We start from the raw sequence: 72089 nt of genomic DNA, 5'->3' as shown, positions 1-72089 counted from the left end.
CCGCTCAACACAGCCCCTTCCACCGATTCCTGATGGGGTGGGTGCTTCAGGTACTGGTATTTCCTTGCCTATAATTTGACCTCCACTCGAGTCCCGACCCTCCGCATCATCCCACATCTCCTCCATTATCCAAAGGAGTGTTGGTGCAGACTCCCCAACAGACACACCTCCAACCTCCCAGTCAGCAACGACTGAGTGTACCCAAGCTCCGCACTCACCACCTCCAACGGTGTCATCAAGCATCCACTGGATATGCGGCCACCGTGCCTATCCCTGGCTCCCTGTCCCTGGTACAGCTGCTGTCTCCCCGCATGCCCTTCATTCATTCTTTCGGTGATGCAGTGTTTGGCGACCACCACAACAAGAGGGCCATTAGTGTGGTGGAACTATTCTAGATGATCGCTTTCTCCAGATAGGGTACCGCACGGCTCGCCAATGAAGTGACCCAGATTACCGTCCTCCTGGAGACATTGGCCAATGAGACGGCAGTGTCCCTCCACCATACACAGGACGCTCTGACCCGGACAGCTATGGAGCTGAAGACAGGACGTATGCTGTCACTGCAAAATCGAATGGCCCTGGACTACCAGCTGGCGGCAAATGGTGGTACCTGTGCAGTCATTGGACAGGAGTGCTGTACCTACATTCCCGATGAATCCTCTAACACCACCCACCTGGCTGACCACATTTCTGACTCAGTGACCAAAATTCAAAAATCCAAGGACCAGGTCCTCCAGCATCACTACCTCATGGGGACACTGGGGGCCATTTGGCTGCATGGGGGGTATTTGGGCGACTATCATTCACTGGGGGATTGCATTTATTCTTGTTATCGTTGCTATAATCACTCTCGGTTGTGTTTGTCAATTGATACACACCACAGCATTGCCCCGTTAGACCTATTTATTACCTGTCACACATTACTGGCGAGCAGTGTGTCTTCTGAAGGGGTGGATTGTAATGGGGAGACAATGTCCACCACCAGGTTGCGCTGCTCCACTCCTGTTTGGAGGACACACTCCCTGCCAAACAAAGTGAAAGACTCACCCCAAGACATTAAGGTGACCCTTACGATTGGCCCACCTAAATCACCAGGTGCTGCAGTCCAGGCAGGCCGCCCAGACTCAGCCCTGACCTTCACCAGATTGGCCCAGATGAATCACCTCAGTTTACCCCTGCTGAGCCCCTGCACTTGGCTTCGAGCCATTGGGCACAGCAACCAGCGAGGCCCACATTGACCCTTACGATTGGCCCCCCAGTACTGCCTGCAGAACTATAAAGGACCGTGTACCCCTTTGTTCTGCCTCTTTGGACTTCACGTGGCATCTTTCACACTGGGTTGGGGTGAGTCTCGAGGCCAGGTAGCAAGAGCCGTCTCTGTGCCGGTCAAGAGGTGGGGGCACGTAATATCACCTTGACCTTGATTGTTCAATGTGTTCAGTTTCTGTCAGTTTCTCCCTTGTCATGAGAGGTGTATATCGACCCTCTGCGTATTGAGTGTGTAGAAGTTTGCTAAACCAATCGACCCTATTGTTCCATTTCCATCCCTGAAATGAACGTGTACTTTGTATCTCCACTTTGGTCTGGTTCTTAACCTGTGGAACCACACGAACCCGAACAACACATGGGGCTACAGGGCTGTGGGAAATGGGATACAGGGCAATGGGACACTGTGGTACAGGACAATGGGACAGGGGTACAGGACAGTGGGGCACGGGGGTACAGATTTATTGTCAGAGTACATACACAACATCACATATCGGTGAGATTCTTTTCCTGCAAGTCAGGCAGAATTTCTACTTATCGGTCCTGCAAAAAACTGTACTAAGGATAAGATAATGTATACAAAAGAGAAAATGTATAACAAAGAAGAAATGTAAACAAAACTGTGTTTTATTTCTGTAATACAGGAAATAAATATTCAATAATAAATAATGTCTAAAGTTCAAGTCCTTAAATGAGTCCCTGATTGAGTTTGTTGTTGAGGAGTCTGAGGATGGAGGGGTAGCAGTTATTCCTGAACCTGCTGGTACGAGTCTGGTGGAACCGATACCTCTTTCCTGTGATAACAAATCTTGTGCTGGGTGGTGTGGATCCTTGATGGTTGCTGCAGCTCTCCGACGGCAGTGCTCCATGTAGATTTTGTTAATGGTGGGGAGGATTTTGCTTGTAATGTCCTGGGCTACATCCTTTTGCAGGGCTTTCCACTCAGAGGTATTGGTGCCCTAATACCAGGTGGTCAGCACGCTTTCCATTACATATCTGTAGCAGTTTTGCCAAATTTCCAATGTCAGATCAAACCTCCGCAAACTCTTGAGGCGCTGACGTGCTTCCTTTACAATGATATTCGTGCGTTGGGTCCAGGAAACGTTCTCCGAGATAGTGACTCCCAGGAACCGAAATGTACTCTCCATCTCCATCTCTGCCAATTATCACTGGATTGTCTACCTTTAGTTTTCCCTCCTGAAATTAACAATCAGCTCCTTAGTTTTGGTGACATTGAGTGTGAGGTTGTTGTTGCACCATTTGGTCAGGTTTTCAATCTCCATTCTGTATGTTGACCCATCCCCTTCCTTTATACAACCCACTCCGTGGTATCGCCAGTGAATTTCTAGATGGTGTGATTGTCATACCGAGCTATGCAGTCATAAGTGTGAAGCAGGCAGAGCAGAGCATAGCCCTGTGGTGCTCTAGAACTGATGGACATTCTAGAGATGTTCATACCAATCTTCACTGATTGTGGTCTGGAGGTGTGGAAATCCAGAATCTAATTACACAGGGGGGCGTTGAGTCCCAGGTCTTGGAGTTTGCTGATCAGTTTTGAGGGGATGATGGTGTTAAATGATGAACTGTAGTCAATAAAGAGCATCCTGATGTAGGCACCTTTGCAGGATTCCTGATGCAGGGTCTCGATCTGAAACATTACCTTACACCTTTTGCCTAATGGGGTGGTGGAGGCGAGGGGTAGCAAAGGTCACAGTCACAGAGTTTAATAGCACAGAAACAGGACCATCAGTCCATCTCCTCCATACCGTACTACCCAGGTGGTTCCAATGGCCTGCATTTGGACCACTTCCCTCCACACCTCTCCTAACCATGGTCCCTGCCTCTACCCGTTCATTTGGCAGTTTGTTTCACAGCACCCCCACCACCACCCCCTCCCACAACCCTCACCCTCCCCCCCCCCACCCCCACAGCCTCTGTATGAACAAGGTTCCCCAAAAGACCCTTTAAATCTCTGTTCTCTCATTTCAGTCTCCACTTTCCTGGAAAAAATGAAACTGCCTCTTTATGTTATCTGTGCTTATCATGATTTTATAAAGAAGTTGGGAATTTATTCCTTGGAGCGGAGAAGAATGAGAGGAGATTTAATAGAGGTATTTAATATTATGAGGGGGATAGACAGAGTAAACGTAGAAAGGCTTTTTCCACTGAGGGCAGGTGAGATACAAACCAGAGGATATGGGTTAAAGGTGAAAGGGGAACAGTTTATAGGGAAAATGTGGAGGTGGGGGGGGGGGGGGGGGGGGGGGGAATCTCTTCACACAGAGAGTGGTGGGAGCATAGAACAAGCTGCCAACAACTGAAGTGATGAACATGGCTCAATTATAACATTTAAGGATAATTTGGACAGATCCATGGATGGGAGAGGTATGGAGGGATAAGGACTGCGTGCAGGGCAGTGGGATTAGGCAACAACATGGTTCAGCACAGACTAGAAGAGTCCAAGGAGGCTGCTTCTGATTTGCAATGTTTCATCAGATTCCATCCCCCCCCCACCCCTTACCTTCTAAACTCCAGGGAGAAAATTCTCAGCCTATCCAATCTCTTCTTAGAACTCAAGGCCTCCAGTCCTGGGAACATCCCCGTGAATCCTTTCTACCCCATTTCCAGCTCAACGACATCCTTTCTCTGGCTGGGTGACCAGAAAAATGCACGATACTCCCAGCGACCATGGTGGGGAGGGGATGTGTCAGTGATGGCGGGGATGGTGGAAAAGGTTAAGACAATTGGAGTTCCTCGAAGAGTTCTCATTCGATACTTCTGGCCTCATTCCTCTCATTTCTGAACCACTCATTCTCTGTTTCTCTCCACAGATGCTGTATGACCTGCTGAGTGTTTCCTCCATTCCCAGTTTTATCTCCGTGTTGCTGGAACGGCAGTTTTTTGGGGGTTTATTTTCCTTTATAGCTCATCTTCTTCCTCTCCCTCACCCTCTCACCTCCCCACATTGTTCCTTCAGCCATCTGTTTCTGTTAACACAGCACACCCTCTCCCCTCCACTCTTCCTGCCTCCTATTCCACTCCACCCCTCGTTACCCTCTCCTGCCTTGACTTCGCTCCCCTTCCTCTCCACGCCTCCTCCCATCTCTCTATCCTCCTTCCCTATGACTTCCTCCCTCCCCTACCTCACTCTCCTCTCCCTGCCTTTATTGTTCTCTTCTCCCCCTCTCCCTCCTCTCCAGAGTCTGTAGGCACTTTCAGATGGCTACAATACCCGACTGTAAAGTCGCACATTGTACTCCTGTGCGTCTGTCGGGTGGCCATCTGAAACGAGGGTACCCGGCAAGGAGGTCTACTTACAGCGGGGAGGCGAGCTGACAGACTGCTGCTCCGTAGAGCCGGCGTTCGCTGGTCGACAGCTATCAGTCCACTGGCACGTTCAAGTGCCAAAAAGGCGTCCACTCCGTGACCACCTAAACGTGCCAGCTGCACTCCCCAAGCCGCGACTGACGGCGCATGATCTTCGTTGGAACACCTGAAAAAGCCTTAAGTCTGGGGTGGGTCTCCAGGGTCTGTGACAGCGACTCCCTCATCAACGCTTTCGATTTCTGTCATCATGACCTCGCTCCCACTACCTTGCCCGGCAACGGATGACGCGCCGTCGGATCATTTTTCTGATTGGACTGATGGTAACAATTTTTCAAACAATTTTTCAGTTTCTTTACCTCTTCAGACTTCTGCCCAGATATTAATGACGCGGCGACAGCGCGGAGTCTGATTGGAGCTGCAGGTTTCGCGGACCATTCAGCGTGCAGCGTGGGGATGCACCTGTCCGACCCCGCTCGGAGTTCGCAGTTTCCCGTTTTGGACGGGTCACTGGCGGAGGCATCGGGAATTTGGGACCACCCGGTCAGGGAAGGAGTCTCGATGCTGCGTCTACTCCTGATGACTCTCCTGTGGTGGGGGGGGGGGGCGTTTCCGCAGGTGGGTGAGATATCAACGGACAAATGGGGCTGAGCCCCGGGTCTGTGGGGAGGGGTCAGTCTGGCTAGATACGGGATGACGGACCCCAGTCATTGGGGAGGGGTCAGTCTGGCTGGACACGGGATGACGGACCCCAGTCATTGGGGAGGGGTCAGTCTGGCTGGACATTGTGATGGACCTCGGTGAGTGGGGAGAGGTCATTCTGGCTGGACGGGGTGATGGACCCTGGTCAATGGGGAGGGGTCAGTCCGGTTAGACACGAGGTGACACACTTGTTGTGGGGGTGCTGGCCCTCCCCCACCAGGGCCTTGTCCAAGGGCCCAGTCCTAGGGGTCAACGCCCCTCCCTCACCAGGACCCAGTGCTTGGGGTCACCGTCCCTCCCTCACCAGGGCCCAGTGCTGGGGGATCACTGCCGCTTCCACATCAGGGCCCAGTCCTTGGGAGTCACCGCCCTCCCGCCCAAGGGCACAATCCTGGGGGGCTCACTGTCCCTCCCTCTCCAGGGCCCAGTGTGGGTGAGTGAAGTGGGGGTGATGGGGAAGGTGGTGCGGGTGATGGGGAAGGTGGTGGGGGTGCGTGGGTGAAGTTAGGAGTAGGTGACAGGAGAGGAGTGGATGGGTGAAGTGGGGTGTGTCTGGTGCGTGACGGGGTTGTTCATCTGGGCTCGGTGACGGGTGGATGATGGGGGTGTGTGCATGATAGCGTTTGTGGGTGAGTGACGGGGTGTGTGGGTGGGTGAAGGGGGTGTTGGTTTGGAGTGGATGACAGGGTGGGTGGATGACGGGGATGTTGGACTGGGCTTGGTGATGGGGTCTGTGACTCTGCTCCCCTTGCAGCCTCCCACTCGCTGCGTTATTTCTACACGGGGGTGAGCCCGGTGCCCGAGGATCGGGAGTATGTGACGGTCGGATACGTGGACGAGGAGCCAATCGATTACTACGACAGTGAGACCCGGAGGACGGTCCCGCGGCAGTGTGGATGGAGAAGAGTCAGGGCCCCGAGTCCTGGGAGAGGGAGACACAGATCTCACGGGGCTGGGAACAGGTGTTCAAGGCCAACATCCAGACCGCCGTGGAACGGACCAACCAGACGAGGGGAGGGGGTGAATGCGGGATATCGGCCGGACCAACCCCCACGGGTGGTCCCTCCCGACACTGACAGGCCATGTACCCACCCACCCCCCCCCCCCCCCCCAACCCCAACATTTTCAGCTGCAATGGGGATTCTCTCCTTCACTGGTGATGTCTGAGTGACGCACCGAGCGATGGTGGACCTACCCCAAATCCTGATCAATGTCTCATGATTTCGTATTTAAACAAAATTATTCATGCCTAATTATGACGTAAAGAAGGATTACTTACAGCACAGTCTGATCCCTTCAGCCCCCGTTGTTGTGCTGACCTATGTAAACCTTTGTAAATTTATAAAAGACCGTGTGAAAATGTTAGCGGCAAGAACAGACAGTTTATAAAGACCATGGGAAAGAGCGATGGCGGACCCGCCCTCCCAGAATTCCGTACGGCAGAGACAATGCTGTATGCACGGAGGACAGATGGAATTCAGAATTCTGGGAGGGCGGGTCCGCCATCGCTCTCTCTCTTTCTCTCCCCCCCCCCCCCCCCCCCCCCGCGACTTTAGAAATTTATAAATTTATATAGGTCGGCAAAGTTTATACCTTTTTAATCTTTTGTTTCCTTCATGTTCCGATTCTCGCGCAAAAACGTCATCAAAGCATCACTATTTTGTCCCTGGATAGTAAGTGTCCCTTTCACATTGGGCTAATTGGCACACAGGTGTCAGATGACCCCAGGGATGATACTACCTACCTTGGTGGTCCATCCTCGGCGCGATTTGAACCCTGCGTGCTGATTAAGGACCTGTCACGCTGAACCCTTCACCGGTAGATTGGCCGTTAATTACTAAGACAAGGTGCCAGTGTGAAAGGGGCTTTTGGCTTGAGATCCTTCTTGAGGAAAAGCTCGCTTCCAGTGAGGTAATTTAATCCAATTAGGAGTAGGTACTGGAGTCAGATGGGGCAGTGAATTGCTCCGATTGCAGGATGTGGGGAATCCGGGGCAGCGTAATTGTCCCTAACGACAGCAGCTGGAGAATGTGCATCCAGCTGCAGCTCCTGGGAGACCGAGTTAGGGAAATGGAGCTGGAGGTGGATGAACCGGTTCATTCGAGAGGCAGAGGGGGTGATAGAGAGGAGCTTCGGGGAGACAGTCACCCCCAGAAGTCAGGAGGGAGGTAGCTGGGTGATGGTCAGTAAAGAAGGGGAAAGGACAAAGAGAACAGAGCATCCCTGTGGCCGTTCCCATCAACAATAAGTATACTGTTTTGGATAATTTTGGTGGGGATGACCTACCAGGGGCAAGTTGTCGTGGTCACGTCTCTGGATCCTCAGCTCCGAAAGGAAGGAAAGAAGGAGGGAGGGAGGAGAGGAGAACAGTAGTGATTGGGGATTCGATAGTTAGGGGGACAGATAAGAGGTTCTGTGGGAGAGAGCAGGAATCCTGGATGGCCTGTTGCCTTCCTGGTGCCAGGGTCCACAATATTTCGGATTGAGTTCTCGGTATTCTCAGGAGGGAGGGTGAGCAGCCAGATATCGTGGTCCACGTTGGGACCAATAACGTGGGTAGGAAGTCCTGCAAAGTGAGTTTAGGGAGTTGGTTGCGAAGTTGAAGGGCAGAACCTCCAGGGTTGCGACCTTAGGGTTGCTGACTGTGTGCCACGTGCTAGTGAGACTAGAAATAGGAAGTTAATGCAGCTAAATATGTGGGTGAAGAGATGGTGCAGGTGGGGGGGAGGGGTGGGGGCTTCATGTTCCTGGACAATTGGGCTCTGTTCCAGGGAAGGTGGGATCTGTTCCGACAGGGTGGTTTGCCCCTGAACTGGGGGGGGGGGGGGGGGGCTGTGATCCTAGAGGGTAGGTTTGCTGGTGCTGATCCAAGGGCTTTAAACTAGATTGGAGGGGGGATAGGAACCAGAGTGTAAGAGAAGACAGTGAGGTGGAGGAGGGGAAAGGTCCCATGAGGACTGCATGTTTAGACAGAAATTAAAGGTTTGTGCTTAATAGAAATGTTCTCAGGTGTATTTATTTCAATACAAGGAGTATTATCAGAAAGACAGACGAGTTTAAGGCGTGGATTAGCCCTTGGGATTACATTATTGCTATTAGTGAGACGGCTGCAGGAGAGGCAGCTCAATGTTTTGGGGTTCCATTGTTTCAGGCATGATAGAGGGGGAGGGGTGAAAGGGGAGGAGTGGCATTGCTGGTCAGGAAAAATATCACAGCTGTGCGTAGACAGGACAGCCCAGAGGGCTTGTCTACAGAGATATATGGGTGTACCTGAGAAACGGGAAAGGTGTGAACAATTTAGCCCCTTTTCCATTGGCTTCCCAGTTTATTGGTCGTACGTCCTGGGATAGGAAGCCCTTTGTGCCGTTTCCACTGGGCCACCCCTCACTGGGACACTAATTGTTTTTCCACTGAACACGCTCATCCTTGCGGATCAGAGTGTTCTACCTTCAACTGGAAATGGGTGACTTTCTACTGTCCCTTTTCCACTGGTTTATCAGCAAACACCGCCATCAACAAACACTGGGGACATGAGTAGGGAGAGAGATGATTAATGGTTGGTGTGAAATTATGTCATTTTACGCCAGCATTCGGACAGTGTTCCTTTTTCACTGGACCTTGTCCCAGTAAATTCCCATTTAATTCCTGGGACAAGGTGCCAGTGGAAAAGGAGCTACAGAGATTTCGAGGAGCAAATCTGTGGAGAGGTAACAGAAAGTTGTGATAGTCGGAGATTTTAACTTTCCACATATTGACTGGGACTCCCAAACTATAGAAGGGCTGGATGGCTTGGAGTTTGTCAAATGTGTTCAGGAAAATTTTCTGAATCAATATATAGAGGTACCAACGAGAGAGGATGCAATACTTGATCTCCCATTAGGGAACCAGACAGGTCAGGTGACAGATGTATGTGTCGGCAAACATTTTGGGTCCAGTGACCATAATGTCATTAGTTTCAAGTTAATTTGTGGATAAGGAGAGGTCTGGGCCTCGAGTTGAGATTTTAAATTGGAGAAAGGCCAATTTTGTGGAAATGAGAAAGGATCTAGGAAGACTGGATGGGGATACGTTGTTTTCTTTATGTGTTCAGTAAGTGGAAGGCCTTCAAAGGTGAAATTTTGAGAATGCAGAGTTTGCATGTTCCTGTCAGGATGAAAGGCAAAGTTAATTGGTGCAGTAGACCCTGGTTTTCAAGGGATATTAGCGATCTGGTTAAGAGGAAAAGAGAGGTGTACGGCAGGTATAGGCAATGAGGAGCGAGTGAGGTACTAGAAGAGGGTAGGTGATAGACTCTCTGTGGGTGAGGATTTCGGAGATTGTAACCTCAATGTGACTTTTTGGATAGCTATGGACAAGGATTGGTGCAGAGGGAATGGGGAAGAGCTTAATTGGTGAAGTACTAATTGTGATGGTATGAGGCAGGAATGTCTACATCAAAACAAAATGGTGATGGGAACAGCTCAGGTGAACTCTCTGTAGCCCATGTAAGGGGAATCTGCATCAAAATGATATGTTTCAGGTGAGGTGTTGGGGGGAGATTTTAAAGGAACCAGAAGGAAAACATTTTTTTTATACAGGGTTGTGAGTGTTTGTTACAGGCTGTCGGAGGATGTGGTTTTTGGAAGTTTGAATGGACCTATACATCGATAAGGTGGATTGAGAAGCATACTGACCTTACACAGATAGGGAGGAATGAGTGATGGTGAGACAGTTTAGTCATCATGTGATTTTTTTTAAATGCAAATTTGGAAAGGATGCTGTCCTCTGGAAACTGCACAGCAGAAACCTAAATGATGTTTTTTTAAAAAAATTTTTTTCACACCATAAATCACATTAGCCATGATACACACTTTTTCCTTTTCACACATATACAGTGACATTTTCTACCCCCCCCCCCACCTCCCTCCTCCCAACCCACCCCCCCACCCCCCCCTCCCATCCATTTAAGGTATACAATCTAGGATATATTAAACCAGTCAGACAATGTTGTCACTCAACAAAAATACACCAGAAATTCTACTGAGTCCATTCTTTTCTTTCCTTCTCCTTCCATCCACTTAGGTAATGATTGTCCCCGGTAGGTTTTCGCTATTGTATTTAATGTAAGCCTCCCATATTTGTTCGAATATTTCAATATTATTTCTTAAACTATATGTTATTTTTTCTAATAGAATACATTTATTCATTTCTATATACCATTGTTGTATTTTCAAATTATCTTCCAATTTCCAGGTTGACATAATACATTTTTTTGCTACGGCTTTTTTGTGCATCCTCCAAATCAATTCCAAATTCTTTGTTTTTTATGTTACTTAGGAGAAAGATCTCTGGATTCTTTGGTATATTGTTTTCTGTTATTTTATTCAATATCTGATTCAGATCTTCCCAAAATTTTTCTACTTTCTCACATGTCCAGATTGCATGAATTGTTGTTCCCATTTCTTTTTTACATCGAAAACATCTATCAGATACTGTTGGGTCCCATTTATTTAACTTTTGAGGTGTAATGTATAGTCTGTGTACCCAGTTATATTGTATCATACGTAACCTTGTATTTATTGTATTTCTCATCGTTCCAGAACATAATTTCTCCCATGTTTCCTTTTTTATCTTTATATTTAACTCTTGTTCCCATTTTTGTTTAGTTTTACCATTTGTTTCCTCATTCTCCTTTTCTTGCAGTTTAATATACATATTTGTCATAAATCTTTTGATTATCATTGTATCTGTAATCACATATTCAAGGTTACTTGCCTCTGGCAAACTCAAACTGCTTCCTAAAATATCCTTCAAGTAGGATCTCAATTGGTAATATGCCAGCGCTGTATCTTGAGTTATATTGTACTTATCTTTCATTTGTTCAAAGGATAAGAATCTATTTCCTGAAAAACAATTTTCTATTCTTTTAATCCCTTTTTTTCCCATTCTCTAAAGGAAAGGTTATCTATTGTAAAAGGGAGTAACTTGTTTTTCGTCAATATTAGTTTTGGTAATTGATAATTTGTTTTATTTCTTTCTACATGAATCTTCTTCCAAATATTGAGTAGATGATGTAATACTGGAGAACTTCTATGTTGTACCAATTTTTCATCCCATTTATATAATATGTGTTCAGGTATCTTTTCCCCTATTTTATCTAATTCTAATCTCATCCAGTCTGGTTTTTCCCTTGTTTGATAAAAATCTGATAGGTATCTTAATTGTGCGGCTCTATAATAATTTTTAAAATTTGGCAGTTGTAAGCCTCCTTGTTTATACCATTCTATTAATTTATCTAGTGCTATCCTCGGTTTCCCCCCTCTCCATAAAAATTTCCTTATTATTTTCTTCAACTCCTTGAAGAATTTTTCTGTCAGTTGTATTAGCAATGCCTGGAATAAGTATAATATCCTTGGAAAAATGTTCATTTTAATACAGTTTATCCTTCCTATTAGTGTTAGTGGCAAATCTTTCCAATGCTCTAAATCGTCTTGTAATTTTTTCATTAGTGGATAATAATTGAGTTTATATAGTTGGCCGAGATTTTTGTTTATTTGTACACCTAGGTATCTTATTGCCTGCATTTGCCATCTAAATGGAGATTCCTTCTTAAATTTTGAGAAATCCGCATTATTCATAGGCATTGCTTCACTTTTATTAACATTTATCTTGTAACCCGACACTTCTCCATATTCCTTCAATTTCTTATATAATTCTTTTATTGATAGTTCTGGTTCTGTTAAGTACACTATAACATCATCCGCAAATAGACTGATTTTATATTCCTTGTCTTTTATTTTTATTCCTTTTATATTATTATCTATTCTTATCAATTCTGCTAATGGTTCTATAGCTAACGAAAACAATAAAGGTGATAGTGGGCATCCCTGCCGCGTTGACCTGCTTAAGTTAAATTGCTTTGATACATGTCCATTTACTGTCACTTTCGCTAACGGTCCATTATATAATGCTTTAATCCAATTAATATACTTCTCCGGTAAATTGAATTTTTGCAATACTTTGAACAAATAATTCCATTCTACTCTGTCAAAGGCCTTCTCTGCGTCTAAAGCAACTGCTACTGTAGGTGCTTTATTTCCTTCTACTGCATGAATTAAGTTAATAAATTTACAAATATTGTCTGTTGTGCGTTTTTTTTGATAAATCCAGTTTGGTCTAAATTTACCATTTTCGGTACATGCTCTGCTAATCTGTTTGCTAATAGTTTAGCTATTATCTTATAATCTGTGTTTAGTAAAGATATTGGTCTATATGACGCTGGTAAGAGTGGATCTTTCCCTTGCTTTAGTATTACTGTAATTGTTGCTGTTTTACATGAATCTGGTAAGCTTTGTGTTTCATCAATCTGGTTGATTACATCCAGGAGGGGCGGAATTAATAAGTCTTTAAATGTTTTGTAGAATTCTATTGGAAATCCATCCTCTCCTGGTGTCTTATTATTTGGTAATTTTTTTATTATCTCTTGTATTTCTACTATTCCAAATGGTTCTGTTAATTTATTTTGTTCCTCTATTTGTGGTTTTGGTAGTTCAATTTTAGTCAGAAATTCATCTATTTTCCCTTCTTTCCCTTCGTTTTCAGTTCAGTATAATTGTTCATAGAATTCTCTAAAGTTTTCCTTAATTTCTTTTGGATTATATGTAATTTGTTTGTCTTTTTTCCTTGATGCCAATACCATTTTCTTAACTTGTTCTGTCTTAAGCTGCCATGCTAGGATTTTGTGCGTTTTTTCACCCAGTTCATAATATTTCTGTTTTGTCTTCATTATATTCTTCTCCACCTTATATGTTTGTAGTGTTTCATATTTTATTTTTTTATCCGCCAATTCTATTCTTTTAGGTGTATCTTCCTTCATTGCTTTTTTTTTCTATATTTACTATTTCCCTACCAACTGCTCTGTTTCCTGATTATAGTCCTTCTTCATCTTGGTTACATAACTTATTATTTGCCCTCTAATGAATGCTTTCATTGCATCCCATAGTATAAACTTATCTTCCACTGATTCCGTATTTATTTCAAAATACATTTTTATTTGTTTTTCAATAAATTCTCTAAAATCCTGCCTTTTAAGTAACATGGGGTTTAATCTCCATCTATACATTCTTGGAGGGATATCCTCTAGCTTTACTGTCAATATTAAGGGTGAATGGTCCAATAGTATTCTAGCTTTATATTCTGTTTTTCTTACTCTATCTTGCATACTAGCTGATAACAAAAATAGGTCTATTCTTGAGTATGTTTTATGTCTAGCCGAGTAATATGAATATTCCTTTTCTTTTGGGTGTTGTTTCCTCCATATATCCAAAAGTTTCATTTCTTCCATTGATTTAATTATAAATTTGGTTACTTTGTTCTTTCTGTTAATTTTTTTCCCAGTTTTATCCATATTTGAATCCAAATTCAGGTTGAAATCCCCTCCTATTAATATGTTCCCTTGCATATTTGCTACCTTCAAAAAGATATCTTGCATAAACATTTGATCTTCTTCGTTAGGTGAATATACATTGAGTAGATTCCAAAACTCCGAATATATCTGACATTTTATCATTACATATCTCCCTGCTGGATCTATTATTTCCTCTTCTATTTTAAATGGCACATTTTTACTAATTAATATAGCCACTCCTCTTGCTTTTGAATTATACGATGCTGCTGTTACAGGTCCTACCCAATCTCTCTTTAATTTCTTGTGCTCCAATTCAGTTAAGTGTGTTTCTTGAACAAATGCTACATCATTTTTTTCTTTTTTCAGTAAATTTAGCAGTTTCTTCCTTTTAATTTGGTTATCTATTCCATTAATATTTAAAGTCATATAGTTCAACGTAGCCATTTTATACTTTGTTTATCTTCCCTTTCCGTTTTTCCATCATTACCTTTCCTCCTTTTCCATTTCTGTTTTCTTATTTTAAACCCTTCATAAGACAACATTCCTAAAACATCAAACATTTTCCTTATTCTCCTATTTAAAACTTCTTTAGCCCCAATCTCCCCTTCCCCTCCTGAGTTGTCCTTTATCCCTTGTCAGACAACCACATCTCCCCTCTCCATTTGGGTTTGCGAATTCACTCGCAAGCGTCAGCTGATTTTGCAGTGACCGCAACTCCTCCCCACCCAGCCCCCCCAGAAAAGATTTCACTTTTCATATGTAACAAAGGTCACTCTTTTAGTTCCCTCCTTATTCCCTCTATTCCATTTCCTTCCCTTATTAATTCTTGTCTATACTATCTATATTTTCCTCTAAATACGGATTCATTCACGTTTGCACACTATACATATACACACTTATACCTCTTTACCCACATACATATAAATCGTGGTCATTTTTACTCTCATTACACGTCTTCATCCCTCAGTCTATTTTGTAATTGTTCTGCAAATTTTCGTGCTTCTTCTGGATCCGAGAATAGTCTGTTTTGTTGTCCTGGAATAAATATTTTCAATACCGCTGGATGCTTTAGTATAAATTTATACCCTTTCTTCCATAAAATCGCCTTTGCTGTATTGAACTCCTTTCTCTTCTTTAGGAGTTCAAAACTTATATCTGGATAAATGAAGATTTTTTTGCCCTTTGTACTCCAGTGGCTTGTTGCCCTCTCTTACTTTTTCCATTGTCTTCTCCAGTACCTTTTCTCTTGTAGTATATCTTAGGAATTTTACTAAAATAGATCTTGGTTTTTGTTGTGGTTGTGGTTTAAAGGCCAATTCTCTATGTGCCCTTTCTATTTCCATTTCTTGCTGTAGTTCTGGACATCCTAGGATCCTAGGGATCCAATCTTTTATAAACTCTCTCATATTCTTGCCTTCTTCATCTTCCTTAAGGCCCACTATCTTTATGTTATTTCTTCTGTTATAATTTTCCATTATATCTATTTTCTGAGCTAACAGTTCTTGTGTCTCCATAACTTTTTTATTAGATTCCTCTAATTTCTTTTTTAAGTCCTCTACCTCCGTTTCTACTGCTACTTCCCACTCTTCCATCTTGTCCATTTTCTTTCCCATTTCTGTTAAGGTCATATCTATTTTATTCATTTTTATTCTTCTTCTTAAATCATTAAATTCCTGTGTTTGCCATTCTTTAAATGACTCCATGTATTCTTTAATAAGAGAAAGTATATCCTTTATCTTGCCTTTCCCTTCTTCTTCTATTTCACTGTACTCTTCCTCTTCCTCTTCTTCTTCCTCTGGGTTGGCCATCTGTTGTTTCTTTGTTGCCCTTTTCTTCTCTTCTTTCTTGTTTTCATTGTCTTCTGTGTTCTCTTCTTGCTGCAGGTTTTCTGCAGCTGTCGTTGCTGGCTGTGGAGATCGACTCCCCAGCTGGTCACCCCTCCCGTCGGTGTGTTTTTTTTTTCATGCGCGGTTGCGCACTTTTACTCGGCTCAGCGAGCCATTTTTGTAGTCCAATTTCTACCGACCTGAGGGAGCGAGTTTCTCTCTCCACCGCGGGCCTCTTCGAACAGGTAAGGCCTTCTCCCTCTTCCTCCGTTGTCTTCTCTTCCTCTCTTCTTACCGTTGATTTCGATTTTTCTTTTTTTGTCGCCATCTTCCTTCCACCTTTATATTCACTTTTCTTTAACTTTTATTTCTGTGCCTTTGTGTTTTTCTTTGTTTTTTTTGACTTTTCTGGAGAGGGCTGGAGTTCACCGTCTGGCCACTACTCCATCACGTGACTCCTCCTGAGACATACAATGTTGTCTGGAAGGACCTTGAGAAGGGTCTTTAGAAAGCTGGATGAGAAGGAATTAGGAAGAGATTTTAAGGCAAACACAAGGCGTTCAACATTAACCTGAACAGAAGAATTCAGGATAAGGCCACTCGGGGATAAATACAGATATGTGCTTGGTCATGGAGGAGGTATGGGAGGTCCAAACTCAATACTTTTCTTTCGTATTCACCAGAGAGAGGGACTTTGATGAATATGAGATCATTGAAGAACTTGCATATGTCCTGGGGTTGTGTTCGAGCTTCTGAAAAATATTCAAAAGGTTGTCAAATCAATCAAGTCAAGTCTATTGTCATCCGATTACACAAGTACACCCCAATGAAACCGGACCTCAGTGCAAAACATGCAGACACATAGCCAGTCATATCACATATACAGATAAACATGTGGGTCACGTACAAATAATCTCATAAATATTGTTTCGTGAATATGAGTATTATCTGATGCTTAATGTGAGCAGTTCCTTTGGTCATTCAGCACTCTCCCTGCCCATGGGATGAAGCTGTTCCTCAGTCTGGTGGCGCTGGCTCTGATCCTCCTGTATCTCCTCCCTGATGGGAGCAGCTGAAAGATGTGTGCAGGGTGGAAGGAGTCCACGATGATCTTTGGCATCCTCCCAGTAGATACTGTTGTTGGGGGTTTAGGGAGACGAGATTCTCTCTGCTACACTGAGGATTGCCCTCTAATCCATTTCTCAACAGCAGAGGTAACAAACTGTGATACAGCTGGCCAGAATGCTCTTGATAGAGCTCCTGTCGCCTTGCCCGCTTTAATCCTCAGGAAGTGCAGTCGTTGTTGTGCCTTCCTGACAAGTGATGTGATGTGTGTCCACGATACCTCACTAGTTAAGTGAACTCCAAAGAACTTGGTACTCTCCACTACAGAGTTGATGGTGGATATTGTAGGGTGGTTGTAACTTGTCCATTTGAAGTCCATGATCATCTCCTGCATCTTGTTCACGGTGAGACTCCAGTCATTACTCTCACACCATTTCATGAAATTTTCCACCTCTTCTCTGTAGGGTGACTCATCCTTTGGCTGCTGAGGCCGACGGCTGTTGTGTCATCTGCACACCTGATGACACTGTTGGAGCTGGGTCTAGCGATGCAGCCTTGGGTCAGTAGCGTGAACAGAAGCAGGCTGAGCACACAGCCCTGAGATGCTCAGTGCTCAGGTGTTGGGCACTCTGCTACTGACCTGGACAGACTTTGGTCTTTCCATTAGGAATCCAGGTACAAAGACAGCTTCACCAGCCTCTGGGGATTGACCATTTTAAATGCTGAACCAAAGTCGATGAACAGCAGATGGGCATATAAGGCTTTGTTCTCCAGGTGAGTCAGTGTGGAGTGAAGGGACAAGGCTATATCATCGGCTGTGGAATGGTTTATTCTTCATGAAAACGGCCCAGCATCTCTGTGAGGTGTATCAGCAAATGTTCCAAGCATTTCATAATGGTGGAGGTCAGTGACACAGGGCAGTAGTCTTTGAGGACAATTATTGTCACCCTATTTAGTACCGGGATGTTGCTAGCTGTCCTGAACCCTGTAGGAATGATGTATTGCTTCAATGAGGTGTTGAAGATGTCTGTCAAGACCTCTGTCAATTGGTCTGTGCTGTCCTTCAGTACCAGACCACAAGGCTGTCTGGTCCCTCCACCTTGTGTGGCTTCACCTTAGATAGGGTTCTCCTCACCACGGCCATGGCCATGGCTATGCAGGGGGCCCATTCATCAGAGGGACATGGAGCTTTCTTCGTTGTCAACCTGTTCTTCTCATCACTCTAGAAGTGAGGTGTAATTATTTTTAAATCTCAAAGTTGACTCGTGTCTTGATCCCTTGCCACATTCGCCTCGTTGCTGGTTGTCCTACAGCAGTCTGTAGATCCTCTGTGCATACCCCTGGTTTGCCTTCCGGATTGCATGTGAGAGTTCAACCCTGGATGATCTTGGTACCATCATACACTCTGTCCTGAAGGCAGAACCATGAGCTCTGAGAAATGCTCGGACCTCTGCATTCAACCATGGTTCCTGGTTAGCTCTGGTTGTGAAGCATTTGATCTCGGTGACATCCTCAATGCACTTCTGATGTAGCCAGTCACTGAGCTTGATGTATTCCTCTTGTTTACATGACCATTGTAAATGACCGCCTCACTGAAACATCTCCAGTCTGTGGTTTCAAAGCAGACCTAAAGGGCTGCTCCCTGCCACTACTGATATCCCTGCGAACTGGCCTAGTTTGCTTTGCTGGGTCAGCAGGATGGATACATGATCTGAGTAACCAATGTGGGAACCAAGTCCCCAGGGTTGGATGGGATATATTCCAGATTATTAGGATGGTACCCTAAATTAACAGTTAGCACAACGTCATTACAGTTCCAGCAACCCTGTTTAAATCTGGCACTGTCTGTAAGGAAAGTGTATGTTCTCCTAGTCTCTGTGTGGATTTCCCCAGGGAGGAATGGGCTCATGGGCTGCAATGGCCTGTTACAGTGACAGATGTCTAAATTTCAATTTAAATTATTATGGAAAGCGAGAAAGGGGATTCCTGGGGCATTGATGATGACGTGTCTTGTGGCGGCCTGCAATTGCAGAGATCGGGCCAGCACATTGCGCGGCACCAGACACGGACAGAGATTGCTAAAGCAACTCCTAGGACAACGAACCCGCGGGGGTAGAAGCTGGGACAGCATCAGACCAACAGCCCTAAAATGGTGTTGGTCAAGCTGCCCAGCTAACTCAGCAGAAACAGGCCGGGGAGGAGGAAATTCATATGCAGGGATGTTCCCGCCCTCTATTGTTATTCACATGGCTGACTCAGTCAATCAGCAAAAATGGCGGGAACTTGAACAGTATAAAAGCATCCTTTCCAGTCCTAATAAAGTGAGTGAGCTTAACCTGTCTGTCTGTCTGTCTGTCTGTCTGTCTGTCTGTCTGTCTGTCTGTCTGTCTGTCTCTCTCTCTCTCTCTCTCTTTGTGTTTCTTTGTAGTGGTTGGCTACAATTGGTGACCCCCAAGGTTTAGAAGGAAGCGAAACCTTGCAATGGAGAACAAAGCAGCAGTCAGTGCAGTCGGCCTGAAGCTCCTGACCTTCTGGACAGTTCAACCTGGTGAGTGGTTCGACCAGGTGGGCGCTCATTTCCAGATCCGGGGCATCACAGCAGAGACCACCTGGTACTACCATGTGGTCAGCGCCCTGGATCTGCAGTCTGCAGACAGAGTGGCCAACTTTATCCACAGGCCACCACTGGAAGGCACTTACACTGCCTTGAAAGAGCTATTAACCGAGACATTCGGACCCTCGCGGTGAGAGCAAGGAGCACGTTTGTTCCACCTGGATGGGCTTGGAGACAGATCTCTGTCAGGACTCATCAACAAGATGCTGGCCCTCCTGGGAGATGAGCAGCCTAGCATCATGTTCGATCAGGCATTCCTGGAATAGATGCCTGAAGATATCCAACTGCTCCTGGTGGATGCGGATTTCACCGACCCCTGGAAAGTTGCAGCACGGGCAGACGTTATGTGGAAACAGAAACAGAAGTGTTCAGCTACCATGGGGCTTGTAAATAACTCCTGCAATCAGACCAGAGTAGTCCAAAGCAAGGAACAGCAGACAAGAGGCAGGAGTGAGTCCAGCAACCAATGGTGCTTCTACTACCGGAGATGGGGCACAGAGACCCACCAATGCCAAGTCCCCCTGCAAGTTCCAGGGAAACGACAAGGCCAGCCATCACCAGCCTGTACATCTGGGACCGCCTGTCCGGCAGACACTTCCTGGTGGATACAGGAGCAGAGGTCAGCGTGATAACCCCCAACAGGGTTTGTCACTAGGCGCAGGCTAGTGAGACCCACGTTGAGGGCTGCCAACAACAGCAGTATATGGATATGGCACTTGTAGGGCCAAGCTGAAGTTCTGGGGCAGTCTCTTCTTGTGGGAGTTCATGCTGGCCGCAGTGGAGCAACCATTCTTGGAGCAGATTTCCTGCGAGCCCACAGCCTCCTAGTAGACCTTAAGGGTAAGTGACTCATTCACACTGAGACCTACCAGACTATCGCACTGAGGGGCGCTGGGTTTCTGGCAATGCACCTGGACTCCATCCACAGCTCAGAGGATGAGTTCTCCAAGGTGTTAGCGGGATTCCCGGCAATTCTTTCCCCTCAATTCACAGTGGAAAATGCCTCGACATGGCATCAGACATCACATCCTGACCAAGGGTCCACCTCTCCATGCGAGGGCGAGATGACATCCCCAGAGAAGCTCCAACTGGCCAAGGAGGAGTTCCGCAATTTCAAGGAGTTGGGTGTTGTTCGACAATCAGACAGCCCATGGGCCTTGCCCCTGCACATGGTGCCTGAAGCAACTGGGGCCTGAGGAGTCACGTGATGGAGTAGTGGCCGGACGGTGAACTCCAGCCCTCTCCAGAAAAGTCGGAAAAAACAAAGGAAAACACAAAGGCACAAAAATAAAAATTAAAGTAAAGTGAGTATAAAGGTGGAAAGAAGATGGCGACGAAAAAAGAAAAATCGAAACCAACGGTAAGAAGAGAGGAAGAGAAGACAACGGAAGAAGAAGGAGAAGGCCTTACCTGTTCGAAGAGGCCCGCGGTGGAGAGAGAAACCCGCTCCCTCAGGTCGGTAGGAAGTGGACTACTAAAATGGCTCGCTGAGCCGAGTAAAAGTGCGCAACCGCGCATGAAAAAAAACACACCGACGGGAGGGGTGACCAGCTGGGGAGTCGATCTCCACAGCCGGCAATGACAGCTGCAGAACAGCTGCAACAAGAGGAGAACATAGAAGACAACGAAAACAAGAAAGAAGAAAAGGACAACAAAGAAACAACAGATGGCCAACCCAGAGGAAGAAGAAGAGGAAGAGTACAGTGAAATAGAAGAAGAAGGGAAAGGCAAGACAAAGGATATACTTTCTCTTATTAAAGAATACATGGAGTCATTTAAAGAATGGCAAGCGCAAGAATTTAATGATTTAAGAAGAAGAATAAACAATACAGAAGAGAAAATGAATAAAATAGATATGACCTTAACAGAAATGGGAAAAAGAATGGACAAGGTGGAAGAACGAGAAGCAGCAGTAGAAATGGAGGTAGAGGACTTAAAAAAGAAATTAGAGGAATCTAATAAAAAAGTTAAAGAGACACAAGAACTGTTAGCTCAGAAAATAGATATAATGGAAAATTATAACAGAAGAAATAACATAAAGATAGTGGGCCTTAAGGAAGATGAAGAAGGCAAGAATATGAGAGAGTTTATAAAAGATTGGATCCCTAGGATCCTAGGATGTCCAGAACTACAGCAAGAAATGGAAATAGAAAGGGCACATAGAGCAGTGGCCTTTAAACCACAACCACAACAAAAACCAAGATCTATTTTAGTAAAATTCCTAAGATATACTACAAGAGAAAAGGTACTGGAGAAAACAATGGAAAAAGTAAGAGAGGGCAACAAGCCACTGGAGTACAAAGGGCAAAAAATCTTCATTTATCCAGATATAAGTTTTGAACTCCTGAAGAAGAGAAAGGAGTTAAATACAGCAAAGGCGATTTTATGGAAGAAAGGATATAAATTTATACTAAAGCATCCAGCGGTATTGAAAATATTTATTCCAGGACAGCAAAACAGACTATTCTCGGATCCAGAGGAAGCACAAAAATTTGCAGAACAATTACAAAATAGACTGAGAGATGAAGACGTGTAACGAGAGTACAAAAGACTGCGAACTAAAAAGACACATAAGTTTTGAACTCCTGAAGAAGAGAAAGGAGTTCAATGCATCGAAAACGATCTTATGGAAAAAAACTATTCTCGGGTCCAGAGCAAGCAAGGAAATTTGCAGAACAACTACAAAACAAACAGAGAGATGAAGACATGTAATAAGAGTAAAAATGACCACGATTTATATGTATGTGGGTAAAGAGGTATATGTGTGTATATGTATAATGTGGATACATGAATGTATCCGTATTTAGAGGAAAATATAGATAGTATAGACAAGAATTAATAAGGGAAGGAAATGGAATAGAGGGAATAAGGAGGGAATTAAAAGAATGACCTTTGTTACATATGAAAAGTGAAATCTTTTCTGGGGGGGGGCTGGGTGGGGAGGAGTTACGGTCACTGCAAAATCAGTTGACGCTTGCGAGTGAATTCGCAAATCCAAATGGAGAGGGGAGATGTGGATAAAGGACAACTCAGGAGGGGAAGGGGAGATAGGGGCTAAAGAATTTTTAAATAGGAGCATAAGGAAAATGTTTGATGTTTTAGGAATGTTGTTTTATAAAGGGTTCAAAACAAGAAAACAGAAATGGATAAGAAGGAAAGGTAATGATGGAGAAACGGAAAGGGAAGATAAACAAAGTATAAAATGGCTACGTTGAACTATATGACTTTGAATATTAATGGAATACATAACCAAATTAAAAGGAAGAAACTGCTAAATTTACTGAAAAAAGAAAAAATTGATATAGCATTTGTGCAAGAAACACATTTAACTGAATTGGAGCACAAGAAATTAAAGAGAGATTGGGTAGGACACGTAACAGCAGCATCGTATAATTCAAAAGCAAGAGGAGTAGCTATATTAATTAGTAAAAATGTGCCATTTAAAATAGAAGAGGAAATAATAGATCCAGCAGGGAGATATGTAATGATAAAATGTCAGATATATTCGGAGCTTTGGAATCTACTCAATGTATATTCACCTAACGAAGAAGATCAAAAGTTTATGCAAGATATCTTTTTGAAGATAGCAGATACGCAAGGGAACATATTAATAGGAGGGGATTTCAACCTGAATTTGGATTCAAATATGGACAAAACTGGGAAAAAAATTAACAGAAAGAACAAAGTAACTAAATTTATAATTAAATCGATGGAAGAAATGCAACTTTTGGATATATGGAGGAAACAACACCCAAAGGAAAAGGAATATTCATATTACTCGGCTAGACATAAAACATACTCAAGAGTAAGCAACTGGGGCCTGGAGACCATGTGGTGACTATCACTGGCTCAACAAAGCCACCACCCCAGACCGTTACCCTGTGCCACACATCCAGGATTTTGTGACAAACCTGCACGGGGCAACATATTCTCAAAAGTGGATGTCGTGTGAGGATATCACCAGATCGCAGTGCATCCTGATGACGTCTCTAAGATGGCCATCATCACTCTATTTGGGCTGTTGAAGTTCCGGAAGATCCCATTTGGGCTCCAAAATGTGACACTGACATTCCAGCAACAGTGGGCCAAGACCTGAACGGCACTTTCTTCTACCTTGATGATATCCTCGTGGCAAGTAGAGCCCGACAGGAACACCTTCAGCACCTCCGAAATCTCTGTAGGAGTTTTACCTCACCATTAACCTGGCCAAATGCTAGTTTGGCCTGAACATCATTGACTTCCTGGGCCACAGGATTACAAAGGATGGGGCCACACCACTGCCCGACAATGTAGAGGCCATGTGCAGCTTCCCAAAGCCCAGAACAACAAAAGGTCTGCTGGAGTTCGTGGGGATGATAAACTGTTATCGCAGGTTTTTCCCAGCAACTGCTGGAGTGATGCGCCCTCTGTTCATCCTGAGGACCTATGAATCGCATGTGCATTTGTGGAAACCAAAGAAGCCCTGGCCATCTCATGAAGCGATCCACTATGGTGAGCAGATACCGTGCTCCCTCCAACACTGGCAGGGGTCCCATAATATCGACATGGATGTGGTCGAACCTTCAGCAGGTGGGTTTGAACAGCTGTGGCAGAGCTTTGGTGTGCTGCTGTCACTTGGTTGTTTGGCACTGTGTGCACATTTTTGCCCATCTGCTGACTTCTTTTCTGAGATTATGCCACATGAACCTGCTGGCGACCATCCGGATAGTTGTCCTGATAGACAGATGCACCAGCATGTGTATGGAGTTGAAAACTCACCACCTCCAGACGGCTGGGACGATGGGGTGAGGTTGACCGGTAGCCACGTCACACAGGAGGGTCTTCTCACCTGGGCCTATGGGGATGTCTTGCCATTGCAAACCAGAAACTGAGCAGTTCATCATCCACCTGCTGCACCTCCACCAGTGCTGCAAAGTCTACCCTGGGACATGGCATGGATGGTTGGCCTGGAAGATGCATCTGCCACATAGTTGTCCTTCTCCGAGACATGTTTGATGGTTGTTTTGAATTTGGAAATATTTGACAGATGTTGCTGCTGGTGGGCTGACCAGGAATCAGACCTCTTCATGAATCCAAACGTCAATGGCTTGTGGTCTGTGAAAGTGGTGAATGGCCTGCCTTCTGAGAAGTTCCTGAAATGCTGGATGGCCAGGTACAGCGCTAACAGCCCCTGGTCAAAAGCACTGAATTAAAGCTCAGGTGGCCTTAGGTGCCTATTGAAAAACACCAGATGTTGCCAGCACCCTTCGATCAACTGTTCCATCACCCCACCGACTACCGTGCTGGATGCGCCCACTGTGAGGGAGGTCAGGATGTCTGTCCTGGGGTGAGTTAGCAGTGCCATTGCCTTTGCTTGAAAAAGGCAGCCTTGGAGACTTTATTCCAAGTAATGTCTTTGGCCTTACCCAACATCAGGGTATACAAGGGGTGCACGATGTGGGCCGCTGAGTGGATGAAGCAGTGATAGAAGTTCACCATGCCAATGAACGCCTGCAGGCACTTGACTGTGTTTGGCCTAGCGAACCATCGGATTGCTTCTACCTTCACCGGTATCAGTGTTGCACCAACTTTGGTAATCTTGTGGTCCAGGAAATCGATGGTGTCAAAGCCAAACTGGCATTTGGCCAGGTTGATCATGAGGCCAAACTTGCTCAAGCAGGTGTAGAGTTTGCGGAGGTGGGACAAATGTTCCTAGTGACTGTTGCTGGCTATTGGGATGTAGTTCGGATAGATGAATGCAGGTCACGTCCCACATGTCCATTAGCCGCTGGAATGTCTGTGCAGCATTCTTCAGGCCAAACTGAATTCAGAAGAACTCAAACAAGCCAAATGGGATGATGATGGCTGTTTTGGGCATGTCGTCGGGGTGTACCAGGATCTGATAGTATCCGCTTAAGGTCTACATTTTTAAAAATTCTTGCCCCATGCAGGTTCACTGAAAAGTCATGTTTGTGTGGCACAGAATAGCGGTCTGGACTTGTATCCTTATTCAGCTGGTGGTAGTCGCCACATGATCTCCAGCCCCGGCTGCTTTGGGCACCACGTGCAGGGAGGAGACCTGTCGGATCGCTGTATGATCCCCAATTCCTCCATCTCTTGAACTCCTCCTTCACTAGGCAGAGCTTGTCCAGGGAAAGTCCCCTGGCATTGAGTGATGGTTCCTGGGTCAGTATGTGTTGTTGGACTCCATGCTTAGGCATGGCTGACATGAACTGTGGGGCCAGCACCGATGTAAAATCTGTCAGGATTCTGGTGAACTCATCCTCTGAGAGTGTGATGGCGTCCAGGTGTGGGGCTGGCAACTTGGCTTCACCTAAGGAGAACATCAGAAACGTCTTGGCATGGACAAGTCTTCTCTCCTGTAGATTGAATAGCAAGTTGTGCATTCACAGATAGTCTGCCCCCAGGAGCGGTTGGGCCACAGTGGCCTATGTGAATTCCCATGTGAACCTGGTGGTGCCAAACTGCAGCTGGACTGTGCTGGTGCCATAGGTTTGTATTGTGCTGCTGTTTGCTCCCCTCAGGATGGGTGCCGTCTTCCTGCTGAGGGTGTGATAACCCATAATTGATCTCCGCTCCTGCGTCAACCAAAAAGTGTCATCTAGACTGTTTGTCCCAGACGTACAGGAGGCTGTCTTGGAGGCCAGCTGCCATAGCCATTAGCGGCGACTAGCCCCGGTGTTTCCCAGGAACGTGCAGGATGGGTGACAATGGCGGGCTTCTGTGCTCCACCACTAGTGGTAGAAACCCTGCTACTCACTAGGTTGTGGGCGTTCCATTACTGGGCCCGATCTGGTCTGTTGCTGACGGCGGGACCTTAATGTGTCTGATGGATGCTGCACTCTCCTTTTTGGCCCTCCACAGCACATCTGCCCGGCCTGTCACCTTCCAGGATCACTGAAGTCCACGTTGGCCTGTAGCAGATGTATGTCCTCGGGCCACTGTTCTAAGAATGTCTGCTCAAACATGACACAGGACTTGTGCCCTTCAGCCAGGGTCATCTTATTCATCAATGCTGATGGGGCTGGCCCCACCCCTCCCCCCCGAAACCATCCAGGTGGAGCAGGCAGGCACCTCGCTCATGCTGTGAGAGCTCAAAGGGCTTTATGAGCAACTCTTTGAACTCCGCATATTTGCCTTCTTCTGAGGCACCTGTACAAAATCTGTGACCCGGATTTCCATCTCCTGGTCCAGGGAGGTTACTATATAATAGCAGTGCATAGACTCCAAAGTCACTTGTGGAATTTGGAACTGGGGTTTGGCTTGGTTGAACCATACACACAGCCGCAACATCCAGAAAGTTGGTAGCTTCAATGCAACTGTGTGTATGGATGAAGAGTCAGTCATCTTTGGCCCAAATAATGTTTGGACTGTCGGGGTTACCAACTGTTGTGATGTGCTACACACAGAGCAATAACACAATAAGGACAAACACATTTGGAGTTGTACTTCACACTGCGTTATTTGGGCCTCCAGCCCAAGCTTCTCCGTTTTCCCGGTTTCCGCTGCTCTCAGCAGAAAATTATGTCATGAGTACATACAAAGGACTCTTCCTGCATAAGGGCTTTTCCCTTTAATGAAGAAGGGAGAACACTATGGTCCGGAAGGCCAACCCCCTAGCCCAGAGATCTAGAGGTCTCCCTGTTTCCCGCTGGCAAGATGTCCTCCCTGAGGCACTCCATATCATCATATCATTCCTACATACCGCCAACAATGCCACACCACTTGAAAGAATGTTTTCCTTCCCCAGGAAGACTACAACAGGGACCACATTGTCATCCCCAGGCCTGGTCCTGCTCTGGAATCATGTGAGGAGCCATGTCTGATCCCCTGGTCGAGAGGGTCCACCTCCTCCACGCCAACCCCAATACATCTATGTGCCATACACTGATGGGCACAAGGACACAGTCTCTGTCGGGGACCTGGTGCCCTCAGGGGTCCCGGGGACCATGATCAATCACCTCGCACCCACCTCATCTATTGCCACCCGTGATGCACCAGGACCATGGCATCCTACTTCAGCCCCAGTGGTTGGTGTGCCAGACTCATCACAAATTCTCCCAAGCAATGCTAATTATTGCATACCGGCACCCCAGACTGTCCAGGTCTCTTTTGCCACCACACAGCCGCAGCCAGCACTACAACAGCTGTAGTGACAGATCAAACCACCTAAAAGACTTAATCTGCAATAACTGAATGTATTTCACCCGCTGAACTATTTTTAAAAACAAGAATTGAATGTGGTAAACCACTGTTTGTATGTTTAACCTGTCTGGGCACTCCCATTGGTTGACTGGACCTGCCACAGACTCCCGAATAAAGGTGACTGCTCTGCACTCTCCTCTCTCAGTTCAGAGCAGTCAACTAGCATGGACGTGGCTCCAGTGTATAGTGAATAAAAACCTATCTATTTTGCATCATTTCAGTCTTTTGGAATTATCGATGGTGCATAGTTTACCCAGCAGCCTGACAAGTGTGACAGGTCAGACAAAATGTCCCAACATGTTTTCTCAGACTAGACCAATAAAATTGTTTTGTAATTTTATAGATAGTTTTCTTTACCCAAAGATGACCACCTGAAGGTGTGTTATGGGATACGGTTTTTAAAAACTATTTTATTTATAAATTTTCAAACTTGAACTCAGTTTCCAGCAATCAATCAGAAATTACAGTTATCAATTATAAACAAAATTTGCCATTGAGCCTGAGCCATTTCCCCACTCCCTTCTCCCTCCCCCTCCCTCCTCCTACCCAAACTCAACCACAGTTATGCACAACATTCAAGACACCCACAACAAAGGTAGGGAATTCATCAGGGATTTGTCATGGCCCGTCATCCAGCACCTAGGCTAGAAAACTTTTCATGACTTTATTTGTTTGGGATAGAATGGACCCCCTGCCCCTCCCTCAGTAGAAAGATAAACAGGGGAGGTAAGGTGGCGAGATATGCAGATCCATGTTTGCCAATTTTTTAGGAAAATATAATATTTCCTTGTTATAGGTTATTTTTTCCAGGGCCAAAGATGAAATGTCATCACTATCGGCTTTATGAACTACAACCTGGTGAACAACTGCCCCATCTTCATTGGCAGGGATATCAGGTAATCTCTACTTCCTCATCAACACACCTTCCTTGAAATAATATCCAACTGGCAATTTCTTCATTTCATCAACAGAGAGAACTTCAGTAAGATCAAGATCTCTAATCTGCCTCTCTATAAATTCCTTTCTGGATAATGACAAATCCTTTTGCAGGTCACTACAACTTGTTTACAGACTTCTGCTGTGAAATAATTCTGTACAGCAGCGTCTTCATGGGCAATCTTTTTTGACATAGCCCACATTACTGCACAAGCTGGGTATATATCAGAATCTGTCTTTGTCTCTTCAATAACTGGCTTCTCTGTTAACTGCACTGCAGGGACAACTTTACCCTGTGCGAGAACATTTCCTAATAACAACTAAATCCCATCCATTGGCAAACTTGATCTGATTCCTATCGTAACAAATCCATTAACTAATTATGATTCCAACAATATCTGGTGCAGAGTTATCAACTCTGAATCATGCCCCAAACCTCAAATTAAATTTATTGCCACCTATTGCAGTCTTATCACTAAACTTCAAAATACTGTCTAACTTGAGTGACTGGGTGTCCAAAGTATCTCAAAGGATTTTTAATGTCACCGCCAGTGACCCTTCCTTTAAGAAATCCTTACCCTCTGACACAAATTTCTTTAATTCCTTCCCAGTTTTACTAGTGTGACAAAGTATATAGATATGTTTTTGGGATATAAATTGGGAAAGGTTTGTTAGAGTAGGTCACATATAAACACTTTAAAACAAATCTTATTTGAAGTACTGGAGCTCTGCTAATGCTAGACATATCAGCCCCACAGCCTTTGCAAGAGCTTTGGAGGGTGTCCAAGAAACTTCACTAATGGATTGTTGTTTACAAAAAGGCAACAGATAAAAGATTTTGTCAGAGCCGCATATTGTCTGGAGATGTTCTAAGAGGGTCACATGGTTTGGCAAGCAGAGAGAGCCAAACAGGCTTTTCCTCTCAGAGACAGAGATCAGTTCTACAGTGTTACAGTCAGCAACAGCAGGTGGGACTGGAACAGGGACAAACCCATTTGGAAGACAGGTTCTTAGTTCAGCCTGGTCAAAGCCCTTTGTGGTTCTAGCAAGAGGACAGGATTGGCTAATGTTTCACTTGGAATAAGTGAAACAAAAAGGAACTCTGTGATGACCTGAAAAAAAGAGGTTATCATCTGGAGAACCCTAAGGGGGCAAGTTTCATCAGCAAGGTACTGGAGTGGCTGATTAAAAAGGAATCAGTTGTGGATGTCCTGGAACAACAAATCTCTCTCTGAAAACCATCAAGAACCTTCCTGAGTGGTGGCCATATATTTTTCAAGCACCAAAGCCTGGTGAACTTTATAAATATTAAATTCTGTGCACAGTATAAGAATTGCCTGCAACCAGTGAACTTGGAGGAATGAGAAGTGAGATTGGACAGTGAATCAAATAACTTTTTTGAACTTACACACACATTACATACACATGTGCTTGGAATTAGAAGGGAGTTAGGTTAGTTAAATCAATAGTGATGTTAAAGTGTAATTCTCTTTTCATGTTTAAAGATAATTAAAAGCAACTTTTGTTTAAGTAACCATTTGTCTTGGTGAATATCTATTGCTGCTGGAGTTATGGGTCCTCTGGGCTCATATCCCCAGCAGGACCAGCCTTTTATTTACTTCTGTCTGTTTCTTCTCCTTGAATGCAAGCATCTGGTACTGCCTCCTTTTCCTTTTTCATTAACACTTTGCTATTATGTGACCAGATTTCTTACAATAGTTGCACAGTGGACCCAACATTTTTTTCATTTTCTCACCTCCCTTTTTCTTTACCTCTAGCATGACTTCACCAATTGTTTTCTACCCTACGTGGATATTCCATATTTCCCTTTTGGAAAGATTTATTTGGAACAAATCTAACTTTGTGAGTTAAAGCACACTCATCTGCTAACTTAGCAGACTTTTGCCAGGTTGTCACTCCCTCTTCATCTCAATATGTTTTTATGTCCTTGAGGGTTCTAACCTTTTAATTCCCTCAAATATCATTTACTCTTTTAGTCTGTTATAGTCACCATTTATTTCTTTTGATGTGCAGCATCGATCAAAGCACACAACTTTGTCATAGGCAAAATCCATATGAGACATCCACCAATTTGTGTAAATTCTTGTATTTTTTGTCTCTAACCTTCTGGAACCAATTCATATGCTTCCAGTACAGCTTTACAGTATCAGGCAGCTTGTTGAACTGTAAGGGCAGAATAAGCCTTTTGATTATAATCTGTAACACAAAGGACCAATGGATTCCCAACCATTTCAGACTCTCAGCAACTTTGAGAAATATTAAAATATTAAATGGAGGAACTAGTTTCACCTCTCTACTAGACATAAAACTCTCACGAGAACAAGAGATTGATTTCCTTCTTCTCTCTTATTGTTTTCAAACTCTTTGTTTTTTCAGCTTCCTCATCTTTGCCTTCTAGGTTTATCAAAAACTTCCTCTGCCTTTCAGCTTCTTCTGCTCCTAATCTACTATTTTTTGCAACATTTGCCTCTGGTGCACGCAGCTCAAACTCCACTCTATGTTTTTCTAGCTCAAGCTGTTCCAGCTGAAACTGTGACTTAAGAGGTTCACTCTCAAGAAAGTGCTTTAACAACTCTTTAAACTTCTCTTCTTTTACAATAGTGTTCATTGATCTTTGAATCTCTTTTTTTCCCCCGACGATTTCACCCCCTCAAGTTCCAACTTTTAGGCTATCAACACTGAATCATTCCTTGTCACCTTTTGCAGAGTTTGGCAATGCCAAAAAACTTATCTATATCCATTGCTGCTGATTCCATACAAGCCTTTAAATCGGCTTTCACAAAGAAATGTAACCAAACAAATTGAAAATTGATCAATACGCTTCAATTTTGGTTAAATCCCAGATGAGCCCCCAATTTGTTGAAATTTATATGGTCATGAGGGGTACTGTAAAGGTGAATATTCACAGTTTGTCACTGTGATGGGATTGTGCTATTATTAATCTTTAGTTATATAATTGTATATATTTCTCAGAAAAGACTGTGAGGAAAGACACACACACACACACACACACACACACACACACACACAACCCATTTTGAGGGACACATACTCACATATCACTTTAAGTAACCCCTATGCCATTGATTCTCTGTGATTAGTAAGGGATTGCTTAAAGGTTATGTGGTTGGAAAGAAAAAGTTTGAAAACCACTCTTTTAATCATATCTAATTGACTTGTTATGTGCACGGTTTCATAATTCCAAAGGAAATGGGCCAAATTCATTTTTTCTCAAGCAAAATATTTCAGTAACATTCTGGTCTAGAGCTGAGATTCTCAACCCACTCACAAACAACCTTAAGCAATCCCTTACTAATCACAGAACACTGATGCCATAGGGACAACTTAAAGTGGGATGTGAGTGGAAAGAAAAAGGTTAAGAACCACTGACACAGACAAACAGCAATAGAAATTCACCAAGACAATGGTATCTGAAAAACAAGTTATTTTTATTATTAACTATTAATAATGTAACAATTCTTACTGGGGGTGGGGGCAGGTTCCAAACCATTTAGGCACAATTGTAAAATGTCAATTTTTAAAGTTCAGACTCACAAATCTTTTGTGTTGAAACTCAGACTCTTTACTGTTGTTTTCAAAACTCACGACTTATAGTTTTCAGAAAACATTTTCATCTTACGAATGATTTCCCACTCCTGCATGGAGGTTACAGAACTTGTTTTACACGTTGAGTTCACAAACCCAGGCAAGGGTTAACTGAAGTAACCATTAAAAATAGTTGTGCTCCATATGCATGAATGTTCTTTCCTTCTTTAGTTAAATGTGACCAGTTAAAATGGCCACTGCACCACTGCTCTCTCTCTTGTCAAGGAAAAGCATGAAAGTGGTCATTTCTTCTGGAGCTACCGGAATCCTGTGTTACTCACAGCATTTCTGACTCAGTTCAAGACTGGGTACAATATTAAAGATGCATTTTTGATAAGTCATGACATGACTGCTGGTTCAGTTTGAGGTCTCATCTCTTCCAAAAGTATGAGTTGATGGTTCTGATTTGTCTGCTCAGACCACAAGCAGATGGCTTTGTGTGTACACAAATCAATGAAACAAAAGCCAGCTTGCTTGAACAGATCCCATCCCTCAGCAAACACCACTCTCTTTCGTTTGACTTTTATGGTTGTTTATACAGCTTCAACTGAAACATGAATTAGCATACATTTTGTTCCTCAAAATGGGTTGTGTGTGTGTGTGTGTGTGTCTGTGTGTTTCCCTGTCGACCCTCACAGTCTTTTCTAAGAAATATATATAATTTTATAACTAAAGATTAATAATAGCACAATCCCATCACAATGACAAACTGTGACCATTCACCTTTACAGTGCCCCTCATGACCATATAAATTTCTACATGCCACCTCCACTCCAGGAAGAAAATCCCCATGCCTCTTGCAAATATTTCGGGCCCAAATTACCATTTTACTTCCTGTGAAAACTGTTGTGTATTGCACTCAACCCCAGTGTCTGCGCCAATTGGCCCGTCAGTTTCTGTTCCGTATCACTCAGCCCCACAACCGGCCTTCTTGCTGTAGCCCTTGAATAAACAAATACCCGTCAATTTCTGCCTTAAACACACCCAACAACCTTTTCTTCCATTGCTGGCTGCGGAAACAACTTCCACAGGCTCATGACCCTCTGGCTAATGACACTCATACCACCAGATTCAGGAGCTGCTGCCCCTCCACTATCACACTCCTCGATATCAAATTCAATCAGGGATTATTTAAGGACTCTTACTTTTGCTCTTTATTGATCTATTTCCCTGTATTGCAGTTTGTTTGCATTTCAATTTTTTTGTTTACATATATATCTTGAGTACAGTTTATTGCACGACCCATGTGATGATTCTGCCTCGCCCACAGGAAAAAAAAGGATTCTCAGAGTTGTACGTGATGTCATTTCTGTATCCTGACAATAAATCTGAAACTTTAACCTGTCACATCATTCCATCTAGTAATATCTGAATGGGCTTTCGGGAGTTGTGACATTAGGTGAAGTAATGAACTAATTAGAGTTTTCTGTGTCAGACCTCAGTAATCGAGATTGAGGTACAAGTACAGTGACCAGGCGGACATTGCGTGTTTTGTGGTGTGTTGCATTGCAGTGTGGTCCAAATCCAACGCGGTCCCTGACCTACCTCAGACGCAGTCAGGGAATCCAGTTAAATTTACCCAGGTCGCGTCCCCAGGCAGATTGAACAGGAAAATGGCCAATCCGGTTACTCCAGTGACTTCAGTACTTGTGCGCTGGGGTCACAGGGAAATCCCTGCTGTGATGGGGTGGGGGGTGTGGAGAGGGGTCACTGCCGCGGGGCCTGGGGGTGGGGAGAGGCTGCTGCAGCAAGGAGCCACAATCAGGGGGAGTGAGGTTGCTGCCATAAGGAGAGGCCGATGCGGGGGGGGGGGGGGAGAGGAGGGGCACAACCAGAGAGAGAGGGGTCAGGTGCGGGTCGCGATTGATGGGGGAGGGTGACTGACTGGGGGTAACACAGATAGTTCCCCTAACTTGGATCCCCCTTAAATGGCCCGGTGGGCCATTTAATGGGTCGATACGCCTGCAGCTTTTTCAGAAAGTCAGCAGATGGACTGACATAGACCAAAGTGCGAGTGAATGTCAGCAGGTCAAGTACATTATTTATCGCCGATAGTTCACCAACGTTTCATCAACCCCTCGCTCCAACTCTCCATCCCCTCACACCGGCCCCTCTGTCTCTTGTCTGCAACACAACCCCTCCCGATTATCGCAGGAAACTCCCGCCGCCCCTATCCCCTCTCCACCCCGGGACAGTTTTGTTCTCCATCCAATGTAGTTGGATGAAACCCTGGGATAGCCAACTGCCTGAGGCCGAGCGGCCTCTCCTCGGTCCCGAGTCGCCCTCTGCTGGAGTCACCCCACCCAGTTATTGGACCTGGTTCCCAGGAGGGCGAACCAGGTGCTGCAGCTTAAAAGCGCCTAATGATCCGATTTCACTTACCATTAATACCAACACACTCTTTATTCACAATAAGTGCATTTCCAAAGGAAGTTTGCCTTTCCTGCATCCCCGTCGGTCCCACTATGGGGCAGTAGGTCCATGTGTATCGGCGTCGTCTCCCCTCCCCGTTACAGCAGCGCGCGATTTCCAGGCTCATTTGATGTTTATAATGAAGTATTTGGGGATTCAGTGTGTGAGAGATGAGTAAAACTGATATAAAAATATGAAGATGATGAAACTAGTATAGATATATGTGTAATGAATAAAGCCAGTGTGAATAGGATAAGAATAGATATTAGAATGTAGGAAGTAAAGTTAGTCTGTATAAGATAAAGGTCTTCTAGCCTTGTAGACAGAATCAGCAAGTTCACCAGTATGAATAAGATAAGGATAGATAATAGATAATAGAATGTAGGAAGTAAAGTTAGTCTGAATAAGGTAAGGGTCTTCTAGCCTTAGACAGAATTAGCAAGTTCTGCATATAAGAAGGTTGTAGCCCTGAGAGTTGGGAAGGTGTGAATTAGAACAAAGGCAGGTTTGTCAATAAGGACAATAAGGACAATGACATGATGGGACACCGACAGTATACCCCCTGGTCCTCCAAGTTCACAGAAACAGCACGTAGGCAGACAGGATTGCCTAATGCCAAACTCATCCAGGAGGCAGAAGAATGTAAGGGGGAGGGTATTCCTATACTGAAATCAACTGTATAAAAGTTGGGTGAGCCCCAGTGTATGTATGTATTCCCAGGGTAAGGGGAAGCACCCAACTTTGCAATGTTGTACAATAAATGTTCTTTATTCTCAATTTTTGTCTCGAGCAAATTCTGTGAAGGTACTTCTGTTTCTCACAAATGGGGGCTCATCCGGGATCCCACTCCCTCCACTGACAGAGTGCCCGACGACAAGGGTAGGTGCACCCCGGCTGATTCAGCTGGACTCACAGACAGCGGGTGACTTGTCACTGGATGAAGCGAGTGATATCCGAGAAGAGGCATTGAGAACAAACGACGGGAGGACGTTAAGGAAGCGCGCTAGGAATAGCTACTGGATCCCGGTAAGAGGAATTTTACTTACCTGTTAGTATGGGAGGTGTGAGTAGCAAGGGAAATAGTCCTAAGGAAGGACAGGACAATCAGATAACTAAGCAAAGTCTGTTAGGATTAATGTTATCTGATTGGGGTGCGGGGAGAACCCGTGGGAAAGACAAACTGACCATGGTCAGGTATTGCTGTCTGGAATGGGTTAAAAGTCCGATAAAAGGGAGTTCGGTATATTGGCCAAAGCTCGGATCCGAGGATGACTGGATGTGTCAGGCATTGAACATCTGGCTCTATCAAAACCAAAGAGATAATATTGAGAGCAGGGAATATGCAGCCTGCTGGCTCAGTGGATCGGTTGATCAACTGGTTTTGAATGAAAAGGAATGTAAGGACAAGAAGGATGAGGAACCTTTTGTCCCTGAAACACAAGGATGGGACGTGTTACATTCCCTTCCTCCACCTTATGCTCCTCCTATGCCGGCTCCTATCTTTCCCCTCTCTCCTCTGCTCTACCCTTCTGCACCTTCCCCCACAGCGAAAGAAAGGAGAAGAAAGTAGGGGTGGTATGATGACCTGTTCACAAAGTACTAGATTACCACCGCAATTGACAAGAGAGGGAGGAGACTTTGATTCAAAACAGTGTGAGACCCTCCAGGAGGGAAGGGCAGAACCTTTTGATTCATTTCCCGGAGAGTAGGAATCTAGACATTATAAAGGAGAGGATACGCCAGAAATTAACTGGATGAGACCTTTACGGGAAGTTCCCACGGGAGGGGGTCTCGGTTTTGTAAATGTGCCCCTGACTAGTACGGAGGTGCGTAATTTTAAGAGAGAATGCCCAATAAACAGAAAGGAAAGGCTTAGATTTTGATGCAGGCAGTCAAGGAAGTCGTGGAGGGACAGCAAGGAAAGGGTAGGGGCTGTTTGCCAGCTCCTGGACATTGGGAGGAGCTCCGGAAATGGGAGAGTAGAGACCAGAGCAGGGGCAAGGGTAGAGGGGAATTCTGGGGACGACGACCGTTCCCCAGACCTTGTGGTAATCCCGGTAGGAATTGGGAAACAGGAGCATTAGTTTGCTACCATTGTAAAAAGGAGGGACATTTTAAGAGAGAATGCCCAATGCGACCCAGGGAGACGCGATCTTACGCACTGATGTGTTGGAATATAGAGGTTAATTAATCGTAGAAAATATGTAGAATATATGCTTATGAACTATTCAGTTTGTATACATCAATTCAGTACTATGTAACAATTTAATATTTACCTCATGGTGAAGGAAAAGAGTAATGTAAGTAAGGGGCAGCCACAGTATGTAGCAAAGTTGGCTGATTACAGTAGGTTTAGAATTGCCTGCTCCCAAAATACAAAAGAGAGGATATGTATGAAACAATTTAGTAGGAATGTTAAGGCAGAAGGAGGTGTTGATTAACACAAACAAAAAAGAATCTGACAGAGACTGTCAGAAACAAAGAGAATGGAGTCAGTAAGAAGCTAAGACAGAGGGAGGTGTTGAGGAGAACAGAAGAATATGGCCAGATGAGAACAAAGAAATAATTAGAAATATCTGGGGTATGAATTGATTTCTGACCAAAACAACAGGATATTCTGACCTTAAGGATTAAGATGGGAGCTCTTCACACCAGATAACTGCAGAGCAGGAAATTACTTGTGATAAATCTTATGCAAGAAATCTAGCAAAGAAAGCCTACTTTTGTTCTGTATGATAAGGTTGAGCTATATAAACTGTAGAGACTGGAAGTAGAGGTCAGTCTTGGGGAATAGCTCACTGTGCAGGTAATCTATGAACTAACGACTGAACTAGAGCTCTGTTAAGCTTTATTCTTATGCTGTGTAATAAACTGATTCTCCTATCACTTCTTTTAACGAACACGCTGGACTCAGACGACACGTAGACTAAATTAAGGGTAGGGTAAAGCCAGAGTCCGACAGATGGAAGCAGATTATGAATAGGTGGGGGGGGGGGGGCTCACGGTTCTCAGTCAATACACACCGTGAGGCTGCACAGAGAACCATTGGTAAATTTAAGCATAGAACCCCACAGTGACAAGATTACCTTTTTAGTAGATTCTGGGGCAGCCCGGTCTAGTATTTTACAACCACCCGAGGGTGTTAAGATAGAGGGGACAGTGATGATTTCGGGAGAAGGAAGAGATTTTACGGTCCCTGTATTAAGGGATGTAAGAATACAAATGGGAGAAAAGATAATAACAGAGGATATTTTACTAGTTCCCCAAGCTGGAGTTTGTTTGTTAGGACGAGATTTACAGGACCAATTGGCTATCGGGGTTCAATTGTATGTATTAAGCAAGGAAGATCGAGAACTAATAAATCCTGGAGTATGGGCAGAAAGAGGGAATAGAGGAGTGTTAGATATTCCTCCCCTGCAAGTTACTCTAAAAGATCCTGAGCAAGTAATTGGACGAAAGCAGTATCCAATTCCGATGGCTGGCCGAAAGGGGCTGCAGCCAGTAATTGACCAGTTGGTGAAAGATGGTATACTCGAACTTTGTATGTCACCTTTTAATACCCCAATTTTACCTGTCCAAAAACCAGACGGTACCTATCGATTAGTTCAGGACTTGAGGGAGCTGAACAAAATTATTCTCACCCGTCACCCGGTTGTACCTAATCCCTATACAATAATGGGTAAAATCGATCACCATAGTAAATGGTTTAGTGTGATTGACCTCAAAGATGCTTTCTGGAGGAGGAGTCACGTGATGGAGTAGTGGCCGGTCAGGGAATTCCAGCCCTCTCCGGAAAAGTTTAAAAAAAACGCACAAAACACAAAGGTACAAGATTAAAATTTAAAACAAAGTAAAAATAAAGGTGAGAAGAAAATGGCAGCGAAGAGAGAAAAGTCGAAAACAACGGGAAGAAGAGAAGAAGAAAGAACGTCGGAAGAAGAAGGTGAAAGCCTTACCTGTCCGAGGAGGCCAGCCGCGGAGAGAGAAGCCCGCTCCCTCAGGTCATTGGAAGTCCCGGGCATGGGACTACAAAAATGGCTCGCAGAGCCGAGTAAAAGTGCGCAACCGCGCATGAAAAAAAACACACTGACGGGAGAGAGGAACAGCTGCGGAGTCGATCTCCACAGCTGAGAGAGACACCTGCAACACAGCAGCAGGTGCAGAACATGGAAAATAACGACAACAAGAAAGAATAGGGTAAAAAGAAAACAAGGAAACAACAGATGGTCAACCCAGAGGAAGAAGAAGAAGAACAGAAAGAAATGGAAGAAGAAGAGAAAGGCAGGACAATGGATATATCTTTTTTTAAAGAATATATGGAATCAGTGAAAGAATGGCAATTACAAGAATTTAATGATAAAAAGAAGAATTAAGAATGCAGAAGAAAAAATGAATAAAATAGAAATGGTCATATCAGAGATAGGAAAAAGAGTGGAAAATGTGGAAGAACGAGAAATAATCGTAGAAATGGAAGTAGAGGACTTAAAAGAGAAATTAGAAGAATCTAATAAAAAAGTTAAAGAGGCACATGAGCTGTTAGCTCAGAAGATAGATATAATGGAAAACTATAATAGAAGAAATAATATAAAGATAGTGGGCCTTAAGGAAGATGAAGAAGGCAAGAATATGAGAGAATTTATAAAAGATTGGATCCCCAGGGTCCTAGGAAGACCAGAATTACAGGAAGAAATGGAAATAGAGAGGGCACATAGAACATTAGCCCCGAAACCACAACTGCAGCAAAAACCAAGATCCATTTTAGTAAAATTTTTAAGATATAAAACAAGAGAAAATATATTGGAGAAAGCAATTAAGAAAATAAGAGAAGACAAAAAGCCACTGGAATGCAAAGGTCAAAAAAAATTTTTCTATCCAGACATAAGTTTTGAACTCCTGAAGAAGAGGAAGGAGTTCAATACAGCAAAAACGATCTTATGGAAAAAAGGATATAAATTTATGTTAAAGTACCCAGTGGTACTTAAAATAGTTATTCCAAGGTAATAAAACAGACTATTCTCGGATCCAGAGGAAGCACGAAAATTTGCAGAGAAACTACAAAACAAGCAGAGAGATGAAGACATGTAATGAGAGTAAAAATGATCACAAACTATATGTATGTATGTATATGGGTATATGTATATAGATGTGTATGTATATGTGTGTATACATGAATGTATCCGTATTTAGAGGAAAATATATAGAGTATAGATAAGAATTAATAAGGGAATGAAAGGGAATAGAGGGAATAAGGAGGGAATTAAAAGAGTGACCTTTGTTACATATGAAAATTGAAATCTTTTCCGGGGGGAAATGGATGGGGAGAAGTTACGGTCACTGCAAAATCAGTTGACGTTTGTGAGTGAATTCGCAAATCCAAATGGAGAGGGAAGATGTGGTTGCCCGACAAGGGATGAAGGGCAACTCAGGAGGGGAAGGGGAGAATGGGGTTAAAGAAGTTTTAAATAGGAGAATAAGGAAAATGTTTGATGTTTTAGAAATGTTGTCTTATAAAGTGTTCAAAACAACAAAGCAGAAATGGATAAGAAGGAAAGGTGATGATGGAGAAACGGAAAGGGAAGATAAACAAAGTATGAAATGGGTACGTTGAACTATATGACTTTAAATATTAACGGAATACATAACCAAATCAAAAGGAAGAAACTGCTAAATTTACTGAAAAAAGAAAAAAATGATATAGCATTTGCGCAAGAAACACATTTAACTGAATTGGAGCACAAGAAATTAAAGAGAGATTGGGTAGGACATGTAACAGCAGCGTCGTATAATTCAAAAGCAAGAGGAGTAGCTATATTAATCAGTAAAAATGTACCAATTAAAATAGAAGAGGAAATAATAGATCCAGCAGGGAGATACGTAATGATAAAATGTCAGATATATTCGGAGTTTTGGAATCTACTCAATGTATATTCATCTAATGAAGAAGGTCAAAAGTTTATGCATGATATTTTTTTGAAGATAGCAGATACGCAAGGGAACATATTAATAGGAGGGGATTTCAACCTTAATTTGGATTCAAATATGGATAAAACTGGGAAAAAAATTAACAGAAAGAACAAAGTAACCAAATTTATAATTAAGTCGATGCAAGAAATGCAACTTTTGGATATATGGAGGAAACAACACCCAAAGGAAAAGGAATATTCATATTATTCGGGTAGACATAAAACATACTCAAGAATAGACCTATTTCTGTTATCAGCTCGTATGCAAGATAGAGTAAGAAAAACAGAATATAAAGCTAGAATATTATCGGACCATTCACCCTTGATATTGACAATAGAGTTAGAGGACATCCCTCCAAGAATGTATAGATGGAGATTAAACTCAATGCTACTTAAAAGGGAGGATTTTAGATAATTCATTGAAAGACAAATTAAAATGTACTTTGAAATAAATACGGAATCAGTGAAAGATAAGTTTATACTATGGGATGCAATGAAAGCGTTCATTAGAGGGCAAATAATAAGTTATGTAACCAAGATGAAGAAGGACTATAATCAGGAAACAGAGCAGTTGGAAAGGGAAATAGTAAATATAGAAAAAGAATTAGCAATGAAGGAAGATACAACGAAAAGAGAATTGGCAGATAAGGGGGGGCGTGGCAAGATGGCGTAGGGAGCGGACGTGCCTTCCCGGTCTCCCCCAGGCAATTATATAAATACCCGTTTTAAGAATATTTCTTTTCTGTTAAAAGTCTTTGTTTTGTTTATCAATTGTTTTTAGTTTAAAATGGCAACAAAGATTAAGGAAAATAGAGTTCAAATACAGAACAAAACTACACTCTCCGACTTTGGAAGAAACTCGGCCTACTTGCCCAGACAGAACCACGGAGTCAAGGCTGGAATCTTCTTAAGAACGGAGCTCATTAACTGGACTGTCGGATAAGCTGGCCTTGGACACCCCTCTGAAAGATGGTGATGAATATTGATTTGAAATGTTTTATGAAGATAAATTGCAGTAATTGGCATTGGTTGCCCGTGAGTTTTAAAAATCCAGATAACATTAAAGTTTATTAGTGATTTTTTTTGGATGGAATATCGGAAGGATGAACTTATTATCTATAAATACAGAACAAAATTACATTCTTTGACTTTGGAAGAAATTTGACCTATTTGCCCAGACAGAGCCGGAGTTGGTGCTGGAATTTTCTCAAGAACAGAACTTATTAAAGTTGATTTCGGACTCCTTTTTGAAAGATGGCGACGAATGTTGATTTGAAATATTTGAAATATTTTCTGAAGATAAACATATATATGGAACTCCTTGACCTGCAATAAGGTTTATCAGTGATTTTTTTTGGATGGAATATTGGAAGAGTGAATTTATTATCTGTGTGTATGCATATATTGCAAACAGATTTTAACAGTTTTGAAAAGGTTTTTTTTAAACTAAACAACAAGATCAGTTTAATATTGAGAAAATTTGAAAAAACGGAAACTTTATTAAATTTGGAAACTCAGTATAAAGAAATTATTGATGATTTATAAAATTAAAGTTGAAGGAGCAATGTCCAAGAAGAGTTAAAAATTTTGAATAAGTTTTTCTTGAAAATAAACAATAATTTCAACTTAACATTGAGAAGATTGACAAAGTGGAAAATTTGATATTAAATTGGTAAACATAGAAGAAAGAACTTATGAATAACATTGATGCTTTAGAAGATCAAGACCGAAGGAATTATGTTCAAGAAAATTTTAAAAGATTTGAAAAAACTTTTTTTGAAAGTAAGCTACAAATTCAACTTGAGACTGAGAAGAATGGAAGATTCGGTGTTGAACTGGGATGTTCAGAGGTGTTTTAATTCAGTGGATGAAATTCAGGAAGACTTGAAAAAAAAATTTTAAAAAAAACTTTTATTGATTGTAAACAATGTTTAACTCAGTGTTGGGAGGGTGGAAAGGGTGGAAAATTTAATATCAAGTTTGGATTTTCAAAAAAAAAAAGAGTTTATGAATAAGATTGGTTAAATTGATGGTCCGGGGTTTTATGGATATAAGAAATGATGATTTTTCGGTTTATACGTGCATTTTGTCTGCCTGGGGGGGGGGGGGGGGGAGGGAGTGGTACTTCTGCTCCCGAAAGTCATATGCCACTTGTGGTTTATACCACACCCATTTGGGTTTTTGGGAATTAACCACCACAAGGTGGTTTCCTAAGGGGTTAGGGGAGGTGTGGGGGGGGGGCGGTGAAAATTTGAAAATTATTTAGTATCTATTATGTAATATTATACTAAGTCAATTTGAAATGAATGTATGGAGATACTATAAATAAATTTCAAAAAAAAAGAATTGGCAGATAAAAAAATAAAATATGAAACAGTACAAACATACAAGGTTGAGAAGAATATAATGAAGACAAAACAGAAATATTATGAACTAGGGGAAAAAACGCACAAAATTCTAGCATGGCAGCTTAAGATAGAACAAGCTAAGAAAATGGTATTGGCATCAAGGAAAAAAGACAAACAAATCACATATAATCCAACGGAGATCAATGAAAACTTTAGAGAATTCTATGAACAATTATACCAAACTGAAAACGAAGGGAAAGAAGGCAAAATAGATGAATTTTTAACTAAAATTGAACTACCAAAATTACAAATAGAGGAACAAAATAAATTAACAGAACCATCTGAAATAGTAGAAATACAAGAGATAATAAAAAAACTACCAAATAATAAAACACCAGAAGAGGATGGATTTCCAATAGAATTCTACAAAACATTTAAAGATTTATTAATTCCTCCCCTCCTGGAAGTAATCAACCAGATTAACAAAACACAAAGCTTACCAGATTCATGTAAAACAGCAATAATTACAGTAATACCAAAGCAAGGGAAAGATCCACTCGCACCAGCGTGATATAGACCAATATCATTACTTAACACAGATTATAAGATAATAGCTAAACTATTAGCAAACAGATTAGCAGATTATGTACCTAAAATGGTAAATCTAGACCAAACTGGATTTATTAAAAAAAGACGCACAACAGACAATATTTGTAAATTTATTAACTTAATTCATGCAGTAGAAGGGAGTAAACAGTAGCAGTAGCAGTTGCTTTAGACACAGAGAAGGCCTTTGACAGAGTAGAATGGAATTATTTATTCAAAGTATTGCAAAAATTCAGTTTACCAGAGAAGTATATTAATTGGATTAAAGCATTATATAAGGGGCCATTGGCAAAAGTGACAGTAAATGGATATATATCAATGGAATTTAACTTAAGCTGATCAACAAGGCAGGGATGCCCACTATCACCCTTATTGTTCACGTTAGCTATAGAACCAATAGCAGAATTGATAAGAACAGAAAATAATATAAAAGGGATAAAAATAAAAGACAAGGAATATAAAATCAGTTTATTTGCGGATGATGTTATAGTATACTTAACAGAACCAGAACTATCAATAAAAGAATTACATAAGAAATTGAAGGAATATGGAGAAGTGTCGGGTTACAAGATTAACGTAAATAAAAGTAAAGCAATGCCAATGAATAATGCGGATTTTTCAAAATTTAAGAAGGAATCACCATTCAGATGGCAAATACAAGCAATAAGATACCTTGGTATACAAATAAATAAAAATCTCGGCCATCTATATAAACTCAATTATTATCCACTAATGAAAAATTACAGGGCGATTTAGAGCATTGGAAAGATTTACCATTAACACTAATGGGAAGGATAAACTGTATTAAAATGAACATTTTCCCAAGGATATTATACCTATTTCAAGCATTGCCAATACACTTGACAGAGAAATTCTTCAAGGAGTTAAAGAAAATAATAAGGAATTTTTTATGGAAAGGGGGGAAACCGAGGATAGCACTAGATAAATTAACAGAATGGTATAAACAAGGAGGCTTACAACTGCCAAACTTTAAAAATTATTATAGAGCCACACAATTAAGATACCTATCAGATTTTTACCAAACAAGGGAAAAGCCAGATTGGACTAGATTAGAACTAGATAAAATAGGGGAAAAGATAAGTGAGCACATATTATATAAATGGGATGAAAAATTGGTACAACGTAGGAGTTCTCCAGTATTACATCATCTGCTCAATATTTGGAAGAAGATTCATGTAGAAAGGAATAAAACAAATTACCAATTACCAAAACTAATAATGACACAAAATCAGTTACTCCCTTTTACAATAGATAACCTTTCCTTTAGAGAATGGGAGAAAAAAGGGATCAAAAGAATAGAAAATTGTTTTTCAGGAAATAGATTATTATCCTTTGAACAAATGAAAGATAAATACAATATAACTCAAGATACTGTGCTGGCATATTACCAATTGAGATCCTACTTGAAGGACAAATTAGGAAGCAGTCTGAGGTTACCAGAGGGAAGTAACTTTGAATATGTGATTACAGATACAATGATAATCAAAAGATTTATAAGAAATATGTATATTAAACTGCAAGAAAAGGAGAATGAGGAAACAAATGGTAAAACTAAACAAAAATGGGAACAAGATTTAAATGTAAAGATAAAAAAGGAAACATGGGAGAAGTTATGTTCTGGAACGATGAGAAATACAATAAATACGAGGTTACGTATGATACAATATAACTGGATACACAGGCTATACATTACACCTCAAAAGTTAAATAAATGGGACCCAACAGTATCTGACAGATGTTTTCGTTGTAAAAAAGAAATGGGAACAACAATTCATGCAATCTGGACATGTGAGAAAGTAGAAAAATTTTGGGAAGATCTTAACCAGATATTAAATAAAATTACAGAAAACAATATACCAAAAAACTCAGAGATCTTCCTCCTAAGTAACATAAAAAAACAAAGAATTTAGACTTGATTTGGATGGTGCACAAAAAAGATTTGTTAAGATAGCTCAAGCCGTAGCAAAAAAATGTATTATGTCAACCTGGAAATTGGAAGATAATTGGAGAATACAACAATGGTATATAGAAATGAATAAATGTATTCGATTAGAAAAAAATGACATATAGTTTAAGAAATAATATTGAAATATTTGAACAAATATGGGAGCCATACATGAAACACAACAGAGAAAACCTACCGGGGAAATTTACCACCTAAATTAACGAAAGGAGAAGGAAATGAAAAGAATTGACTCAGTGGAATTTCTTGTTTATTTTTATTGAATGACAACATTGTTTGACTGGTTTAATGTATCTTAGATTTTGTACTTTAAATGGATGGGGGGGGAGGTAGGGAGGGTGGGATGGGAGGAGGGAGGGGGGAGAAAATGACACTATATATTTGAAAAGGAAAATGTATGTATCATGGTCAATGTGGTTTATGGTGTGAAAAATAAAAAAATTAAAAAAAAAAATGCTTTCTGGACCTGTCCATTGGCAACAGAGAGCAGAGACATGTTTGCTTTTGAATGGGAAAATCCTTTTACTAGAATCAATACCGGTGGACGGTCCTTCCCCAGGGCTTTACAGAATCACCAAATTTAATCGGCCAGGTCTTAGAACAAATATTAGATGAGGCTCCTCGGAGAGAGAATTGTCAGTTGGTACAGTATGTTGATGGTTTGTTAATTACGGGAAAAACGTACGAATTAGTTAAACAGTATACTGCTGAACTTTTGAATTTTCTGGAGAATAAGGGTCTCAGGGTGAGTGAATCCAAATTACAATATGTTCAATCAGAAGTTAAATACTTAGGTCATCTGGTAAGTCAGGGAACTAGGAAAATAAGTCCAGAGAGGATACGTGCTATTCTACAGATCCCACCTCCCAAGAATGCCCAAGAACTTAGGAAATTCCTTGGTTTAGTGGGATACTGTAGAATCTGAATTGAAAATTATTCTAGCCTGGTCAGATTTCTCTATGATAAACTCACGATTCTAGGGGGCGAAGCTGTTGGCTGGACAGAGGAAGAGATTAAAGATTTTAACTTGGTGAAACAGTGCCTTATTAGTGCCCCAGTGTTGGCTTTACCCAATCTAAATAAGCCATTTGACCTATATACAAATGCGAAAGGAGGTGTAGCCACTGGAGTACTAACACAAGAGAGGGCAGGCTGTCGACAGCCAGTTGCTTTTCTATCAAAAGTTTTAGACCCTGTTTGTCGTGGTTGGCCAGAATGTGTGCAAGCCATCGCAGCCACTGCTATTTTAGTTGAGGAAGGACGATAGATTATGTTTGGTGCCCCGATGATAGTTCACACCCCTCACACAGTTCGCAATATTCTCTTACAACGTGCTGGAAGGTGACTCACAGACTCTAGAATTTAAAAATATGAAGCGATCCTAATGGATAGGGATGATTTGACCCTGATTACGAATAAAGAACACAATCCAGCAGCTTTCTTGGTTTCTCCAAATTCTGACAATACCATAAATGAGTTAGAGCATGTATGTTTAGAGGTAATAGATTTACAGACCAAAATTAGAGAGGATTTAAGCGATGAGCCTTTACAGGAGGGTGAAAGGTGGTTTATTGATGGATCTTCCCATTGCATTGATGGCACTCGCTATAGCGGGTATAGTGTAGTGGATGGGAGGGAAGGAGTAGTGATTGAAGCCGGTCACCTTCCCGGTTGTGAATTGTATGCCCTCTGTAGAGCTCTCCAGGGTCTAGAGAACAAGGTGGGCACGATCTACACAGACTCAAAGTACGCTTTTGGTGTAGTGCACACCGTTGGGAAGATCTGGAAAGAGCGGGGAATGATAACTGGAAAAGGACAAAAGTTGATTCATGAAAACTTAATTGTCCAATCTCTAGATGCTCTTACATTACCTGAGGAAATAGCTGTAGTTCATGTATGAAGCTATCAAAGTGGTGACAGTAAAATAGATGGGGGAGAGCCAGTGGATGTGGTGTACCTGGACTTCCAAAAGGCCTTCGATAAGGTCCCGCATAAATGACTGGCTTCCAAAATCAAGGCTCATGGGATTGGGGACAAAGTATTGATGTGGATTGAGAACTGGCTGGCAGGTAGAAGACAGAGAGTTGGGATAAATGGCTCGTTTTCTGAGTGGCAGGCGGTGACCAGTGGGGTGCCACAGGGATCTGTACTGGGACCCCAGCTGTTCACAATTTACATTAATGATCTGGATGAGGGGATTGGATGTAATATCTCCAAATTTGCAGATGACACTAAGCTAGGAGGGGTTGTGTGCACGGAAGATGGGGTCAGGAAGCTCCAGTGTGATTTGGATAAATTGAGGGACTGGGCAGATACATGGAAAATGCACTACAATGTGGATAAATGTGAGGTTATCCACTTTGGTAATACAAACCGGAGGGCAGATTACTATTTGAATGGCAATAGATTAAGAGATGGGGAAGTCAGAGCGACCTAGGGGCACTTGTACATCAGTCTCTGAAGGCAAGCATGCAGGTACAGCAGGCGGTTAAAAAGGCAAATGGTATGTTGGCCTTCATATCAAGAGGGTTTGAGTATAGGAACAAGGATACCTTACTGCAGCTGTACAGGGCCTTGGTGAGACCACACCTGGAGTATTGTGTGCAGTTTTGGTCACCTTATCTAAGGAAGGATGTTCTTGCAATGGAGGGAGTGCAGAGGCGATTCACCCGGCTGATATCTGGAATGGCAGGAATGACTTATGAGGAAAGATTGCGCAAATTGGGATTGTACTCGCTGGAGTTTAGAAGATTGAGAGGGGATCTCATAGAGACATATAAAATTCTGGCAGGACTGGACAGAATGGATGCAGATGGGATGTTTCCAATGATGGGAAAATCCAGAACCCGGGGCCATGGTTTGAGGATAATAGGCAAACCATTTAGGACCGAGATGAGGAGGAATTTCTTTACCCAGAGAGTGGTGAATCTGTGGAATTCACTGCCACAGAGTGCAGTAGAGGCAGGTTCATTAAATATATTTAAGAGGGAATTCGATATATTTCTTCAGTATAAGGGTATTAAAGGTTACGGAGAGAAGGCGGGGACGGGGTACTGAACTTTAAGATCAGCCATGATCTCGATGAATGGCAGAGCAGGTTCGAAGGGTCGAATGACCTACTCCTGCTCCTATCTTCTATGTTTCTATGTCCTGAAGCACAGGGGAACAGACAGGCAGATGCAACTGCCAAACAGGCTGCGCTCACGGAGAAAATAGACATGCAGCTGTTACTGCCCACCCCTGGAGTATCCTATTCATTCTATTAAACCTGGTGATTGGGTATATGTAAAAGCATGGCAAGATCACCAACTAAAACCTGTCTGGGATGGCCCCTATTGTGTTCTTTTGAATACAGACACTGCCGTGCGAACGAAAGAAAAGGGATGGAGCCACATCCAATGAATTAAACGAGCTGCTAAACCACAGACTAACGAGATTGATAATCTACCCTCCACCAGGCGTGCAGTCCTTCATCCTTCTGATCTGAAAGTTACACTACACCGGGAAAAAGTGCTGTAATGTTTTTACCATTTGCTGTTTTGTTTACTTGTTGGTTCCCAATTTTTGGGAAATCACCAAATTGCTCACAATGTATTAAGTCCTCCTGGAATAGGGGCAGCAGAGGTGACAATTATTTACCTTTAGAATATCGACAGGGCACAGATATAAAGTATAGTCATAGTGGGGTACCTTATTTAGTATGGGTTAATATAGGATCCCAACATGGACCAGGGGAACAGGACGGCTCTAGAGGAGTAGATTTGATTTGTATTTTGGCCTCTACAGGTATTAAAAAGAGGAGTTTTAAAGGGATAGCACAAAGAAGATGGTGGGACAATGACAGACAGAATGTTAGTCAGGATTGTACATGTAGCAGAGATAGAGTGAATACATATGCTAATGTTCACAGACAGGCTGCAACTCACAGGTTAAGTGACAAGAAACACCCCTCCCCAACTTGGTCTCCTGTAAATCATCCTTTGGGTCACACAGACATTCGGAATGTTAAGAACCACCACTGTAAGGGGAGTTCCAGTTGTAAACGACGTAAGCTGCTCCAGAACACACAGCTGCTTGGCATTTAAATCGTTTAATCAGACTCCAGCCTTGGAGATCATCACCGAACAGACAGTGATGGCCCTGAATTTATGGGCTGAAGAAAGACGACAGATACAAGCCACAGTTCAACAAAACCGCCTGGCTCTCGATTACTTGTTGGATGCTGAAGGCAGCGTTTGTGAAAGATTGGTTAATGACAATGCTCACAACGGTCAGGTGGTTAGACACTTTTTCAGGAGTTCGAAAATCTTCCCATGCCCAGGTTCAGACTCGCTCTTCTGGCCATTATGGTGCTCCCCTGCCTAAAGACTTGTGTGCAGTATTTAATTCATTGAACCCCTCGTCAGAACACGATAACCCAAGAGATGTATGTTTCCCTAATTCTGTCTGATGATGCTGAGACTGCAGTTCGTTTACTGACCAGCTGGGAAAAAGACCAAGTTTAAAAGTAATACATTCCGGTTGAGAAGTCACAAAGCGTAGCTAAAAGAAAAGTGAGGACTGTGAGAGATGAGTAAAACTGATATGAAAATATGAAGATGAGGAAACTAGTATAGATATATGTGTAATGATTAAAGCCAGTATGAATAAGATAAGAATATATATTAGAATGTAGGAAGTAAAGTTAGTCTGAATAAGATAAGGGTCTTCTAGCCTTGTAGACAGAATCAGCAAGTTCTGCATATAAGAAGGTTGTACCTGAGAGTCGGGAAGGTGTGAATTAGAACAAAGGCAGGTTTGTCAATAAGGACAATGACATGATAAGACACCGACAGGATACCCCCTGGTCCTCCAAGTTCACAGAAACAGCACATAGGCAGACAGGATTGCCTAATGCCAAACTCATCCAGGAGGCAGAAGAATGTAAGGGAGAGGGTATTCCTATACTGAAATCAACTGTATAAAAGTTGGGTGAGCCCCAGTGTATGTGTGTATTCCCAGTGTAAGAGGAAGCACCCAATTTTGCATTGTTGTATAATAAATGTTCTTTGTTCTCAATTTTTGTCTCGAGCAATTTCTGTGAAGTTACTTCTGTTTCTCACAAGTGGGACCCGTTCAGCACCAAACTGTTGTCACTGGGGTTTCTCCCCCACCCTCCCTGACGCCGTTCCCGGGATCCGAGGCATTAACAGATCCAAAACGGGACCGGAGCAGATTCTCAGCCACTTGTTCTCATCCCAAGTCTCGAAGAAGGGATAAAGTTTCCCCGTGAACTTATTCCCAGTGAAGGTGTGGAGATGGGACTTGGTGTCAGCGCTGTAAAATGAAACGGTCCCGGACTCGTAACTAAGATAAACTCCCACTGTCCCGGGGATGGGAGCGGCTGGGAGACGGGATGGAGGGGAGGTGTACACATAAAACCCGTCATCCCACCGCCCGATGCTCCAGACCCCAGTCTCCGGGGACAGTCGGACCCGTCCCTTCCTCCCCACAGACTCTGCAGCAACTCCCAGACACCAGCCTCGATTTCCTGACACCTCCACCTCCCAGTAATGTCTCCCCGAGGTGAATCCCTCTGATCCCAGCGCACAAGGCAGGATCTTGAACCTCTTCCCGGTGACAGGGAGATTCCTTGGACTCCTGGTCCATCTCACCCTCTTCTGATCGTCAGACACCTCGAGCTCATGATGCGCTGTGTCCGCATCCAACGTGACGGAGACTGGGGGAGGGAAAAGCAGATCATTAGAGATCCTGGGGATTGGGGTGGGTGGGGAGACTCTGGCACAGGGCGGCTTGGGACCGAGGAGAGGCTGCTCGGCCTCAGGCAGTTGGCTATCCCAGGGGTTTCCTCCAACTACATTGGATGGAGAACAAAACTTTCCCAGGGTGGAGCGGAGTTGGGGGCGGCGGGAGTTCCCTCCGATAATCGGAAGGAGTGGTGGTGCAGACAAGAGACAGAGGGGACGGTGTGAGGGGATGAAGAATTGGAGTGAGGGGTTGACTAAATGTTGGTGATGTATCTATGATAAATAACGTACTTGACCTGCTAACATTCACTCGTACTTTGGTCTATGTAATTCCAATCACAGCATCTGCAGACTTTCTTGTTTAATGCGAGGTTAAATTAACAATTAAATTTACAATTCACTGATTTCATGAAATAGAGCCAGAGAAATTTGCAGCATTACCTTCAACCCTTCTATTCTGTGCCAAAATATTATCATGCCTAGTCCTACTGACCCATCCTATACCCTTCCCAGTCATGTAGAACCAGAAAACAGGCCATTCGGCCCCTCTAGACTGTGCATTTCATCATCTCCCTAGTTCCTCTGACCTGCTCCCATTCTCTTACCCTCCAGATCTCTCCTATGTACCTATCCAATTTATTTTTATAACACATGATTGAGCCTGCAACACACTCCCAGCACTCTCTCTGAGTGAACTTCCCTCTAATGTTCCCTCATACCTTTCCCCTTCAGCTTAAAACTATGACCTCTCGTATTTATCTCCCCCAATCTAAATGGAAAATGCCTATTTGCATCTCTGTCTTTACCTCTCAAAATCTTGTAAACATTTCTCAAATTTTCCCTCATTCTTCTTCGCTCCAAGAAATAAAGTCCTAACCTGATTAATCTTTCCCTGTGACTCAACTGCTGAAGACCAGCAACATCCTAGTAAATCTTCTCTGCACTCTTTCAATCTTATTGGTATCCTTCCTGTAGTTAGGTGACAGAACTGCACACGATATCCCAAATTTGGCCTTGCCAATGTCTTAAACTGCTTCAACATAACATTCCAACTCCTATACTCAAATTTTTGATTTATAAAAATTAAGATGCCAAAAACTTTCTTTACAACCCTGTCTCCATGTGTGCCACCTTCAGGGAACAATGTATCTGTATTCCCAGATCTCTCTGCTTATCAATACTCCTTAGTGCCCTTCCATTTCCTACCTTGGTTTGCCCTTCCAGAATACATCACCTCACACTTGTCTGCATTAAACTCCATCTGCCATTTTTGGCCCATTCTCCTAGCTGGTTTCTGCCAGCTTTGAAAATCTTCCTCACTGTCCACAATGCCTCCTATCTTGGTGTCATCAGCAAACTTGCAATTGAACCTGATTTCACCACTTCAGCTGGCACCTTGTTTCATACCGCAACCACCGTGTGAAGAAGTTTCCCCCAATATTCCCCCAAAAATACTCCCCTTTCACCCTGAACCTTTGTCTGGTTTGTGTCTCAGTGGAAAAAGCCTACATGCATTACTCTATCTGTACCAATCACAATTTTGTCTACCTCCATCAAATTTCCCCTAATTATTTTACACTCAGGGAATCAAGTCCTAACATGTTTCAGCTTTCCCTTTAACCCAGATCCTCAAGTCCTAGCAACATCTTAGTCAATCTTCTCTGCACTCTATCAATTCTATTGATATTTTTCCTGTGATTACATGACCCAATGTACACAATACTCCAAATTTGGCCTCACAAATGCATTTTGCAACTTTACCACAGCATCCCAACTCTTATTCTCAATATTTTGATACATGAAGGCCATGTTCCAAAAATGCTCTTTACAACCCTATCTTCCTGTGTCACTCCACTTTCAGGCAATTATGTAGCTGTATTCCCAGATCCCTCTTTCTGATGCACACCTGAGTGACCTACCATTTACTGTGTATGTCCTCTCTTGGTTTGTCCTTCCAAAACAAGCACCTCACAGATTTCCACATGAAATTCTATCTGCCATTTTACAGCCCACTTTTCTAGCTGGACTGAATCCCTCTGAAAGCATTGAAGGTCTTTCTCACTGTCCATTACACCTCTAATCTTTGTGTCATCTGCAAACTTGCTGATCCAATTTTCCAAATTGATGTTGATGATAAACCACAATGGATTCAGCACCGATCCTTGGGACACACCACTCGTCACTGGCCTCCAGTCAGAGAGGCAATCATTTTCTACCACACTCTGGCTTCTCCCATAAAGCCAATGTCAAATTCAGTTTACTACCTCACCATAAATATTGAGCAACTGAACCTTCCTGACTAACCTCACATGTGGGGCCTTCTTAGGGAGGCCATTTCAAAATTTCCAAAAAAGACATGCAGAGTTGGCGTCAGAACAAGTTTAATGTGGCGGCATTAGTGGACACACAAATGCATGTGCTTATATTGTGCATGCACCAACTGGCGCCAGTAAACTAACCCATTGCACATGCGCCAGCCGGCACTCACGCATGTGCGCAAGAAGAAACATGGCCTACGGACTCCAGGATACTGCATTTAACAAGGGAAGTGCCCCCCTCTCTTGCCCTTTCTACAGCTCCAAATGGAGGACAAATTAACGTCCAGCTCGAGGTGGCACTGGACGAAGGACAGAGGGCTCAAAAGCCAGTCTGTCCAGCTTAAAACTGGATCTCTAGCCACCCTAGGCCTTGTCAAAGGCCTTACTAAAGTCCATGTAGACAATATCCACAGCCTTTGTATCATCATCTTTCCTGGTAACATTCTCAAAAAAATTCTGGAAGTTTTTTTTTTAAAAAAACACAACCTACCACACACAAAAACCATGCTGACTATCTCTAACTTTCTCCATTAATCAGACCCTGACTATCTACATACTTGTATATCAGAACTCTTAGAATACCTTGCAATAATGTACCTATTGGCTCTATAATTTCCTGTATTATTTTTGGAAATTTTGAAAAAACAAACAAGCTACACTCCAATCAGCGTTCCCTCTAATTTTTAGTTGTTGGTGTGGGCAAAAATCTTACGTTGTACAAAATTGTTTCCTGTGCCAAAAGTATGTGTGCACTGAATGCTTGAGCAAATGTAAACTCGAATTTGTTTCATTTTGGCACAGCCTCTCTCCCTTGGTTAATGAAAGTAGAATACAAATAGGATTGCATTCTATGAAGTCGTGTATTTAGTTAAGATTTTATTCTATACTCTGAACTAATCTGTTCAGTTTGTTGTTTCATTAAATAAAATATCAATGAGTATTTCTTATTTTATGTGGCAATTTTTAAATAAATTAAGAACAATAACACCCATTAATTCACAGATTACTATTTTTAAAGTTGTTGGAAATGGTTAAATCAAAACTCATTCAATTACAAAGCTAGTTGACAAACTATCCATATGCTTAATGTGAAAATCTTCACACATTGCAGTTTATGTAGGTTTACAAAATATTTGACATAAACATGCACAGAATAACACACATATTTAAGTCACTCCATTATTTTTTTCTCTCCTGTCTTTGGTATTTACCCATTCTTTGTAAACTTTATCTAGGCTTCCATCCAGTTAATAGCTTTTGATACTCATTAGCATATCCAAATGACATTCACCTAAAAAGTTTCTCATCTTGTTTTTGAGTTGATTCATTAGGCTAAAGCCTTGCTCTCAGTCTGGACTAAATGGAAGAAAGGAGCCCCAAATTTAATTTAATCCCTCACACTCCATCACATCTGAAACAACAGAAGAAGCCCAGAACATTGAGCTGGCAGTCCTGCCCCTCCTGCAATCAAGTTTCACTGATGGCCACAATGTCATCATTCCACATACCAATTCACACTCAGCTTGTCTGCCTTTCCAACAATACTATTTCCACCATGCACAACCCTTTGTTTTCTGTCATGGAGTCTTAACATCATCCTTTCCCTCCTCCAGTTCATTATCTGCTCTGGCACTCTGCTTCCCATTGTCCTGGAAATCTAGTTTAGCCACCTACCCCCAACTCCACGACCCCAACCCACCCTGGGAGCAGAACTAGCAAACCTTCCTGTGAGGATATTAGTCCCCCTCCACTTCAGAAGGTCCCACCTTCCCTGGAAGAGAGCCCAATAATCCAAAAATCTGATGCCCTCTCACTTGCACCATCTCTTCAGCCTCTTGGTGATCTTCATTGTCCTATTTCTACCCTCACTCGCATGTGGCACAGGCAGCAATCCTGAGATCACAACCCTGAAGGTGCTGTCCTTCAACTTCACTCCGAATTCCCTGAACTCTCTTTGCAGGGCCTCACCACCCTTCCTACCCACATCGTTGGTCCCTTCTTAGAACTTGAAATTTGGCTGCGCTCCCTCCATCTTGTGAATGCCATGAACTCAATCTGAGGTATCCTGGCATCTGGGAACCAACATACTATTCAGGATTCTCGATTTCTTCCATAGAACCTCTTATCCATTCCCTTCACAATTGAATCCTCCAGCTAGGTGGTTGGATTCAAACTCATCTCACGGGGAGTTGTTCAAGGGTGAATGAGCTAATAATGTATTTGTTCATTTAAACACCCATGTAGAGGTTGCATTGTGCTCCTGTATTGTTGGGTTCAGGGATCTGACGTCTTGAGCTGAAAGCAATGCTTCCAACAGGGGGGGTTTGGCTGGAATAAAAAAATCATTTTAAAATCTTATTTACTACACAATAGAAGGAATTCTGGCCACCTAAACCATTGCTGCCCAATTACACACAAATTAACCGACAATCCTGAACATTTTTGAATGATGGGAGGAAACCAAATCACCCGGTGGATATCCACACAGACACAGAGAGAATGTATAAACTCTTGACAGACAGCGGCTGTATTGGAACCCGAGTTCTGCCAACGTAGTGCCTATGCTATGTTAAACATGTTGCCCAGAGTTTCATATCACCCCATTATTATGGCCAATTTTTGTAGCTAATATCAAGCTGAAAGGGTTTCACACACAACATAGAACAGTACAGGCCTTTGGGCCCTTGATGAAAAAAAAGTACTAAACCCTCCCTACCCCATAACTCTGTATTTTTCTATCATCCATGTTTCTGTCAAGAGTCTCTTAAATGCCCCCAGTGTTTCAGCCTCCACCACCATCCCTTAAGTTTGTATACATCCTCTGGTGCCTGATGATCCTGCCCTAGGAAACAGGTGATGGCCGTCCACCCTATCTATGCCTCATAATCTTGTACACCTCTATTAAGTCTCCTCTCATCCTTCGACTCTCCAAAATGAAAAGTCCCATCTCTGCTAACCTTGCCTCACAAGACTGGTTTCCAAGCAACATCTTGGTAAATCTCCTTTGGACCATCCACATCCTTCCTATAATGAGGTGATCAGAACTGAACACAATACCCTAAGTGTGGTCTCACCAAGGATTTGTAGAGTGTAACATGACCTCTTTACTGATTGGAATCCCCCTAATGAATCCCAGCATCCCATAGGCCTTCTTAACTATCCTATCAAGTTGTGTGGTGACCTTGAGGGATGTATGGTTTTGCACCCCAAGGTCCCTCTGTTCAACCACCCTCTTAAGCCAGTTTGTCCTTCCAAAATGCATCACATCACACTTATCCAGATTGAAATCCATCTGCCACTTTTCTGCCCCACTCTGCATCCTGCCTATATCCTCTTGTAACCTTCAGCTCCATCCACAACTCCTCCAACCTTCGTGTCATCCACAAACTTACTGATCCTTCCTTCCGCCTCTTCATCCAGGTCATTTATAAAAATCACAAAGAGCAGGGGTCCCAGAATAGATTCCTGTGGCCCCTCCACTAGTCACCGACCTCCAGTCAGAAAACTTCCACTACTACTCTCTGCTTTCTTCCTACAAGCCAATTTTTTTATCTATACAACGAATTTTCCTCTGAGCCTGCAACTCATGACTTTCTAAATGAGTCGTTCTTGTCAAATGCCTTGCTAAAATCTATGTAGACCACATTTTCCACCCTATCCTTATCAATTCTTTTGTTACCTCCTCAAAAAACTCAATTTGGCTCATCCTTCCTTTCATAAAGCCATTCTAACTATCCTTGAGTAGACTGGACTTCTTCAAATGCTCATAGATCCTATCCTTAAGAATCCTCTGCATTAATTTACACACCACTAATGCAAGACTCACTGGTCTATAATTCCCAGGATTCTCCTGATTACCGTTTTGAAACATGGGGACTACATTGGTCAGCCTTCAATCCTCCGGCACCTCCCCTGTGCCCAAAGAGGATTCAAAGATCATAGCTACTGCCTCAATGATATCACTTCCCACAGCAGGCTGGGAATATTGTGACTGACCCTGGGGAAATCAATCTTGATGTTTTTAAGAAGATCCAACACTTCCACTTCCTTATCTCCACATTGTTCAGCACAGAGGCCTGTTCAATTTCAACTTCACCATGATCAAGACCCTTTTCTCTTGTGAATACTGATGTATTAATTTAGGACCTCCCCAACCTCCTCCACCTCTCTTATCCTTTAGTGGCCCCACCTTCATTCTCATCATCCTTCTATTCTTCACATAGCATAGAAAACTTTGGGTTCTCTGTAATTCTACATGCCAAGGCCTTCTCATGGCCCCTTTGAGCACTCCTTAGGTCTTTCTGGCTACCATATGCCTCATGAGCCCTTCCTGCTTCCTGCTTCCTATATCTAATGCTTGCTTCTTCCTCTTAACTAGTAGCCTGACCTTTTTCATCTGCCACAGTTCCCTTTTCCTACCATCTTTTCCTTGTCCCAGTGGAACAAACCTATCTTGAACCTTGCTCAAGTGGTCCCTAAACTTCCTCTATATTACTTCAGTGCTTTCATCTTTAAACATGTGTTTCCAATTTATTCTCGCTAGTTCCTGCCTCATCCCTTCATAATTAGCCCTTCCCCAGGTAAGCACTTTCCCAATTTGACTGTTTCGATCCTTTTCCTTAGCTATGTTGAAGTTAAGGGAGTTCTGGTCACTACTGTATCATCAAAATATCCCCCACTGAGATGTATGCCAGCTGACCAGGTTCATTCACCAGAATCAAATCCAGTATGGTCTCTCCTCTAGTTGGCCAGTCCACATACTGTGTCAGGAATCCTTTTTGGTCACACCTGACAAATTCAGCCCCATCTATCTCGCTTGCAGTCATTATGTGCCAGTCAATATTAGGGAAGTTGAAATCACCCAGAACTACAACCCTATTTACTCCTTGGACCTATAGACTACTCCCAGCACAGTAATAGCTCTCCTCCTATTTCTGACTTCCGCCTACACCAACTCTGTACACACTACCTCTGCAGCATCCTCCCTTTCTATCACTGTCACTGACCAGTAATGCTACCGCCATCACCCCCCACCCCAACTTTTCTACCTCCCATCCTTTTCTTTATAAAACACCTAAACCCAGGTACCTGCATCAGCCAATCTTACCCTTACTCCAGCCAAGTTTCAGTAATGGCCACAACATCATAGTTCCACATACTGATCCAAGGTCTAAGTTCACCCCCTTTATTCCTAATACTCCTAGCATTGAAATGGGCACATCTCAACCCCTCTAATTGGCTACATTTATGTTTTGTCCCCTGCCTGTCCTTCTTCACCAACTCACGGCACATAGCCTCATGCTTTTGTCCTTCTTCCCTAATCCTTGCCCTTACATTCTAATTCCAAACCCCCCCTGCTAAACATCTCTAGAAAATCTGCCCGCCAGGAGATTGGTTTCCTTCCAGTTCAGGTGCAGCCTGTCCTTTTTGTAGAGGTCAGACATCCCCCAGTTGAGATCCCAATGATCTAAAAATCTGAACCCTGCCTCGGAACTACATCTTCAGCCATAACTTCCCATTCCTACCCTCTCTAGCAGGCAGCAATCCTGAGATTATCATCTTGAGGTCCTGCTTTTTAATTTCCTTCCTAACTCCCTATATTCCCTCTTTAGGGCTTCATCCCTACTCCTATCTATGTCATTGATCCCCACGTTGACCACAAATATCCGGCTGCTCACCCTCCCCTTCCAGAATACTATGAACTCGATCAGAGACGTCTCTCACCCTGGCACCTGGGAGGCAACATACCATCAGGAGCCTCAATCTTGTTCAAAGAACCTCCTATCCACTTGTCACAAGATCACAAGGAAAAGGAACAGGAGCAGACCATTTGGCCCTTTGAGACTTCTCTGTGAAACCTCCCTGAGCCAAAGTGTTCTCACTTCTAGTTCCAAGTTCCACCTTTGTCCCTATATCCCTTTAAACCCTCACTAATTAGATACCTATCAATTTCCTCTTTAAATTCCCCCAAAGATCCTGCCTCCACAGCTGCACGTGGCAATAAATGCCACCAATCCATTAACCAATGAGTCCCCAATCTCTCTTCTCCCCTTCTGAACCGGGTGGGGGGGAGTGAATATGCCAGCCTCTGTGCCAGAGACATGACCACCTCGACTTGGTCTTTGGTGGGTTGGACCCCCAGCAGCATCTAAAATAGTCTACCTGTTGAGAGGTATGGCCAGAGGGGTCTCTGCTCTTTCTGCCTCTTCCCCTTCCCTCTCCTGACAGTCACCCAGTTACATGTCTCCTGACCTTTGGGGGCTGACTGTCTCCCTGAACCTTCTGTCTGTTACTCTCTCTGCCTCCCTCAACATCTGCAGTTCATCCTGCTCCACCTGCAGGTCCCTAATTTGGATTTTTCACGAGCTGCAGCTTTTGCAGGTGTAGTCATCAGGAACAAACCTGTTGTCATCCTACAACCAGTGCACTGGACCACCCTAACGACTGCCTCCATTACCCACTCCTAAGTTAATCAAATTTATTAGAGGAATTTACTGGCCCTACCTCTGTGGGAGTGAGTTCTTCAGACTCATCTTGCTGAAGCATCTCAACCAAAAGCCTCAAATCCCCCCTCCTTCCCAGAGTCACTCACTCACTGCCCCTCCCTTTTAATTGTTCCTGCCAATGATATCAATTCCTCACTCCCACCAATCACTTTACTGTTTAACCCTTATATGCTTTTAAAGAGCTAACCTCCAGCTGACTCCTGACAGGCCCAGCTCACTTGCTCACCTTCCTCACGATCCTCCTTCCCATTCTACAGTCCCAAGAAAACTTTATCTGTACATTTTTACCTTGATTAATGGCATCATACGTTTCTTTCAACACAGCATTCAACAAGGATGAGTGATCAAATTTTTGAATTGGCAAGGCATCATCTATCACTGACAATGAATGGCCATCATCTCTCATCCTGCAAATATCAAATCACAGGTTAAAAACCAAGCATCAGGCTTCTTTAGAGCTATTTTACAATTCCACAAAGCGTTTCAGCCGAGAGCATTTCCTACCTCCTCTTCCGACGAGCTTCTTCCTGAAATAAATGAATCACAAATATGAATTGGTGAAGGCTGGATGTCCTCATCCCCACAGTAGGAATTATTACAACCTGCTGCAAACACCCACTTCCCAACCCTCACTCCCGCTGACACATGAACAGAAAGAGAATATTGGTGGAGATGGAGAAATACAGAAGACAGAACAGAAAAGTTTCTCAAAAACTGTTCCACAACTGAGTGGATGCATCTTTCAGATTGTGTGATTTTTTCTAGAGGAGATGCCGAAGATAATCAGGGAAAAGAATCTGAGATTATCAATGCATTTGATCGAATGGGTGCAGGTATGGCCCATCCCCCATACCTCCAGCCTGGCAGCTACGAGAACAATTTTCAAATTCATTTAGGTTTCCAAACTGAAGAGGGTCCGAAGGAGCACCATATACAAATCACCAGAAATTGGGGCAAGAGTGTACCCATACTGATGACCACCTTTGTGTGTGGCAGCATCAGGCTGTGCAAGGAACCAAAGTGTGAAGGCACCAAGTGCCGCTACATGCTAAGGTTCTACCTGTCCCAGGTGTGGCAAAGGATAGGCCCTGTTGCTGTGTGATGTCCCAGTTAGCTGGACTTTGCTACACCACCTATCCTTTGTGGAAAAGATTTTCCAGGACAACACCTTTGACCACAAGGCCATCAGACATTGGCCAGCAGGGAACATCCTGCGGAAACTGAGAGATGAGGACTTGATGGATCTGGTGGGATGTTTCCCTGAGCCAATCATCCAGGTCCTCTGGTGGAATCCCTCATCACCAGGGGTCACAAACAACACCAGGATTTAGCCTGGCTGGCGATGAGGAGCCCTCTCTGTGAGATGCTTTATTCACAACCAGAACATCACTATCTGTGCACGTTGTCTTTGGGACAGCTACGGTGGAGTGGAGACGGTCGCCCACCTCTTTACCAAATGTAGATTCACAAAGTGTGTGCGGAGAGCGATGCAGGGGGCTCTGTCACGGTTCATCCCCAGCAGCAGCGTCACAGAGGACCTTCCAATTTATCAACTGTTCCCAGGCACACACACTAATCCAACATCCAGAACTGCTGGAAGGCCATCATCTCGGTGAAGGACACCCTTTGGTGAACCAGAAACCTGTTGGACTTTCGGCACGCGGAAAGGTCGGTCCAAGATTGCTGCCAACTTGCACGCTCCAGGCAGCAGGAATACGTGCTGAAGGTTGCGTTGTGGCTTGGTGCAGCCAACGCAAGGGTACTGCGGGGAAGGAGCACAGTTTAGAGTCCTCTCATTACTGGGCACTGAGGGGAAGCCCCTCAACCAACAGGGAGTGGGGAGAAACAACAAGGTGCCAAAGAGATGGTAACAGAGTATTAAGGGTATTAAGAGAAGAATGTAAAATGTGAAATGTACATTGATAAGATGATTGACACTATATAACAAGTTTTGAACAGTTTACCTGATATGATTGAAACTAGGAATGTAAAAGATAAATGTGACTGGTATCAGAAAGTACAGTGGGTAGTATGGATATAGTGGGCCAAAATGATGTCTTTTTCCTGTAATTTATATAAATTATTATGAATAAAATATATTTTTGGAAAAAAATGATTGTGGGAGTAGAACAGGTATCTCTCCTTCTGAGGAGGTCAAATTCAAACTTAAAATGTCAATTTATTTTCAAAAAAATCTCATCAGAAATGTAATGTGCTTTCCAGCAGTTCTGACATAATACAGCCATTGAGGCAGGAATTTCAGTTTGGGAACAACAACACTTCAGCCCTGGAATTGACTGAACATTTATCTAGTTTGGAATAACTGGAAAAGGCTGCATTTATTTCTGAACCATAACACATCATTCTGGGACTGTGCATTTCCACTGAAACAACCCGTCATGTAATCCCTCACCTTCAGAAACATCACACTGTCTTTTTCATCCATCTGCTCCTGTAACATTGACATTTCCTGCTGAATCAAATGTAAATCATCTTCAATCTCTTGAAGATTTTTCTCCATTGCTTTTAGAATCCTCTTCTCTTCTTCCCTGAGATTCCGGAGTAAGTGCCGCTCCTTCACTGTGAGAAGCTGGTGCATCTCAGTAAATTGGGACATGATCTGGGTGTGACGGCTGCACGTCTCCTCCTGATAAATAAAATATGAAGATTAATATAATAAGGTTCTGTGTTCTATTTCCCATGACATGGACGGCCCATCAATCTGGATCATAGAGCCACAAAGCATGGAAACCGGCCCTTTGGCTCTCTATATCCATACTAGTCACTGTATTTTCTGATACCAGTCACATTTACCTGTATTTTGATAATTGTCTTCTTTGCATTGACAATTCAAGAGCTTGTCTCAAGGTTTCTGAAATGTTGTTAGAGGAATCTCATCGTCCCATCAACCCCATTTCCCCTATCCTTTCCCTCCATCCTATTCTCTTTCACATCCCATGAACTCCCACCTGCTGCCCATTTTCACAAGGATCATTTGCCATCTCCAACAGAATGACTTTGAGAGGTGGAAGGAAATTGAATCGTTAAAGAGAATGTGCAAACCACACAGACAGCACCAGGTACAGCACAAAATGTGCTGGAGAAACTCAGCAGGTCATGCAGCATCTATTGGGAGTGAAGGGTATTCAATGCGTTAGCCTGAGCCCTTCATCAAGGCACAAGCAAAAAAAAAACAGGTGGGTACCTGAATTAAAAGGTGAGGTGGGAGAAGAGAGGAGAGGAGAGGAAGGGGCAGGGGAAGGAGGACAGCTGACAGGTCAGTGATCATACATGGATACAGGTGGGTGGATGGAAGAGAAAAGACTGATAGGGAGAGTATAGTTGATAGAGAAGGTATCAGACAGGGGTGGGGTGCAGGAGGAAAGGACTCAGAAGGATCGGGAAAGAGAATGGAGTAAAACACGAACATCTGCACACACAGTGGTTGAAGTAAATACAATACTGGAGAAATTCAGCAGAGAGAAAGGGAAAATTGGGGGAGTGGGTTTTCAAAAATTGGAGAAGTTGGTGCTGATGAGGACTGGTTGTAATATGCCCAGATGGAATAGAAGGAAATATTTTTTTTTAATATTTAGCAATACGGCACAGTTACAGACCCTTCCAGCCCACGAGTCTGTGCTGCCCAAATACACAAATTAACCAATATATAAAATTAAATGATATAAAATGATGATGGGTGAAGATAAACACAAGCAGGCTTCACTTGGATTGTTTCGGGCCCCAGATGGTGGTGAGGGAGGTGTGGGCAAGTGCAAAATTTCTGATAATCACAGGGGTAGGTGTCGGCAATTAGTGTGAAGTGATGAGTGGATGAGGGAGTTAAGGGGGAGTGGTACCTGAGGAAAGCAGTCTGGCGGTGGGATCACATTTTGTGTGGCAGAAATTGCAGATGATAATATGTTGGATGCAAAGAGTTACATTGATGGCAGTAGAGGGGAAGCCAGTTTTTGAATCTCAGATGTTGTGGAAAGGAAGAACCCTGTCCTGGGAGCAGATGCAATGGAGACGGAGGAAGTGAGAGAAAGGAAATGCATCAGGACTGGGAAAGGGTGTGAAGATCGTAGTTGTAGTAAGTAGTTGGCAGTTTTATAAAAGATATCCATGGAGAGTCTATCTCCCAAGATAGAGACAGACATAGAAGGGGGAGTGTGTTGCCAGAGATGGACCAAGTGAATTTGAGGTCGGGGTGAAAGTTAACAGGAAGGTAGATAATGTTGATGAGTTCATCGTGGGCACAGAAGGCAGTACCCACATAGTCATCGATGTAGTACAGGAAGATTTGAGAGCCTTGCCTGTGTAGGCTTGTTGCATGGATTTCTCCACATTGCCAACAAAAAGACAGGCATAACTGGAAACCATGCGGTACCCATGGCTACCACCTTGATGAGGAAAGTGGGATGAAACAAGAGGGGGGAGGGGGGTTGTGAAGGATCCGTTAGGTCTATTGATGAGGAAACAGCAGACTATGAGATGTTCTTTGTGGGGGATGGAGGTGTGGATAGACTGGATGTCCACAGTGAAAATAAGGGAGTCTTTATCCAGGGAACTGTAAGTTGTTGAAGTTATGGAGGCCAAGTGAGGTATTGTAGATATAGGTTGGAAGGGACTGGACCAGAGGAGTTAGGTAAGAGGTAGACCTGGTCAATGTGGGCTTGGGACCCAGGATAACCTGGATTGAACCTGGTCACTGAAATGATGAGACATCAACACTACCTGTGTCCCTGCCCCATCCCATTATCATCAAGCATCACAGGGGTCAGACCTGCACCAGACCATGAAATCGAAACTAGGAAACCTCACCCGAACCCGAGACATCCTCCGTTTCTGTTGCCGCTCCATTTGCTGGATCGCTGATTTCTTTTTGGTGAGCGATTCCAAGGAAGTTTTCACCCGATCCTGGGAATGGGTTTGAGAATCAAAAGAGAATAAAAGTGTCAGACAACGAGGAACAATTATGCAACCACATGATCAGCCCCTGTTTGCTTTTACCTTGTAAATTTCAACACCCTCTTCTATGGGCATGAAGTTGTGAGACTTGTGTTCCCGCGCAGCCGCACAAACCACACAGATCAGTTTCTGGTCAGTTTCACAAAACAGCTTCAGTTCTTCCCGATGTTCCCCGCAGTGAGGTTTCCTCTCCTTCTCTGCCCGATTCAGGTCCAGTTTTCGAGCTTTCTCAGCCAGATTTGCCATGGCCCGGTTTCCCCTGAGAGTTCCCTCCGCAAACTCTGCTCTACACTCCGGGCAGGAGTTTCTCTCCTCCCCTTCCCAACACCCCGTGATACAGGAGCGGCAGAAGTTGTGCCCACACTGCAGTACAACCGGATCGGTGAAGAACTCCAAGCAAATGGGGCAAATCACCTCCTTGGTCCAAGACGCGATTTGGTCGCCCGAAGCCATGTTCAGTCGCAGCACTTCCTGGTTCAAATTCCATTCACTGTGGAGAAGAGCCGAGCCCCTGCAGTACCGCACCCGGCCACTAGGGGCCTGCGGAATGGATGGGATTTTGCTGCGAGTGTGTTGGTGTCCCGGCCACTTCATTGAACAGGACAGCTGCAGAGAGCTCCTGTACATTTTCCCCCCAAATATGAAGAGGCCATGTCTTAGGTAGTGGGAGGGACCTTGAGAACAGACGTTAAAACACCGTAGTTGAAGTAAAATACAATGCTGGAGAGACCTTGAGGATAGAGGCTGCTTCTTAAAGACACCATGTCGTTGATGGCGTTGAGTGATGTCGCAGGCTAGTAACATTAATTTTCGGGAGAGCGATAGAGCAACGCAAAGAAAATGTTGACCCTGAAAGACACCTTGATGTGTTAATGACCAGAGAATGAGACCAATCAGGGACCCCGTCAAGGGCCCACCTCATCCAGTAACCCTATGTCCAGAATCTAGATGCACCCATCCCTCCACACACCACATGAAGGAGGTGTGAGAAGCAGAGGTGCCTTCACAGATTTCACTGAGACAAAAATTGAGAACAAAGAACATTTATTTTACAACAGTGCAAAGTTGGGTGCTTCCCCTTACCCTGGGAATACACGCACATACTGGAGCTTACCCAACTTTTTATACACTCTATTTCAGTACAGAGGTACCTCCCCCCTTAACAATCTTCTGCCTCCTGGATTGGTTTAGCATTAGGTAATTCTGCCTACGTGCAGTTTATGTGCCTTTCTGTAAACTTGTTTACCTGGAAGTGTCATGTCTTTGTTCTTGTTCATTAATCTCAACCCCCAGGACTTGCTAAATCTATCTACTTGCTATAAGACATTTATTCTATTATACTTGCTTAACCCTTCCTCACATTCCATTCTTACTCCACCCTTATTTAACCCATCATAATTCAATCCTATTTAGCACTTGCTTGACTTCCCATATTCCATTAACCCTTCACCCCATCCTAATTCATTCCTATTTAGCACTTGCTTGACTTCCCATTCCATTATCTCTCAAAGAGGTAATGGCCTACACTTCCTGCCAAACCTGGTGAGTATGCTTCTGACTCTAGTTTCCTCCACTTTGCTTCAGAGATGGCCTTCCACAGGTTGTACATGGACTTCTTGATCCCCAGACTTAAATGCCCTTGATTTTACCCTCAGCAGGTTGCGAATCCTCTGATTTATCCAAGGCTTCTGGTTGGGGAACACCCGGTTTGTGCGCATGGACACACACATAGGTCTTGATGAAGTTGGTGATACCTGTTGCATATTTATTCCAGTCTCTGGATGAGTTCTTGAATATGATCCAGTCCACTGATTCTAAGCAATCCTGCAGTCACTCCTCAACCTCCCTCAACTGTACTTTAGCTGTCTTCACTACTGGTGCTGTGGTCTTCAGTCTCTGCTTGTACACCAGAAGTACAGCCAGGTGATCAGTGGTTGTGGTTTGGCTCGGCAGATGTTCTTCATGGTAGTGTAGCCAGGGATGCAGTGTTAATTTTTTAGGTTCCAGAGCTCACCAAAAATGGTGACAAGAAGGTCTCGTGAGACTTGAGCTTGGTGGCCACCATGTTGTATTTGGCATGGTAAAATTGAGAGCGTTGATTGATTTAATAACATGACAATGTACTGCATGGTTGCAACTCACTAATTATCATGAAATATAATTATCAACAAGTAAAGAAAACGATGGCAATCATGTATTTTACCAATTTAAAACTAATTACCTACTTACCAAATGCCACCAATGAGAAGTTTCACAATAATTTCCACAAAGGTTCAGGTGTAATATGTTTTCAGGGGTCTGAAACAACTCTTGTCCTGGTGTCACCTGCTGATCTGTGCTACTGCAGCCATGTTGTGGCATCTGGCTCAGGATTCCACTGAACTAGAGAAGGTCTGTGTACTTTAACAAACATAAGTGCTGATACATTATGAGAATTCTTGAGGTGTTGCTGTTATTATCAAGTTCATGTGACTGAATCCACTCTCACACTCAGCAGTACTAATAGGAATAACATGAACAGCTCAGTAATGGGCGTAAATTTTGGCAGATGCAACGTTCACGATCCACATAATCTCAAGACATTTATTACATGGAATGAGGAAGGCTTAAACCTCTTACAGAGATGATATTGTAGCTTCTCTATTATTAGGTGGTATTTCAGAAGGTCGGTAGCCTTTATCAAGGACACACATTTCATTTAGCAGGGATTTATACATACTTTGAGGTTCAGAAGTTTGAGAACCTTTCAAGGATGTTGTCATCAATATATGATACTGCAAATTGTTTATAAGACTAGTAATAAACTGTAGATAATTAATGGAGAACATTTTGTTGTTACTTGTTAAGGTAATTTCTCCAAACTCCCTTTTTAACTGCCTCTTGAGATTCTAGAGTTTTTGTTCCAGGTTGCTCTTGCTCTATACAGCTTCATTTGTCCATCCACCTGACCAACATGACTTCCTTTGCAGCTGTCATAGTCATCTCTACCTTCCCATTGTATATAAATGTATTCAGAATGGTTTCTTTATCTTTCATTGACAGGTCCACACATCATGAGATGAAGCAAATGAAATGTTTCTTTGCACCAAAGGACTTTGTTTACTCTCCAGTGCCACCTCAGCCTTATTTTGTAAGAACTTAAAGCACAGTTGGTTCAATACTTTCACAAATCCCAGCCCTGGTTCTTGATTTTGGCCCCCCATTGTCCCAGCCCCAGTTTCCTCAGCTGTCCTGGCCTTGGTTTCTCCTGCTGTCCCTGCCCCAGTTTCCCCAGCAGTTCCAGCCCCAGCTCTTGAGTTTGGCCCCCCACCATCCCACCCCCAGCTGATGTTCATCCTCCACCCACTGTCCTGGCCCCAGTTGTCCTAGCCTCAGTTTCCCCAGCTGTGCCACCCCAGACTCTGGAGTTTGATATTTCATGTTCTCGCTTTCACTTTACTGTTCCTTTTTTTTGTTTTCCTCTTGAGTTTCTTCCACTTCCTGCTGCTGAGCATGTACTTTCGCCGCCCAATGTACGTTCCTTTTGTCATTCTTTTTTCACCAAATTTTTACCTCCAATGTTCTACATTTTTTAAAATCCTGTGGATCCCATCATTCAGAATGTGGATTTTTCAGCCTCGTCACCACTTTGTCCCCTTTGGTAATATCACTGCTGGTTGCTCGAGACTCAGAGGAGCTGGAATTCATTTGAAGATGGCACAAAATCCCCATAGAATGTAACTCATGCATGTGCTTTTCCATAAAACTTCACATTCCCCACCCCGACACCTGCTTTCCTAAAATCCCAGCTGTATTTTATATTCGGTTAATCTGCTGTTAATCCCCACTACAATCATTTTTTTGTTGCCCATTTTTAGTGATTCCAGACAGGCACTCTGCTGAGTTCCAGCAGCTTTGCACCCCTGGGTGTAGCAGTGGTCCAGTGTGATAACTTCTCTGGTCTCACATGTGACTCATTGGTGGTAGTTTGTCAGAGTCTTCTTTTTAATTTTTTTTTGTCAGAGTCTTCTTCAGGTGGGCCTGATTGAAGCCCCCTACAGTGATCTGGAAGGCATCAGGATGTGCTGTCTCATGGGTGTTACAGTGTTAAGTCCCTCCAGTGTGAGCCTGAGGCAGAATGTTCACTGCAATGAGGTTGATGGTGGCAAACACCCAGTAGAATGGACGGCACTTAATCGCCAGATGTTCCAGGTCATTATAAAAGTGGAATTCCCTTTGGAAAACTTAAATGGCTGCATTTACTCCATCCTTGCATGTCACTTTCCCCGATTCAGCTTCCGTTTGTTCCCCAACTCCAAACCAGACTTGATCTTGTATCTCACTGTCAAATTTCCCCTCAACCTCACAACTCAAAGGAGAACCACTGCCCACTTTTCCAGTCTCACCCTGGACCTGAAACTCATCACTGAAATCAGATTCTCCAGTTGTGACCTGACCCATGTTTGACATAGATTTAACCAAACTTCTTGCTCTTGAACAGAATGAAAGTGGAAGAGAGAGAGAGAAGTAAGTACAGAAACAGGCAAAGAGATGGAAAAAGTTGAATCTGATGTGGAACCTAAATTAAAACAACAGTGTTTCTGCCATTAGGTTTAAGGCTGAGCAATTGGAATGTGAAATACACAACAGTGCTGGAGAAACTCAGCAGGTCACACAGTGTTTCTAGGAAGCAAAGGGTGGCCATCAATTTTACATCATGGTGAAGGACAGTACTTCGGGTCGATGGTCATTGAGATTTGTTACTGTAGTTTACCTTTGTAGAGCTCGTTGAAAGAATCAAAGACTTGTTGATCCAAACCAAGGCTTTTATTAGCAAAAGACAGGAGCTCTTCACAGGTGGCCGACCAGACTGGAATGATCCGACCTGGCTAGGGACACAACCCTTTAAGGCCCAGACAATAGGTGTGGCTTAGCTCTCAGCCAATCGCTGTAAGCACAGTCTAGATACAGTAACTATATACACTATGTACATTGGTGCTAGATCTGTACTATCACATTCACCCCTTCTTGGAGAACTGACCCTGGAAAAAAAAACAAAAATGAGGGAGAGAATGAAAGGAAGGGGTAGGTCAAGGACTGTAGCGGTCAGGTGGTCTGACCATCCGGCGTGACCGCCGTGGTGCCGGGATTGGGGTCGCTGGAGTGGTGTCGCTAGCGGGCTCGTCGGGTGCGACTGCTCCGTCGCTCAATTCCCCAGTTGTGTTGTCAGCAGGGTGGCCCGGGTCGTTGGGGTGCTGTTGGTCCTTCTGTTGCGGCACGGGGCCTGGGGAATAAAGAGTTGGAGAAGGTTGGGTTGGGGGGTTTGCTGGGTCCACTGCATCCTGAGCTAGGTCCCGCACCGAAACAATGTCCTCCCGCCCGTCTGGGAACTCAACGTAGGCGTAATGTGGGTTCGCGTGGAGAAGAGTCACTCGGTCGACCAAGGGGTCGTTCTTTGAGTGCCGGACGTGGCGTCGCAAAAAGACGGGGCCAGAGATGGTGAGCCATGCCGGTACAGTGGTTCCTGATTCAGATTTCCTCGGGAAAAGGAACATCCTTTCGTGGGGGGTGGCATTTGTTGCAGTACATAGGAGGGAGCGGATGGAGTGTAAGGCACTAGTAAGAACCTCCTGCCAGTGAGAGGTGGGGAGACCTTTAGACCGGAGAGCCAGTGTAACCGCTCTCCATATGGTGGCATTCTCCCTCTCGACCTGGCCGTTACCGCCTGGGTTATAGCTCGTGGTCCTGCTTGACGCGATACCACACTCCAGAAGGTACTGTTGCAGCTGTGCGCTCATGAATGAGGACCCCCTATCACTGTGGATGGAATTGGGGTACCTGAAGATGGCGAAAATACTGTGAAGGGCCTGTATCACTGAGGTGGCAGTGGTGTCTGGGCAGGGCACAGTGAACGGGAAGCGGGAGTACTCGTCGATGGCCGTAAGGATGTAGGTATTATGGTTGGTCGACGGTAGGGGCCCCTTAAAGTCTATGCTAAGACGCTCGAAGGGGCGGGTGGCCTTGATAATGTGGGAGTTATCTGGATGGAAGAAGTGGGGCTTGCATTCAGCGCACACTGAACAGGCTCGGTCATGGAGCGGATCTCCTCGACTGTATAGGGTAGGTTGCGCGCCTTAACAAAGTGGGAAAACCTAGTTACCCCTGGATGACAGAGCGCCTCATGGAGTTTCTGTAGTCTGTCCATCTGTATGCTGGCGCCCGTCACCCTGGAAAGCGCGTCAGGCGGGTCGTTGAGCTTACCAGGCCGGTACAGTATGTCATAGTTAAAGATGGAGAGTTCGATTCTCCATCTGGCAATTTTGTAATTTTTTATCTTACCATGCTGGATGTTGCTGAACATGAAGGAGACCGCGCGTTGATCAGTCAACAGTGTAAAGCGCCTCCCAGCGAGGTAATGTCTCCAATGACACACCGCTTCAACTATGGCCTGGGCTTCATTCTCGATCAAGGGATGTCTACTCTCTGGACCCTGGAGGGTTCTGGAGAAGAAGGCTACAGGCCAACCGGCCTGGTTCAAGGTGGCTGCCAGGGGGAAGTCGAATGCATCGCTTTCGACTTGAAACAGGACAGACTCATCGATCGCATGCAGCGTCGCAGCGGCGATGTCGGATTTGATTCGATCGAAAGCTGCTCTGGCTTTGGTCGAGAGGGGAAAGGAGGTGGTCTTGATAAGAGGACGCGCCTTGTCGGCGTAGTGTGGAACCCATTGGGCGTAATACGAGAAAAGGCCCAGGCAGCGTTTGAGCGCTTTCTGGGTATGGGGGGGGGTAAGTCCATTAGGGGATGCATGCAGTCAGGATCTGGCATGACTCTCCCGTTCTCCACCACGCAACCTAGAATAGCGAGTCGTGTGGTCCGGAAGACACACTTGTCCGAATTGTAAGTCAGGTTCAGCCGATGGCAGTTTAAAGAAATTTGTCTAGATTGGCGTCGTGGTCCTGCGTGTCGTGGCCACAGATGGTGATATTGTCCAGATACAGGAAGGTAGCGGTTAGCCCGTTCTGGTCCACCATCCGGTCCATTTCCCGCTGGAAGACCGCGACACCATTCGTGACCCCAAATGGTACCCTAAGAAATTGATATAGCCGCCCATTCGCTTCAAAGGCTGTGAATGGTCGGTCCTCGCAGCGGATCGGGAGCTGGTGGTAGGCCGAACGTAGGTCAATGGTGGAGAATATGCGGTATTGCGCGATCTGGTTCACCACATCCGTGATGTGTGGCAGGGGGTACGCATCCAGGAGCGTGAAGCGGTTAATGGTCTGGCTATAGTCGACCACCATCCGTAG

At 43.6% G+C, this 72089-nt stretch overlaps 2 protein-coding genes across 2 annotated transcripts; one reads left to right on the top strand and one right to left on the bottom strand.

Moving 5' to 3' along the window:
* Positions 1-5288: 5288 nt before the first annotated feature.
* LOC138752551 (major histocompatibility complex class I-related gene protein-like) lies at positions 5289-6454 on the top strand. Its single transcript, XM_069915346.1, is given in 3 exon segments — positions 5289-5390; positions 6047-6181; positions 6184-6454. Coding segments are annotated over 3 exon segments (330 nt in total). The 5' UTR covers positions 5289-5380; the 3' UTR covers positions 6369-6454.
* A 36923-nt stretch (positions 6455-43377) lies between these two features.
* On the bottom strand, positions 43378-65445 carry LOC138754843 (E3 ubiquitin-protein ligase TRIM39-like). The gene is made up of 6 exons (XM_069919737.1): positions 64846-65445; positions 64657-64752; positions 62249-62482; positions 60340-60362; positions 60124-60242; positions 43378-50983 (listed from the first exon to the last, which is right to left on the bottom strand). Exons 1-6 carry the CDS (start codon positions 65428-65430, stop codon positions 50397-50399), a joined length of 1644 nt encoding a protein of 547 aa, XP_069775838.1. The 5' UTR covers positions 65431-65445; the 3' UTR covers positions 43378-50396.
* Positions 65446-72089: the final 6644 nt, after the last annotated feature.

The sequence above is a fragment of the Narcine bancroftii genome, chromosome 2 (assembly GCF_036971445.1).
Source record: "Narcine bancroftii isolate sNarBan1 chromosome 2, sNarBan1.hap1, whole genome shotgun sequence".
NCBI classification, from domain to species: domain Eukaryota; kingdom Metazoa; phylum Chordata; class Chondrichthyes; order Torpediniformes; family Narcinidae; genus Narcine; species Narcine bancroftii.
Note: the sequence above shows the minus strand (reverse complement) of the source record. Positions and strands in the feature narration are given on the sequence as shown.

What these genes read in the sequence shown, in the direction of transcription:
- LOC138754843 (XM_069919737.1), bottom strand. Translation starts at nt 65,430, where the DNA reads ATGTACAGGAGCTCTCTGCAGCTGTCCTGTTCAATGAAGTGGCCGGGA. An exon ending in ACAGTGTGATGTTTCTGAAG is followed by an intron (nt 60,363 to 62,248) that starts GTGAGGGATTAC and finishes CATTTATTTCAG; the next exon opens with GAAGAAGCTCGTCGGAAGAG. An exon ending in GTATGATGCCATTAATCAAG is followed by an intron (nt 50,984 to 60,123) that starts GTAAAAATGTAC and finishes TCCCTCCCCCAG; the next exon opens with TCTCCGTCACGTTGGATGCG.